Here is a 72089-nt window from a genome sequence, read left to right as displayed (position 1 = left end):
TTGGAAAAATTCCTCTCCTTAGTGCCTGTATAAGTATGTTGGAGAATTTTCTCCTTAGTACCCATGTGAGGTTTAGTGTTAGAGATTTATGCTCCTTAGCATCTATGCAATGCGATGTTAAAGTAGTGACATCTTGATCGTGTGTGATAAGGGGAAATCATAGTCCGTAAGTGGGATAGAACACCTTTAGGCAAGTGATTCTATCACTGAAGGTATGCTTGGGTTAATGAGGTATGTGATTGGCCCAGTGTAGCCTATGGTTTCAGTCTGGGTGATATATAGGATTGGATGGTAGTTGATCATTCTCATGAAAAATGGTTTGTGAAAAAGGGAACATCTGTATATATAGATATACTTATGTATATAAGCTTTACTTATTTACAATTATGCATGTTAATTAATAGTAGTGGATTATTTTGTTATTAAAATTATTATCTCATGTTGTGGTTATATTTTACAGGCCCTAATTTTGAGTTGGGAAAAGGAAAAGATGAAGGACTAGTGTAGTGTTGCTACTACTGTGTGACCAAAGAGTTTGTGTAATGAATTTGCTTTATTGTAAATTGTAAAGGAATTAAGTTTCCATAAGATGCATTAACATATTTTGATATGATGTGTGGTGATTTTGTGTATATTAGCCTACTATGTGTGATATGTGGTGAAATGTATGATAAAAGGCTAAGATAGGATTATGATTATAATATGAATATGTGAATATAAAAATATTGAATATGTGTAGAATTTGGCTAAGAATATTGTATAAATGAGAATTTGTGTTAATGGGCTGGTCCCTATTATGTGTGAAAGGACAATTTGATGGCCAAATGTGTATGTATGTGTGATTGTGATGGTATTATTGTTCAAATAGGTGCAATTAGTCCATTTGGACCTGGTTTAAGCCCAAGATGGTCTAATGACGCATGATGTGGAATTTCAACACATTAGGTGCTTAGATTTGAAAAAAGAAAGTGACTTTTTATACCTGAGTGTTCAAATTAATATTGAACCATTAGAACATGTCCAAACTTATCTCATAAGTGCTATATTATAAGCTTTGTATGGGTACTTGAATCACTCCAATCGAATATCATAGTGGAAATAGTGTGCTCTAAAAGTTCACTTTTGTGAACTGTCATGACAACAAAAACTGTCATGTGCATCGCAGCACATAACCCATAATGAGAATTTGAGGCTTTATACCACATGCTGTGGCGCAAAGTCACTTTCCACACATTATTTATTTTGGGTTTCCACATTGAGTGAAGCTTTTATAGCTTATAAGCTTCAATTGTGCAATACTTTCTAAAAGTTTTGAAAAATTTTAGGATCCCAAATATTGAAAAGCATTTATTTTGCTTATTTGAATATTTATCCTATGTAATTATAAGTGGGATTTGGATCACCAATTATATATGTAGAGATTAGTGTTACATCAATGGTGTCAGTATATCATATAGATTTTATACAAATATCCCTTGACAACTCTAGGGTGAATTCCTACCCTCTCATAATAATCATGCTCATAACATTTAAATAATATGCATATCTCATTAGGCATATTCACATATAACAAGTACTAATATTTTGTATTGTATCCAATTTTCACAATTTCACAATTTAACATAAAAATGGGTTTCTAAGCATAGGCAAATTCTTCTTTATTTAGTGTCATACCACATGAATTTCTAAAACACCAACCATTCAAAAATAATTCATGATTTTTGTAATAAAATATATTTATATAGATGTAAGTGCTTTAGCAAACCTCATAAACACTCAAATACACAAGTGAAAGGATTAGATTATTCAATTATCTCAACCCTTTTGTCATAAAAAAGTTTATCATGGCCAAATACTAACTCCATAAGCATCTACTCACGTAACAACACTTAATCAATATTTAATCTATAAGATTAAAAACTAGTCATCAATTACAATTCTAATCAAACCTCCTTTTCACCTAATTTTGTGTATCCACCATACTCAAACTCTCACTTAAACACCATAATACTTCCAACATATTCTATTAATTTTATTTAGCACTCAAAGACTTAGATAAGCACAAATTTTCACCCATATAGCTCCTAAATTTCACTTAAGATTCATTTAAACCCTAACAAAAAATTTCAAACCCCTACAAAACCCCTAAACTTAGGTTTTTAAAAGCTTGATTTAACTCCCCAAAACCTTAACCAAGCTAATAGGTTTGGTCAAAACCCAAGGAAAAATAAAATCAAGCCTTAACACTACCCAAATCTAATAAAAATTTGTATAGAGGTGAAGGGAGAGGTATAGGAAGCTTACCCAAGGATGATTCTTGCTCAAAATGCTCTTATAATGCTTAAAAGACAAGGCCCTAAAAGACCTCAAGCCCTTCTCCGTTGCCCCTTTGCATTTTCTTTCTTTTCTCTCTTCTATTTCAAATGTGTGTGTGATTTAATCTCTTCAGATTTTTGTGCATCCATCGTAGCACATGGTGCATCAGTTGCGTAGATGGTACAGGAGACTCAGCATGTGTTGGGTCTCTCTCTCTATATTCCTCAGTCCTTTTAGACTCTGATTTAGCCCTCTTCTAAGGCTTTCCAATGATCTAATAACCTCATTAGTATTCCTAAGACATCATTCCTCATTAATTACTCAATTTTACAATTTTATCCCTTTTAAACACTGAAAACTTCAAGGTTGAAATTTGAGGATGTTACAATTCTCTCTTCCTTTTAGGAATTTCCCCTCAAAATTTGAAATATCATACAATTACGTACCTATGAGACAAGTGCAAGTAGAGTTGTGTCATCTTATCCTCAGTCTCCCAAGTTGCACCACTAAGAGTCATACCCTTTCAGAAGACTTTAACTAAATAGATGGTTTTATTTCTAAGTTGTTAGTATTTCACATCCACAATTCGCACAACTCTATAAGTTAAATTCTCTTTAAGTTACACATAGTCCAACTCAATAATATGAGAATGTCTTTAGCTAACTTATGTGAAACACATCATAAACTCCAAACAAATGAGGCGACAAAGCAATTCGATAAGCCACAGGTCTCAATTTCTCTAAAATCTTAAAAGGAATAATAAACTTAGGAGTCAACTTCTTAGCTTTTATTGATCTCCCAATACTAGTCATTGGTGTGACTCTTAAGAATCATATAAGGAATTCCAATAGTCAAACGCTTATTGCATAGCTCTTTAATTTTAAGCTGTCAATAAACTTTGCTTGATCATTTTGAACTTCTAAGTGGTTTGGTCCACCAAATCTGGAGCTAACAAACTTCTCTCACTCAATTTTGTCTAGCATAGAAGCGATCAACATTTTGTCCCATACAAAACCTCATATAGAGCCATTCCAATGCAAGACTGATAGCTATTATTATAAGCAATCTCTGCTAATGGTAGATGAGTGTCCCAAGTACTCTTCAACTCTAGAACACAAGCTCACAACATATCCTCCAATGTCTAGATAGTCCTTTCAGTTTAGCCATCCGTTTGTGAATGATAAGCCATGCTAAATCTCAACCTAGTTCCCGTTACTCTCTGCAATGCTCTTCAGAAGTTCAATATGAACCTCAAGTCATGATAGAAGACAATTTCCATTGGCACTCTATGAAGTCTTTTAACCTCATTCACATAAACCTTAGCATATTTCTCAAGTGAAGCCGTCTTCATTGCCAAAAAATGTGTAAATTTGGTCAAACAATCCTAGGCAAACCAATGATGAAATCCATATATATGATGTGCCATTTCCATTCAAGAATCTTTAGTGGCTATAACACACTACCTGACTTCAAGTTCTCAATCCTGACATTCTGAAATGTTAGAAATCAAGCCACATACTTGATCACATCCTTCTTCATTCTAGGCTACCACCACATCTTCTTTATGTCCTAGTACATCTTAGTGGCACCAGGTGAATTGTGTATTAACTATGATGCGTTACCTCTTCTATATTCATTAGACAGGGAGAAGATTAACTAAAGTAGCACACTAATCACACCAATTAATAATCAAATATTTTGTTTGAAAAGTTTAGGCTTAAGACTCATTTTGCAAAATCACTAAAATCATAAGACATTCAAGCAATACACAGCAGAAATACATTATATCATTCATAACAAACATTGCATGCCTCAAAACCTATAAAATCAGGTTAGACTATTAGTAATGCGCAGCGGCATGCTATATATACACCACGGCATGTGGTACAAAGCCACATGCCTAGATTTCCTCTTGTCATGCACTGTGATGTGTTATACTATGCACTGTAGCACACAAGCCTGAATTTTTACTATCATTTAATAGCAGAAATGATAAACTTTCAGCATGTGCCAATTTCACATACGGAATCCGATTGAGTGATTCAAGTGTCCACATGAAGCTTATCTCTCACAAGCTAGCAAATGAGATAGGTTTAGACCTAATCTAAAGATTTGATCAAAATTTAGACACTCGAGTGCAAAAAGTAACTTTTTTTGAAAATTTCACACACTTAAGTGCTCAAATCACCCTATTGTATCATTAAACTATACAAGGCCTTAGATTAAGTTTGAAAGGACCTAACACACTTAATTAACCATAATATATCATACACATGCACATATATCATAAATTGGCCACTCAATGGCCTATTTTCACATTTCATAAATTTTCACAATTTGGCTCAAAACTTCCCTTTGCCTTTTTTCACTATAAATCTCCACTTTACACACTCACAACATATTAACAACTCAATCTTAGCCCCAATTACTCATTTCATCACATAATCACATCCATGGGCTAAGATTCATTAAAGATCACTATATTTTACACAAAACACAAGTCAAACATGCATGCAATCTCCTATGGCAACTCATATACACAAAATTCATATTAAATTAGTTTATTACACAAACTTAGAGCTTCTCAATGACCACATAACAACTATACCAATCTAGACTCTTTTTCTTTACCTTGATCACTACTGTGTCTTGTAAAAATGTAACCATGAGGGTGAGATAAAAATTTTAGTAATATAATAACTCACTTCTATTAACTACCTCATGCAACTATATAGAAGTATAACATAATAAACCATCGATCATAGCATATAACATATATTTCATTTCAAAGCACACAACATATGTCAATTCACTCTTTTTTTACTTATTTTTCACTTTCCACTACTTTTTCACATATACAGCATATAGCATGATCACTACTGACCGAACCTTTAAATCACCTCGACGCAAAACTATAGGCTTGCCTTAGACCAATATACAATCTTATTGGCCCTGAGCTCACTTTTAGCGGTAGAATTACTTGGCCAAAGTTGTTCTATTTTACTTTCAAACTATGGTTTCTCCCAATATACATAATGGAGTGTTGTTGACTCTAACACCATATTACATAGACATTAAAGAGTTCAAATCTCTAACACCACACCTCAATAGGCATTAAAGAGATAATCTCTAACATTACACCTTGAAAGGCACTAAGGAGATAAATTTTCCAACATCGCACCCTTAGAACACTAAAGAAAATATGCCATATGGTCTTATTACCATACTCTACATGGGTGAACTCCCACCCCTATGATCATGCTTTCCGAACCAATCATAGGTTCCACATTCATATATGCATCCATAACACATAGTGTATATATATGTAAAGTGTGAAATCACTTATTTTTAATCATCTATTCCATCAAAAGCTATTTTCATTCAACATTCACAAAATGTCATAAATCATGCTTAGTTTGAAACCATTTCATGCACTAAATAGCATACTCACACACAGTTACAATAAATAGTCAAATAAAGGAAGTTATTTGGTTACCCTAACCCTTCTATCACTAGAAAGGTTACCTTTAGATTTCAATTACTACTACAATGCATCACAAACTTTCTTTCTCAACTTACACGCGCAATTTGCCAATCTATACACAATTGGCACAATTAGTCATTAGGTTTAAACAAACCAAAACTGCTTATGGCTACATTTAGTTGCCTATTCTTTTCTATTTATCCTCTCTAGATCTAATACTGCTCGATTACCACTTTACATCACCTCAACTGGGCTCACTTCACTCAAACATGATTTCTACTCTAAATTTTCATTGAATTAAGGCTAAATTGAGCCTATAGGTTTAAAGCTCTATCATTAAGCTCTAAACAAGTTGTAAAGCTCTAATTTAACTCTCGAGAACCTTTTTATTACTATTAAATAAGAAATAAACCCCTTAAATTTCACCGATTCAATTTCTTTGTAACTCATATTTAGAGAAATGTGGCTAGAATGGAAGGTAAGGGTTATATGTAGCTTACTTGATAAGTTATTGATAAGAAGTACCTTTCAATGATCTGAAATGGCTTACCCTAGTAGACTCTTGCCTCTTCTCCTTCTTGTGTTTTTCCAATTTCTCTTTTTGAAATTCATCCCAATTTCACAACTTAAGGGGTCATTTTTTAGTCTATGCACCGTAACACATGGAGCACTAGCGTGGTATGTGGCATGGTAAGAAGAATTCTCACCACACTCACTTACTTTGACCCAAAATGTTATCCTTCCACTTGTATATGTCCATACAACATCCCAAAGACACAAATCATCAACTAACCATCCAAATCGCTAATCTCACACTAATTACCAATTTACCCCTTATTCAGAGCTAATCATAGGATTATGAACTTAGGATGTTACACGATGTGCCTTATCCAAAATCATTTTTCTCATCTCTTTATCACTTGGCACACAAATCCAGTCTCAATATGTCATATAATCATCATCATTGAACCCGAATTTAGTAGTTTTTCTCTCTTCAATATCTTCACAGATTCCATGGAGAAATTCATCCTTAAGTTAAGCAGCTAACAATTCTCTCCAAAACTCATTCGTTACCACTATAAAGTGTTTGTTGCATAATGTCTTCTATGATTCGTTACCACTTGTATATGGTTCAATATCCAAGAATGTCTTAAGCAAGTGGTGCTCTTAAATCATCATGTTGGCCACATGTATGGTGTTTCGACTTAGTGTATCAGCCACCACATTGGCTTTACCCAAATGATATTTCATCTTAAAGTCATGGTCCCTAAGAAATTCCATCCACCTATATTGCCTCATATTCAGCTCTTTTTGATCCACCAAATACTTCAAACTTGTGTGGTTGTTGAATATCTCAAATATTCAACCATACAGGTAGCGCTGCCAAATCTTCAAGGTAAATACTACCACCACCAACTCTAAATCATATGTCAAGTAATTCTCTCCATGCAATCTTAATTGTCTCGAGGCATAGGCTACCACCTGCTCGTCTTGCATTAACACACAACCAAGACTTTCCAGCAAGGCATTTGTATAGATTATATATAGTAAGCAAAGATTAGGCATAATAAGCACTAGCACTGAAATGATATTCTAACTCTTGGAATGCTACTTTGCATTTGTCAGCCCATATGTATGGCTAATGTTTTTCACTAGCACAAAATGATATTCCAACGACATCATTTTCACGACAGTTGCATAATTAACTATAGAGATAATACATTTAATGGCAAATATGTAAATAAGAGACAAATTATATTTACTTAGATGACAGGTATAACACTCAACTGTCGCCATAATGAATTAAACATCATAAGTATAAAAAAAATAAAATAAAATATTTTACTTAATCCAATAAATATATATTAAATTTTATATCATATAAATAAATAAATTATTTAAAATTTTATTATTAATTAAATTATAAATTAATGTTAATATTTTAAGTTTTCTTATTCCTTATATAATATTAATTAATAATTATTATATATTATAAATTAATTCATAATATTATCAATAAATCGATTAATTAATATTTCATTAAAGTAACTGGCTTTTATTTTAAAAAAATAGAGTTTATATTATAAAGATAGGTTCATAGAAAGCCTGTCGGCATAATTGATATTCATAGGAATAACGATAGGTCAATGATGACCTGTCGATATAATGCATCCCCATAATTTACTTACTAAAAATTTGAAATGTATCATTGTTACAACAAGGTATATAACACGCTTATCGTCATAATGAAGCTGCTAGTCGATTTCTAGAACATGCCCATTTCACTCCCAAGCCCTAACACCGCATTTCTCCCTCCTCCTCCCACTTCACGATGCCGCAACCGCCACCTCTCCTCCTTCCTTTCCATCCCCACGCGCCGAAACACCATTAGGCTCTGTATAAATGGCTGATGTTATTCGATTAAAGTATCAACCGCTTCAATTATCTTCTCTCCTTCCTTCCATACATTCCTCTTTCAGAAATTTACCACGTGCTCGATACGCAACTAAGAAGATTTGCCCTTCTTCATATTCTTCTATCGCTGTTGGTCTTTGCCTCGCTTTTACTGCCAGAAATTGTTTGCCTCCTTCAAGAAGACTTTTTTTACTTTACCTTTCTCTTTATCTTTTGTTTTTACTTTTGGGTTCTTAATTTATATTTTATAATTCATCTATCCCCAAAACAGATTCTTATATTCAAGCACTTTTGTGATTGCCTTTTGTATAAAAAATTGTATAAGTACGCATTTGCCTATCTCGTTTGACGCGTGGATGTGGGTTGTACGCTAAAATTCTTGGATTTGTTGAATGATTGCTGCATTTTTCATCTAGTCAGGCTAGCTAAGCTATAAAATTATATAAGACCTTACATAATATTATATAAATGTGACATCATGATGGGTTAATTCATTTTAAAAGGAGCGAATTTGACATTTAATTTAATCTCCGTGCTAGTTTAATTTTTTGCTGCTGTGAAGATTTCATCATCATTTACACTTTCAAATCTTCCTAAAATTGCATCTGCTGGTAAGATTATAAACCACCTCCAATTCAACTCTAGTAATTATTTCCTGTATTCTTGGTTCACTTTATTACATTACCATGTTAATGCATCAATTTGTTCAGGATTGGATATTTTATTTTAGATATGCCCACTAGCCATTAATTTATTAGTTAATGTTGATAATCTTATCTATATAAGTCTAATTATGACAGGACTATTTTTTCATTATCATTGTTGTTGCTGTAAAAAGACAAATTTCAATCATTGTGATGCAGGATCTTTATACTTCTTATTTTATAGATAACTAAAAGTTGTGGTTCTATGGAGGTAATCATGCTTCAGCTCTCTCTTGCAACGTGCATGTCCAAAATATGATTCCGTAAAATGCAAGGGATACACGCATTATTTGTTTTTTGTTTTTTGTTTTTTTGGTAAAGCTACGCACATTAGTTGTTGATTTTGGATCATACAAGCTGGAAGACAAACATTTTGGCATCACTACTGATCCCATACATCATTAGATGAAGAACTTCTAGATCCTTTATTATATCCATGTTACGATTTTTTTCCCTTGTGTCTTTCTCGCTGGGGATAGCAACTTGCAAATTAGGAGTATTCTCGTTTGACTCACTGGTAACTGCTAGCTTATTACCATTTATTGTGCTTACGACTGACCTTACTAAAGGAAATTGAGGCTATAGCATTCATTTTATTTCTTCTTGGTTATCCCCAATTTTTGCTATGGTACATACTCATATCTCTTTGTTAAACTTAAATAGTTTGGACTTGTTGTATTACCAGCACAAAAAATGCTAAAACTTTTGCTTCTTTCTTGTGTGTTCATATGTAATTTTTGGACCTGAAAGATATGCCGTGAGTAATTGGTTCATGGAAGGTTTTCATTTTCCAATTAATAATGTTCTCATTGATATTATTTTCAAACTATTTTGATTAACATGATTTTACAAGTCAAGTCAACCACACCCTTTCTTCTTTTTTCTGTTCCTCTTTTATGCTCTTGATATGGATATCCATGAATATATCTAATTGTGTTTGTCTTCATTAATTTGATTCTATTTATTGTCAAATTTTGCTTGAATTCTACTTTTATTTTATTATTCAACTAACTCGATATTCTTTCTCAGTGTATAGGGAATTGAATTGTCGATGAAACTTGGAAAGAAAAAGCTATTGAATTAGATGCAACAAGATACTTAAAGACCTTAAGAAAGAGGTAATTTTTTGCAACAGTAAAACGGGTGCACGGTGGGGGATTTATTAGCTTAAGTGGATTTTTTTTTTTTGGGCTCGGGGGATTTTGAATTTACAAAACAATCTTCTTTTGTATAGGAAGTGCTCAAGTGATTGATTTCTTTTAAATTTTGATGAAGATTCAGAGTTGGAAACAAAATATTTGCTCATTTCTTGCTTGAAATTCATGTGTTGGTGTTGCAGCCTATGACCTTCTTATATGTTGATGCTGATATTGATAAAATGAGCATTCAAGTCTTCATGATGAATTATTTGTTGACTTAGCTTTTTGTTTTTTCTTTTCCAAATTATGTAAAATTTTGGTTGAAATTGAAAGGTAATTTTGGTTTCCTCATTTATGTCTGTGTGTGCTTGAGGACTTCATGTAATTACACACTTTGCGTGTTTTTTAGGAGATTTGTGGTCTATTCTCAAACAAGTGACAATATTATATGTTTTTTAATTAAATTATTTATGCAATTCATTTTCAATTTTTAATGTATTGCTTAATATTTACATGCAAGTTATTTTAGATTAGAATTTCATTTAAATGAAAATTCTAATTTTAAATTAGGGGTTAAATATTGTGCAAAATTTTAAATTCAATTACAATGACAGTTCAATAAGTGAACTGTAATTACGGCAACAATTCTCTCTTGGAATTGTTATCGTACTTCATCAATTTTTGTTGCAAAATTTCTTTTATTATTATTATATTTGTTTTTGCTATATTCCATCTTATGTTATGAAAATAGCTTTTTAACTATGAAAAAAATTGTTTTTTGCACTAGTGTTACAATGACAGTTCATAGGAGAACTGTCATTGAAAGCTATAGCTTTTCACGACAGTCATTACGAGAACTGTCATTGTAAGTTATACCTTTCCGCAATTTTTCACTAATTAACTATTGTGAAAAGTCTCCTCTTTCTATTACACTTGTTTCTACTACACCACTTCTTGTCGTGAAAATAACTTTTAAACATTGTGAAAAATGGTTTTTACACTAGTTTTTAGGTTACTTTAGTCAATGGATATGTAATATGTGAGAACCCTTGAATGAATAGCTTGTAGTACCCAGCCAATCCCAAAAGACTTTTAATTTTTATAAATGAGATAGGCAATTCCCATTTTAAGACAACATTCACCTTGTGTGAATCCACAGCAATTCCATTGCCTGACGCTACATGCTTAAGAAACCTCACTTCTCTCAGCCAAACTCATACTTGATGAGCTTGGCGTACAACTTTTGTCATTTAAAAGCTATAAAACAGCATAAAGATGCTTCGTGTGCTCTTTCTCGTCTCTAGAGTAGATTAGAATGTCATCTATAAATAATACCACAAACTTGTTAAGGTAAGGGAGGAAAATCTAATTCATGTAATCTATAAACACTATTGGAGCATTTGTCAACCTAAATGGCATTACCACAAACTCATAGTGGCCATATCTAGTGCAAAAAGTAGTCTTTGGCACATCTTTAACTCTAACTCGCAACTACTGGTATCTTAATCATAGATCAATCTTAGGAAAGACTACAACCCCAGCCAACTAATCTAAAAGATCATCAATTCTGGGCAACAAATATTTATTCTTAACAGTTACTTTGTTCAACTGCTTGTAGTTGATACAAAGTCTCATACTTCTGTCCTTCTTGTTAACAAATAATACCGTTGATCTCTACAGAGACACACTTTATCTTATGAAACCCCTTTCTAACAGGTTGCTTAAGCTACTTTTTAAGCTCAGCCAGTTCAAATGGAGATATCAAATATAGAGCCTCTAAAATTGGTTTTGTTCCAAGATTAAAGGTCAATTGAAAAGTCCACCTCTCACTCATGTAGTAATCTATACACTTCTTCTAAGAAAACTTTAGAGAATTCATTCACTACCCTTATTATCTCAATTCCTCTATTATAAGCAGCATGAACGGAAAAGAATACCATATAAGCCTGACAACCTTAAAGGATACATTTTTATGCTTGCATCATAGACAAGAACCTGGATTGACTTGGTCTCACTGTAGGTACAGTATACACAGGCAAGGATATCATTTTTCTTACACTATCCAACGTTGCATTGTTTGCTGATATTTGATCCATATCTACCACTACATCCACCCCCACTATAGGCAAACAAATCAAATCAATTGTAGTTGACCTATTCTCAAACTTCAAATTAACACTCCAAACAAGTACAGTTGGTCTTAACAAAGACTCTCGCTTGTATAGATACTTCTATTACATAAGGTGAGGTATGAATAAATAATTTCAATCTCAAAACACATTCATTAGATATATAGGAATGGGCTACACTTGAGTCAAACAAGGCATCTATCATAAATGTATATTGAAATTTTACCTCCAATCAGATTTGGAGATGCATCAGACTCCTATTGGGATAACACAAACACTCTCTTAGGAATGTTAGATCTCTACTCTATGGTGCCTATTCTACCCTCTTCATAATGTCTGGCTATATGCCTTGTCTTGTCATACTTGAAGTTAGTCCAATACCTACCCATATAATATCTCCCACACTTGGTGCATTGTGGGGTCCTAGTGATACTAAGAGTTGGAAAAAGCACAACAAAAGTCTACTAAGATGGTTGTGAACCTCTAGCACTATTCTTAGGTCCATGACTCCTCTGAAAGGAATCATAGGATTGTGACCCTTTTTGAAAGGTCTTCTTCTTTCCAAAGTCCCAGAACTACTAGAGCTAAAATTAGGCCTCTTGTTAACTCCACCAGTAAGGCTAACTGATTGAGAGAATCTATCTTGACTATCTCTTCTCTTCTCTATCTCTGCCTCTTGATAAGTCACATTTATTACACACATGTCCTTGTCATTATTGACTAAAAATCATGTTATATTTACTCAAATTGCGCACTTATTGTATTGATTGTGAGAAATCACCTAAGTGTATGATTCTATGCATTATGGGCATTTTAGTCATAGAATTGAACTTTTAAGAAAATGTTTGACAAAATTTCTCAAGATTCATTTTGAGTCTAAAAGAAAAATGAACTAATTATATTTCTCAAAATCATTTTAGATTGAGAGTAATTAATTTCATAAATTGATTGTTTTGGAAAGTTAAAGTTTTGAGTTGACTTATTTTCTTGTACTTGGATTAGGTCATTTTTCTGCATGTGTGGGATTATGATTTATAGGCTATTTGGCATCCCAAAATCTTCTTTTATGATGTCATAATTAGGTTTTATTATTTAATTTCATTTTTTCACATATTTGAAAATTAATTTTAATTGAAAAATGTAATTATTATTCATATGCTTTGAACTTTGATTTTGTGTCACATTTATTTGTGTAGGGATGTATCTTTGGATTTGGCACATGAGGACCATTAGATTGAAATACCATGAGTTATGGAGGAAACAAGGTGATATGGAGATGAAGAACATGAAGAACAATAGAGAAAGAATGGAAAAGGGTGGCTGCCAAAATGAGGGTGAATGAAAGAATGAATGCTATCAATGAAATTTGGGTAGTTTGATTCAAGTTTAGGGTAAATGGACCTTACTCTAATGTTTAGTAAATGGGTGAAAAATGACCTAGGGTAATTTTATTCTTTACCATAATAAAATGGACAAAAATTTAGATAAAAAAGGTGTGAAAATTAAATTAAATAAAGCTAAAGGTAATAGAAAATTAAAAAAGAGAGAGTGAGTGGAATTAAAATGTGGTATAGTGTGTGCAAGACCGTGCAAGCCTTGTACTTTCACCTTAAAACTCAAATGTTTTGCCTCTTGACTCATCTAATATTTCAATCCAATAGTCCTCATGTGCCAAATCCAAGGATAGATCCCTACACAAATGAATGTGACACACAAGATCAAAGTTCAAAGCATATGGATAATAATTACATTTTTCAATTAAAATTAATTCCTAAATATGTGACAAAATTCAATTAAATAATAAAAATCAATTATGACATCATAAAAGAGGCTTTAGGATGTTTCAAATAGCCTAAAAATTGTAAGCCCACACATGCACAAAAATGACCTAGCCTAAGTGCAAGAAAATAAGTCAACCTTAAACTTTGACTTTCCAAAACAGTCAACTTTGACTTCACCATTCTCTTCCATTCACTTAGCCGAGCATATCCCTGCCATTTGCATAGAGATTGAAGCTTGGATTCATCACCTTCAATGGAGCTGTACTCAGCTATGTCACATTCTTGGGAGAGCAAGATGATGATAATGTTTTCTAGTTAAATTCTCAATCGAATCCTAGGAAGGAGTTGATAGAAGAGGAGCATTGAATATTATCTTTGGCTAAGCTCATCTTAATCCTCCTCTTGTTTAATTTTAATTTGTAGACTATAACTATGGTTAATTTGTAGTTCATTTTGACTTTAGTATCATATTTGGTTATGAATATTTATAGTTGAACAAGATGATTGACTTAAATTCTCTCTCTTTTTGTCATTGGACTTTTGGCTGTCATGCTTAATTCTATATGTAAATGTGATTAAAAATTGGTGTTGACATTAACTTTGCATGTTTATGTTTGGTAGATGTTTGATCAAATGCTGGAGTTATATAGTCTTATGCTGTAGCTATCCTTAGTCATAAAAATTAGAGGATTGAGTTTGACTAAACAATTGTTTAATTTCTAAGCTAAGCTAATAAGACAACCTAAGGGCTTGTAATTAGGTCTTAAGGAATTGAGTCAGTGAAGCTAGGTTGTTTAAAATAATTATTTTGAGTAATCATCATTTTCAGCCAAGGGGGAAGTTTGAGTGAGCCACCACATTCATTTGCAATCTATGATTCTTTCATTAACAATGTCCCAGGGTTCCTACTTGATTTGGAAAGTTCACTACACACACTTTAGGCTAGGTTGCAATTTTAATTCATTAGATAATTAGGTAACAACTTCAATCATTTGATTAATCTATTAACCTAGCTTACTTGCCTAGGAAGTTTAAATCAGCTCCTTATGAGAAGACATAAGGTGGTCTAAATACTACATTTAGGTTAATTCTAGTTTAACTTTGAGAGATAAGCGACTAAGTCCCATCACAATTTAGTGCCGTTGCCAAGCAGGTTAGGTTTAACTCTTTGGTGATTTTTCTTGGCGTTTTAGTTTTTCTACTTTTACATTTTTAGTTTAGTTTATAGTTCTATGACTTTTGTTTCATGTCAAAAAGTTTCAAAAAAGAAAAAAAAATTGTGCACAATTTCATTTTTCTAGAGTAGAGATTGACAATAATCTATTTTTAGTGTTTCTGCCTTGACTTCAAAAATTGATTGGGAACGAGTTTGAGATATTTAGACCTAAAATTTTTTTAATTTGAAAGCTATTCCTCTTAGCTTCATTTTAAAACTAGTCTTGCCAATTTTGGACGTGGGAATTGCTCTGTGCACTTTTTGAAAGCCAACAAGGTCTAGGGAGCCTTTACAAAGGATTCTAAAACCCTAAGGCAACTTTAAGTGAGCATATGTATCATACTGTGTGTCCAAATTGCTCAGCTCTAGTCTCAAATTATTTCTTGTTGTCTTAGCTCTATTTCTTGTGTTTATCATTTTCTTTAATTTTTCCTTTAGCCTACTTGGAAGTTTGTTAGAAATTGACAAGTTCATTTGGACAAAATGTTTTTTCTCTAGAACTATTGACCTTCTTGTGTAAAATTATGGGAATGATTGAGAAAGAATTTTGAGCTGAAATTTTTATATCCTTATCCTCTATATCTTTTCTGCATTTCATAAAATTTTTAGGGGATTTAGATGTGCGGATTGTTTGCCACAACATCCACAAACTCATTGCCTCCAGGAAGCAAACAGTAGAATTTTCAAAACATGCATAGTACCTTTGATTGAGAATTTCTAACTCACTTCTTTTAATTTCTATGATTTTTATTTTGTGTGTTTTTTTTGGCTTGTTGAGTTTAAAGAAAAAATAAAAATAAATTTTCCTTTGCTTTTGTTATTTGGTTGGTTTTATTTGTTTTTCTTTTGTCTAGAGCCATTTTTAGGTGCTACATTCTTTTATTTAAGTCTTGTGTTGTTTGTTTGTCTTACTCTTGGTTGAATTCATTTGTTTATGACCTGTGCCAATCCTAAAACATTTGTTGAAGTAGACCTCCAGAATGAAAGAACTCTTTGAAAACTCAAGAGGTAACAACCTCAAGTTGATAATCATTTGGTGGTCAGTTCATCAATGGATACAGTAGATCCACTTCCAAGTCAAGGTAATGGCCATGGGTTAGGAAACAACAATGCAACAATGGTAACAATAATAATTTTCATGATGATGCATACATTGATAGGGAGTTTTTAGGAATGGATCATCCTCAAGATGAGAGATCCATTAGGCAATTGACTTTTCCTAATTGGAATGATAATCTTTATGGCTTGTACATGGCTCCTAATGTGAACATATTTGAAGTTAAACCTTTATTGATCAATGCTTTGCTAAAGTTCCATGGATTACGTGATGAGGATTCTCATATATTCTTGCATACTCTATTTTTTTATTTAATAGTATGAAACCCATTAATGTAAATGCCAATGATGTGCAAGCCAAAGCTTTTGTCTTCTCCCTTGAAGGCCTAGACAAATAGTGATATTTCAATTATCCCTTCCACATTAGAGTTTTTACTTGGGTTAAATTTAGAAAATTTTTTTTAGAAGAGATCTTTCCCTATTCTAAAGTTATAAATTTAAGGAAACAAAATTATGAGATTAAACCAGGTTTTGACGAGTCTCTATAAATATTAGACAAGGTTCCTAGGGTTACTTGCTCAGTATCCTCATCATTAAATTTTAGTAAGAACCTTATGCAATATTTCTATGAAACCCATTAATGTAAATGTTGATGATGTGCAAGCCAAAGCTTTTGTCTTCTCCCTTAAAGACCTAGCCAAAGAGTGGTATTTCAATTATCCCTCCTAGATTAGAGTTTTTACTTGGGTTGAACTTAGAAGATTATTTTTAGAAGAGATCTTTCCCTATTCTAAAGTCACAAATTTGAGGAAACAAATTTAAAAGATTGAATAAGGTTTTGATGAGTCTCTCTATGAATATTGGATAAGGTTCCAATGGTTACTTGCTAAGCGCCCTCATCGTTAAATTTAAGTGAGAACCTTGTGCAATATTTCTATGAAACCTATTAATGTAAATGTTAATACTAGGAAACCCATTAATGTAAATGTTGATGATGTGCAAGCCAAAGCTTTTGTCTTCTCCCTTAAAGGCCTTGGTTATAGCATCCTGAATTCCTAATTCTAGCATTACTGCTAATTAAGGGGTAAATTAGTAATTTCATGTGATTATAGTTTTGGTTGACGTACGGAATGTTATTTTAACTCTTTGGGATATTGTATGGGTAGATTAGAGTGGAAGAGTGACATTACGAAGTAGAACGTGTAAGCATGGTGAGGAGTTTCCTTACTGTGCTACTCACTATAGCTAGTGCTAGATGTGCCACGGTGCATGATGCATAAATATGGTAGATAAGGACATGGCTAACTCATGGAGAAAAGAAAGAAATAAAGGAAAAGAGCACGTAAGAGGAGGAGAAGAAGGAGGCTTTGCTAGGGCATAAGATTTTGGGAGTAAGAACAATGTTTTTGACCTGTTACTTATAAGGTAAGTCTCATAGCTAACTCATGATTTAAAAATAAATAAAGGGCTATTACTCTAATATTGATGTATAATTATATTATTGGTTGTGATTGGGAATGGTAAAGTCTGGATTGAGTTGGGACTTTACACTATAGTTCCTTACTCTTGCACTTTTTGTGATTCTCCCCTACATATTGAGTCTAATTTCACTATTAAGTTTTCGTATATTCAAGCTAATGCTATGTTCAATGGGAGAGGGAACTAAGGAAACTTTGGAAATGCTTATAACTTTTCTTGGAAGAATCATCCTAATTTTTCAATGCTAACTCAAGTAAAGCTTTACAAGAAAGTCAATAAAGGGGACCATTCCCTAATGCTTTAGGCTATGACCCTACATCTCACTTTCAAGGTAGTAATTCTGATTCTTATCAACAAAGAGGTAATGTCTTCAACTCAAACTCCAATTGGCAAATTGTTCCCATTGAATCTGCTTCTTCTAGTACTTCCAATGAGGTACAATTCCTAGCTAAGCAAGTGATAGAAATGAATAACATGTCTAAGGGAGTTTATGAGAATTTGACTAACAAAGTTGATGCTTTATCTTCTCAAATGAGCATGCTTGTTAAACATGTTAGTTCATCTACTGCACAAGCACCTACACTTCTGAGTAATATGGTTGCTAATAAAAAAGCACATCTCAATACTATAACTCTAAGAAGTAATAAGGAAGTGGGTGAAAATATTGGGAGGGAAAGAAAAGAGGGGGAGGTTGTGGGTTTACATGATGATTCCTTGCATAATGACTTGTCTTTACAAGTTTCTTATAGTTCTACTAATGTTCCTTTATGTAGGGATGATGATAAGGAAAATATTGAGGAGATTGAGATTGAAAAACCACCACAAAAATGCAAAGGAGATGGAAAAATGGAAATTCTAGAATTGGTACAAGAGGTGAAAAAGGAAGATGAGGCCAAGAAAGATCGATAAATAAATTATGAGGAAACTTCCATTCCCTTAAGCCCAAGTGTTCAAGCATAAAGCAAAAGGGGTTCATGACAAAGAGGTAATAGATTTCTTCAATAAAATCCAAGTAAATATTCCTCCTCTTGATTTTGTGAAAAATTTTCTAAAATATGCAAGAAATTTCAAAGTTTATTGCACTAACAAGAGAAAATTTACACCTAATGCTAGGATTCAATTACCGTCTTCTATTAGTACAATAATGAAACCACAATTTCCAATTAAATGTGAAGATCTGGATTCTTTTAACATACTATGCAAAATAGGAAATACCATATTTTATAGTGCTTTGATTGATCTTGGGGTGACTATTAATGTCATGCCTTTGTCCATTTACACTTATTTGAAGTTTGATTGTATGCATAAGACCCTAATGATATGCCAACTTGTGGATAGGACTTTGAAAAAACCATATGATATTGTTGAGAATTTGATTGTTTGTGTAAAAGATGTGTTATTCCCGATTGACTTGTTAAGGGGCGAAAAAGGGGATGACGTGTTGATTCTTGGTAGATGAGGACCGCATGTATTATGATTGATATGGATAAAGGTATCTAGATTCTAAAATGTGGGCATGATCAAATTAATTTCAATATCTATGAGGCAATGAAAAGGCATTTTGAGAATTATTCCTACTTGATATTAATGCCATTGACATTTCATTTGAAAAGTTTTATTGAGCACTATGCATTTCCCTCACTTCCTTATAAGTTTACACTTGTTACCACTTATATCTCTTCTTTATGCATTGATGGATGTGATTGCTCTATTTGATTGGAAATTTATGCATGCTTGAATGATACTTCTTCTCATGATTTAGTTGATGATGATATAATGTCTACTATACTTGAACTTGGTAATATTGGCTAAGGTTGGCACCTAAGAGGGGGGTGAATTGGGTAACACTTAATTTTTTTGAAATGTATAAAGAGTACAAGAGAGATGCAAGAAGAGATTTGACACTAAAGATTTATCCTGATTCAACCTAATTCCAATCTTCAAGATCATCCTTGAGATTTTTAATTATAATCATAATCTTAAGTGGTTGCTTGTAACCTCAGTACAACTTATAAGACTTGACTAGTCTTATTTCAATTAAACCAACAACAACTAGCAAGTTGTTATAATTCATTTGAAAAATCTCTTTTCAAGATTTTAGCTCTGATTCATAGAAAAATTCTCTCAATGATAAACTCTCTATAAAGAGTAGATTAAGTACAATGAAACCTTAAGAACTAATGAGAGTTTTTTTCCACAAAATTTATTAAGAATGATAAATGAATGAATGCAAGATCTTTAATGCACAAATTCAAAGTTTTTAAGAATATTCAAATAAGGAATAGTTCATTCAATTGATTAGCATACTTGTTCTAGATTTGAATTGTATCATATATATATTTTTACATTCTATAGATTGTTAGAATAGTGAATGTAGCTATTGGTGACATTTCTTGCATGCAATCAAAAGATTTGTGCATGAAATTGAGCTAAGCAAGTTCCAGTCAGGACGATAGTTCAAGTGCGAACACTAGGGTAACTCACACATGATTTGTAAGGTGAAATAATACAAATCATTCTGTGTGACAAATCAGGCGTGGCTCTCTCAAGCTCTCATGCATGAAATAGCTAGTTACAAAACCCAAGCCATTCTAGATGGCAAATCATTTGTGGAATATTCTACCTCTCACGCGTGAAACAGCTTAGTCAAAACATAACCTAATCTGTGAAACATATCATGCGTGGAACTAATATGCATTCAAGTATGGATTATGTGACAAAAAGACTTAGTTCTTGTAGGTGACAAATCATGCAAGTGCACAAAATGAATCAGGCTTGAATTGGCTTTAAGGCTTACTTAGGCTAAATGAGTTCAAAAGACCAAGTGACAAGATAGGCATGAAAGTTTTCTCTTTCAAGCATGAAATGTCACTATTCAAATTACAATGTAGCACAATGTGACAATTCAAGCATGTGAACAAAGATGTTTTAAGCATGAATTGGAATATAGAAGCTTCATCAAGGCATCACACAAACAAAGGTGACAAATCACACATAGCCTACTTCTGATTTGGGCATGAAACATGTTGGACATAATGGCTTGTGATATTATGTTTAGCTTAAGTTTTGATGACGTTATATACAGACAAGTTAACTATACTTATGCTTAATTATTTTTATATATAAAGTTGTTAATTATGACTATGGAACAAGTGCTTTAAAGTGTTCTTATTTATGTTGTTCAATATTACATTAAATTTGGAAAAATAATTTGTATGCATTAAAGCTATCATATTTTTCCTTATGTAAAATTGATTCTATATCCAAGATTATTCATAATATTATCGTTCATAATTTGGATATATGCATATTGACACTTGGACTAACCATTTTATTTATGATATATCATTTAAGATTGTCCAAAGTAAAGATGAGAGTAAGGATGAATAGGAACAAATTTGAAGTCTTCATTTGCATGCTACACTCATGAGTGAAGAACATAAAGATAAAAAGAAGGATAATCTAAGAAGATATTAAGAAGAATGAAGACATTCATACAAGCTTAGATGCACCTTAGAAGTCTTGGACTTGATAGGTATAGTATCATTAGGCTAAGAGTCTTTATGTTAAACTCATTGATTTAGATATAAAGTATTGGCTCAAGATTTCTTAAATCAAAACATGCATTTTAACTATTAAGAGAAAGTGTGAGATATAATCCTTTATAATCATGGTTTTCATCTTTCATCACATATATCTCACAAAGGTTGAAATTCTTTTATTACTAACTTCATAAAATTTTTAAAGTTGTTCTATTTACAAAAAATGAAGTTAAGTTGAAAAAGTCATGAAGACTTAAAGTTTAAGCTTTGAAATGTGAATTGTGCAAAAAATAGTTTTGACCTTTGGTCATGTTTCTAATCATATTTCTCACTATAAATATTATTTTAATGTGAAACATATCTCAATTGAAAATAGACTCTAACAGCTTCTCAATGATAGTTTATTTATTTAAAATAGAGTTCTATTGAGAAAGTTATGAACTTTAAAATTTGAGTGTAGAGAATTTGATATTACACAGCATTTAATCTTGACCTTTGTCCACTCTTTTGATAATATCTAAAAATATTTATTGAACATGAGTATAAAAATTTTTTCATTGAAAACTAGACTTCAAGATCTTTCTAAAAATATATAATTTATCAAATTTGGAGTTGTATGGAGTGATTTAAGACATTATAAAATCATGTGTTATGAACCCTCCAAACCACATGTGAGAGCATCTGGTACACATGCGTGATTTAGCATAAGTGTCCAAATCTCTCACATAAGCACCTTGCACACATGCATGAAATTACACGCAAAAGCCTATTTTCATACTGAATAGCCTCTGTGTGCTAAATCACACATGAAACACCTTGTACCCACGCGTAAAATGACCTCTAAAAGCCTTATCTTCATATAATAAGTTCTATAAGTCAAATCACGCGTGAAGTAGTTCCAAAACACACGTGATATATCACCTTTACTTGAAAAACCTCCAAAACATGTGTGAATTAGCACTAGATGCCCACAAGATTTTGCACCAATAGCTATAATCACTTACAACGTCTCTAAACGGTCATATAATGTCTCTAACACTTATTTCACTCAATCAGCTATAAATTTAACATTCCAAACTTATCATAAAAAAGTGATTAACCTCAGAAATTATCAAACTATGAAATTCATGATCATATTACACTTGTTATATGAAAATCATTGTTCTTTAGCCAATATCATCTATATCTTTATTATTTGAGTATTAAAACTTTATTGTACTCATCATTCCTCTTAGAGAGGCTTTCAATTAAGTAATTCACATACTCAAAACCTTTGTAAAAGTGAGGGAGATATTTTTCTTGAAATCAAGAGAGGTTGTTCTCTTGGGAAAAATAGCTCGCTAATAAAGCGAGTTGTTGTAAAGGCTCACAAGTGCCTAACACTAGTGCAAAATAGAATTTTAATGACACATTTTTCGCCACAGTTTCTCAAAAACCTGTGGCAATATATGTGCAAGTGGTTTTTTCATAATTAAATGCTTATGTATTCCATTTATAGCCACAGTCCTAAGATTAACTATCACCATAAATAAAATTAGTTAAAGTAAATTAATTTAATTAATTTTAAAAAATTAAATCATTTAATCTAATTAATTAGTTAAAGTAAATTATTACTCAATTGTTTATTACCTAAATATAATTAATTTTAAAAATAACTATAATAAATTAAATTAATTAAGACATAAATACATAAATTATTTATTTAAAAATTTAATTTTAATAAATTAAAATAAAATTTAGTAATTAATAATATAATTGTAATAAATTATGTTCATTAAGTATTTCTTATTTTAGGTAAATTAATTTTTCTTAAATAAATTAAATTAATTAATTATTTTTGAAATTAATTTATCTTATTTTAGGTTAATATATCTGAATTTCAGACATATTTAATGTCTGAAATTCAGACATCTTTGGCGACAGGCGCCCTTATGACTGTCGCCGAAGATGAGGGTGCCTGTCGCTGAAGATGTTTGAATTCAGACATTAATATGTCTAAATTCAGACATCTTCATCAGAGACAGCCACAGTGCCGCACGTTTTGTCCAGATCTCCCTTTCCCTCAGCTCGTTTCCCTCAGCTGCTGTCGCTACCGTCATCCTTAGCTCTTTCCCCTCAGCTCATTTCCCCTTAGCTCATCTTCTTCTCTGGCTTCGTAGCTTCGCTGTCCAGTTGCTTTTCCCACAGCTCACCTCCAGCTGCATTTCCCACAGCTCGTCTCTCTGCCTCTCCAGCCGCCGCCGTCGCCAGCTGCTATCTCTTTCAGATTTCGTCTATAAGGTTTTTTTTTAGGCAATTTTTTAGCTACTTTTTTGTACTTAATTATTTTTAGCTTCTAATTTTTTTACAATTTTTTTATTTTCTTTTCCTACTATTTTTTTCTTTTAAAGTTTATTTGTTGGGTTAAATTTTGATTGTTATCAATTATTATTTATTACTTAATTAGTTTATTTTTTTTATTACAGCTTGCCTCTTGTTATTTTTTAAGTTTTTTTAAAATTTTTTTCTTCAAAGAATTATACTATTGATTGTTGATTAGAGTTGATAGTTATTAAAATTTTAATTAAAATTTACTCAAATTGATCAAATTGAGAGTTTGGTATTTGAAAAATCTCAATTTATAAGTTGTTATGCTGTTGATGTTTTTTTTTTAAATTTTTATTATATTAATTTCTTTATGTTTAGTATAATTAATTTCTTTTAAGTTTTTTTATTGGGATGAATTCTGAACCCCATATCAGAAATTATACTATTGATTATTGATTAGAGTTGATAATTATCAAAATATCAATCGTGGTTTACTTAAATTGATCAAATTGAGGGTTTAGTGCTCGGGAAAATCTCAATTTACAAGTTGTTATGCTGCTAATTTTTTTTTAAATTTTCATGATATTAATTTCTTTATGTTTAGCATAATTAGTTTGTAGTTGAATAATTGATATTTTTAAAATTTCTTGAAATTGGCATTTTAGTAACATTAAATTGATAGAATTGAAGGATTTAGTATCTCAAAGATCTCGCTTTATAAATTGTTATGATGCTGTAGTTGGATAAGATCTTGCTTTTTTGGAATAGGTAATGATGAACTGTAGTTGGATAAATGCTTTGCAAACAAGTGATGAATATGAGAAGGGGGTAGATCAATTTTTTAAATTTGCAAAGAACAATGTTCCTAATAACAAAGGATTGTTCTATTGTCCTTGTGTTAAGTGCTTGAATGGGTTGCGATGAAGTTCTATGGAGATTAAGGATCACCTAATTTGTTTTGGGTTTTACAAAGCATATAGACAGTGGGTATTGCATGGTGAATCTAGAAAACGTAGTACACCACAAGTTGAGAATGATGATATGGATTTTGGTGATCAAATAGAGGATATGTTATGTGACATTGGCATTGAAGCTGTTAAAAAGGTGCACAAATATGATAGCTTGTGCACTGATTCAGAAACTATCTAGGGTGTATAAAATATACATGACTGACAGCGATGCTAAAGTTGTTCAACTTGAAAGCCAGATATGGGTGGAGCAATAAGAGTTTTAGAGTTGCTTAAATTATTGAAAGAGATGCTTCCCGAGGGTAACACACTTCCGAGTGGTTATTATAAAGCCAAAAAAATATTATGTCCAATAGGTTTGGGATACCAAAAGATACATGCTTGCCCTAATGACTGTATATTGTACAAAAATAATTTTGAAGTGTTGGATGTGTGCCCAGTTTGTAGGGCATCACGTTATAAAGTAAAAGAAATAGACGGTAGTGATGATTCCATTACTAAGAGGCCTCCAGCGAAGGTATTGTGGTATCTTCCTATAATACCGAGGTTTAAGTGCTTATTCACTAATCCAAATGAGGCTAAGAACTTGCGATGGCATATTGATGAGAGAAAAATTGATGGCATGCTCTGGCATCTAGCCGATTCTCCACAATGGAAAGGAATTGATCAAACATTTCCTAAATTTGGCAATAAGCCTAGAAATCTCAGGCTTGGACTATGTACAAATGGCATGAATCCTTATGGAAATCATAGCAGTCAACATAGCTCGTGGCCTGTTCTATTAGTGATTTATAATCTTCCCCTATGGTTGTGCATGAAATGTAAATATATCATGCTATCTTTGATGATTTCAGGCCCTAAACAATCAGGAAATGATATAGATGTTTACTTAGCACCATTGATTGAAGATTTGAAGATGATGTAGGAGGTAGGTATGGATGTGTTTGATTCATATCGAAATGAGTCTTTCAAGTTACAAGCCATGATTTTTTACACAATAAATGATTTTCCTGCATATGGAAATCTGTCTGGATACAGTGTGAAGGGGCATAAAGCATGCCCTATTTGTGAAGAAAATACATCCCATCAACAACTAAAACATGGGAAGAAGACAGTCTATCTTGGTCATCGAAGATTCCTGAGACGAGACCATCCTTATCGTAGGCAGAAGAAATCATTCAATGGTTATCAAGAGTATGATGAAGCTCTAAAGCCATTAACTACAAGCTTGGTTTATGAATGGGTCAAAGACATTAATGTGGTATTAGGTACGAGCCAGAAAAAGGAAGCTCAAAAGAATCCATGGAAGAAGAGGTCAATTTTTTTTTCTCCCTTATTAGAGCACCCTTGAGGTGAGACATAATATTAATGTGATGCATGTAGAAAAAACTATATGTGACAGTCTCATTGGAATACTGTTAGATACAAAGGGGAAGACCAAGGATGGAGTCAAAGCAAGACTAAACTTACTTGACATAGGAATACGAACAAACTTGGGTTCAAGAGCAGAAGAAAAGAAGACTTACATGAGCCTAGCTCCTCATACTTTGTCTAAAAGAGAGAAAAAAAATTTTGCGAGTGTCTACATGGTGTTAAAGTGCCACAAGGATATTCTTCAAATGTCAAGAACCTTGTATCAATGAAAGATTTAAAATTGGTTGGTTTGAAGTCTCACGATTGCCATGTACTAATGCAACAATTTTTACCAATAGCCATTCGACATATTTTAGAGGAAAAGGTGAGAAAATCAATCATTAGACTATGTGTCTTTTTCAACACAATTTGCAATAAAGTAATTGATCCTGAGAAATTAGATGAGTTGCAAAATGATATTGTCATTACCTTGTGTTAGTTAGAAATGTATTTTGTTCCCTCCTTTTTTGACATCATGGTACATTTAATTGTACATTTAGTGAGGGAGGTAAAGTTTTGTGGTTCTGTCTATCTACGTTGGATGTATCCATTTGAGCGATACATGAAAATTCTTAAAGGCTATGTAAAGAATCCCCATCGTCCAAAAGCCTCTATTGTTGAAAGATATGTTGCTGAGGAGGTTATCGAGTTTTGCACTGAATACTTATCTGAAGTCAAATCTATTGGTGTTCCCGAATCTCGCCATAAAGGAGTGAGAGTTGAAGGGTAAGGGACACGAGGCATGAAAGTAAAGCGCATGACTCATGAAGAAATGCAACAAGCACACTTGTATATCTTGAATAACACCAATGATGTGCAAGATTATTTGGATGCACACAAAAAGGAATTACGAGATTAGTATCCTAAAAAGGCTAATAAATGGTTGCTAAGTGAGCACAATAGACATTTTTTACTCTGGTTTAAGGCGAAGGTAAAGGAGGATCATAAGAAGTCTAATGTTTCAAAAGCAATAAGATGGTTAGCTAGTGGGCCTAGCTTTAATGTTACTACTTGGAGTGTATATGACATTAATGGATATTCATTTTACACAAAAATACAGGATGACAATAGCACCATGCAAAATAGTAGGGTAATGGTAGTAGTTGAAGCAACTCATTTTTTTAGTGCAAAAGATAAAAATCCAACATTGGCATCCTCATCATATTTTGGGGTCATTGAAGAGATATGGAAAGTTGACTACTTCAAATTTAAGGTGCCTATTTTCAAATGTAGATGGGTTGATATTAAGAATGGCATTCAAGAAGACAAGTTGGGTTTTACTTTAGTGGATCTTAATAAAGAAAAACATAAGGATGAGCCTTTTATAATGGCAACTCATGCAAAATAAGTTTTTTATGTCACTGATCTAGCTGATAAGAGGTTATCTGTGGTTCTATTAGGAAAAAGTCTCCTTAATCATGGTGAGAATGATGAAATGAGTTTTGATATTGAAGAGATTCCTCCTTTTATGCCAACCCCACCCCTATTAGATGTGGAAGATGAAGATGACATATATGATGTTAGAACTGATCATGACGAAGGTTTATGGGAGAACTAAAATATGTTTATAATGGTAATAGAATATAATAGGACTTTTTGATTTATTTGATTTGATTTTATTTTTTATACTTTCATTTTTACATTAATTTAAATTTATTATATTTCTTGCCACTAACTTTATTTATCTTATTTGTTTTAGGAAAATTATGGAGAATCCAGTAACTGACAAAAAAATTCTAAAAGAGGTAAAAGAGGGGCCACACGACTTACTAAGTTAGCTCAAATTCATGGAAAAATTCATCTTGATTTTAATGATAATAGCCAACCAATTGATAAGAAACAAGGAAACATATTTAAAAGTTTTGTGGGTTTGGTGGCACATCAAAAAATCAGCATCTTGGAGGAAGAGTGGGATGATGTCAATGAAAGTGACAGAAACGATGTTTTGGAATCTATATTGGTATTTCCTATTGCTATACGTTATATCTATTTTTTTAAATATATGTTGTTATTAAATTCATTATTGATATGTTTATTTTGTAGATTACTTATGACATCAAGGAAACTCCATTTTAAAAAGACAAGTGGTTAAAGTATGCTGGGGACCGATGGAGGGACTTTAAATCCAAGCTTACTAGAAAATATGTCTTTCTTAAGAATGGTAATGAAAATGATGATAGTGACAATGATGCCAACATAGAAAAACCTTGGGAGAAATATCCATTTATTAATTATGACACGTGGATAAAATTTGTTCACAGTAGACATGATCCCAAGTTTTTGGTAAGTAAAGGAAGAATATGACAATTTATTTAATGTTAGTAAAAATTTATTTTTACAAATTCTTTTCATTATTTGTTAATAGGAAAAAAGTCAAAAAGGTTAAGAGTGTCAAAAGAAAAGTCTATACAACCATACTATGTCTCGAGGAGGGTACGCATATATTTATGATATAATGAATCAAGAGAAGTGGGAAGCTAAAAGACAAGCGGCGAGAGTTGATAATATTGAAAAAGTTTCTTCTCCATCTCCTGTTAATCGTGCTCAAGCATGGAAGAGAGGACGGATGAATAAAAAGGGAGAGTTTATTTCCTCGGAGGCTAGAGAAGTAGCTGAGAAAATTGTAAGTATTTTTACAGTTAATATCTTAATCATATAATTGAAATTTATTATTTACACTAATTTCTACTTGCTTGCATGTTCCAGGATGCTCTTATAGAAGTATCATCCGAGGGGACCTTTGTGTCTACTGGTAGAAAGGACATATTGACCACGGCCTTAGGGAGTGAAGAGCACTCCAACCGTGTTAGGGGGTTCCTAAAGGTATGGGTATAAGATAATATTTTAGACCTCTACCTTCTAATCTTGTACCAATCCAGCAAGTGCAAATGATGATAGCAGAATGCAAGTCAAGCATGATGATGGAAATGCAATCAATGATTAGTAATTTGCAAATGCAACCACAACAAACATCAAATTATGGTGGTGCTACAGAGGCAGTATGTGATCTTAGTTTATCAGATCAAGGAATGCCATGCATACTTTATGTGAAGGATCATGGCAAACGAGTAGTTGCATATGGAAAGGTGTATAACCATGTAACTACAGTCCACCATCAACAGATACAACATAACCAAGTAAAGGTGATGGTTGAAGAGGTTGTGGATGCTAATACTCTTATACTATTTCCTACTGAGGAGGTGGAAACAATAGGACAAGCTCAACATAATTTCATTATTTGGTTGAAAAAGCTAGTTCGACAAGTTACTGAAGAGGTATGAAAATGTTATAATTTTTTAATTAATAACATAGGTATTTCTAATTTTTATTATATGTTAATTATAGGAACTCTTACAATCAAAAGAATCTTTGGGTTTCAATCCCCAACCGATGCAAGATGATTTGAAACGATTGGCTTCAGTGGTGATTGACATGAATGAATTTTCTGATAAAATTAACGTGATCGAAAAGATTATTGGGAAGCCTATTACTTTTAGAGTTTCCAGAAAAGATATTAGTGACCTCATTATTTTTAAGTGGTTGGACTTGTCAATAACTCAAGTTTTTTATCATGTAAGTATTCTTTTTTATTTCTAAATTAATATTTGATATTTTTATTTTATTACTAACATATGTCTAATTATCAAAGGTACCTTCACAAGATATGCACTAAACTCGATGTCGATGAGAATTATGGGTTCTTATCTCCACTTTTAACCTCCATTGGCAAAGTGAATCAAAGAGCTTCTTATATTGAAAAGATGATGTGCAAGCAAAAGAAGACATACTGGTTTTTACCAATTATTGAGAGGTATCAAATTTTAAATTCGACGTTCAATCTATAAAAATATTTGCTTAATAATGTGATATTAATATAAATTAATATATTGTAGTCATCATTGGATGCTTCTTGTCATTTGCCCGTATGAAAATACTATATACTGGTTTTGTTCACTGAAAAGGAAAGTAAGCGAAGACATGAAGTCTTTGATTGAATTGTAAGTTTTTAAATAATTCCATTGTGTTATTTATAATATATATTTAATATTTTATAAGTGTGTATATTTGATAAATAGATCTTTAGTGACATATTGGAAATTAGCGGGAATGGTTGAGAAGAAAAAAATGAAATCAAGTTTGTACCAATGCAAGTAAGTATTTCAAATTTATTCCTTAATTAGAATGAAGATTATAATATTGGTTTAATGAATTTAATTATTTCTATTTTCTTTATAGTGTCCTCAATAACCAGGAAGTATAGAATACGGTTATTATGTAATGATTTTTATGTATGAAATCATCACTCAAGGTATTGTTCACTCATTTGATTAGGTAATAATTTATAAATAATTATTTATAATTATGAAGTTTTCTATATACTTGAGTTATTATTCATATATATATTGTTATTGAATTTGTAGCAATTCCAAAGTTTAAAGCCATATTCTAAGCAAGAGTTGAGACATATACGCAATTTGTGGTCTAGTTTTTTCTTAGAATTAACAGGATTAGAGTAGAAACTTTCTAGATATTTTGTATTGGAAATGTAAGTTTAGTTCATGTACCAGACATATTTGTATTGGTCTTTGGAGCTGCTGTTTCTTAATTAATGCAGGTTTTGTAAGTAAGGGAATGTATATAGATATAAGTGTACGAGTAAAAAAAATATTATATTTACGGCCACAATTGTTACACTAACTGTGGTAAAAAGCCATTTATGGCGACAGTTGTTGATAGAACTGTGGCCATAAATGAGCTCTAAAATAATTTTTTTGCCACAGGTGGTCTCAGACCTGTGGCTCTCATCTTTCGCCACAGGTCCGAGACCACCTGTAGCGAATTATATTTTTTATCACTATATTTTTCGCCACAGGTCAGATGGCACCTGTGGCGAAAAATATTATATTTTGCCACAATTTTTTTTGACTTGTGGTAAAAAATATCTATTTACTACCACATAATTTTCTACTACACAGCATCTTCCGTCGCTAAAAATGCATTTTAATTGTGGCAAAAAATGATTTTTGCACTAGTGTAAACTGAACTTATGGATGTACTAAGATGACAAGCACCCACTCAAGCTTGTGTTGTTGCGACAAAATATCAAGTAGTTGTGACAAAATATCAAGTAGTTGCTTGGAAACTAGATGAAGGCTCAAGAGGAGGAGCTAAACTAAAATAAATCATTGTTTGCAATCTCTCTTCCCTTAACTCTTTATATTTCTAGCAACTTTAGTTAATGCTATATTTTTATTTATGAAATTGAGTTTAATATATCTACTTGCTCCACTCAAACTTTCACTTAGAAATTATTTTTTACACATATTGAACTTGTGAAAATTAATATTAGCTTTCTTGCACACAAAATTTAAAACTCAATTTTGTTTAAACCTTCCTTTGAACACATTTTTGCTAAAAAGATTTAAAAGAATCAAAATTTTCTCAAACACTCAATTCAGCCCCCTCTTGAGTGTTTTGCCATATCTAACATTTGGTATTAAAGCTAGGCTCTTAGATAAAGGACTTAACAATCTCAAGAGTTCAAAATGGCAAGTTTTCAAAGTTTTGTAATTTCTGATGGAATTGACATTGAAAACCTTTCAGCTCTTGAAAGTACCAATTTTGGTTTTGGAAAGTGAAAATGCAACTTTATATTTAGTCCATTGATTTAGATATGTGAAAAGTTTTCATAAATGACTTTGATTGCAAACCTACAAGAGATTAGATTGAGAAAGAAAAGAAATTATTTTTTTAACGTTAGAGCTATGAAGATTTTATATAGTGCTTTAACTGAAACTAATTTTTCAAAATTAATTATTGCTTTAATGCTAAAATTATTTGGGATACTCTTGAATCCATCCATGCTACTAATGATCTTATTGAAAATGAAAGTATTGGCAATTCTCCAGAGCTTGAACAATAAAAGGACCAATGTCTACTAAATTTTGGAGAATGCATGAAAGATGATATTAAAGAAAGAGAAATCATTGAACACTTACATGGTTCAGTCAATAGACAGATTGGTGTAAGATAGGAGGAAGCCACCATGAGAGCTTCTTATGAGCACAAACCAAGACTTTTGAAGTCAACCAAAGCCAAGAAAACTCTTAGATCGTCCATTGCTAGAATTACAAAGTTTTGTTGCAAAAAGAAGCAATAGACATAAGAGAAGAGCACCTCACATCTCAAGGATGGACTACCATAAAATGCCATTCAATTACCTTGAGGAAAACAAAAGAAGAAGGACTTTTAAAGTGCCAAGAAGATGACTTGTGAAGTCTACAACTTATGAGAGAGGATAACATGCACCCAAGAAAACTTACGCAAAGCGTAACAATTCTATACATTTGGTGAACAAATGCAAACCTTCAAGCACAAAAGTTAAGGTATAACATTGGTAAAACCTCCAAAACTATCACTTATGATAATTATTAAGGTTTATATATTGTAAGCTTGGGAATGAACATTGCACACTATTTTGAAATGAATTTTTCATAACATATCTTTTGAAAATCATTATTGATAAATCTCTCACAAAGAATTTGCAATGGAATCTACATCAACTTGCCAAGCCTTCAAATGAGCATTTCTAAACCCTTACCTTTTAAAATTTGAATTATATGCATTTATTAAGGAGGAGTGTTGCATGATTGACAAGTTCTGATGATGAAAACTATCTTTAACATATTCATGCATTGTTATGAGCTCTATTTACTTTTGAAAAACATCTTTTGAGCACCATATTTCATTAAGCATAACATTTGGTTTTCCACTCATTGTCTTATATTTTAAGCAAAATGAAAATTTTGATAAAGTCAAATTATTCTCACATTTAATGCTATTTTAACTTTAGATTTCAATATTTTGGTAATATGCATCAAGATGTTTTTACTCATAACCATCTTGTGTCATTAACATTTGGTGTGTTTTGACACTTCATATATTGATCATGTGTTTCTTGCTTGAATATATTTCGATTCCACGTGTTATATGACTTAAAAAAAGGCTTAAGTTTTGCAACTTGCCATTTCACACATGAGTAATGCAGTGTTCCACGCATGATTTGTCTTCCCAAATGGTTTGGGTTTAAAGCAAATCATTCAATGCATGATAGTTTGTTTCTTCCATGTGATATTTGTTACATAATATTGGCTTTGGCATTCTGCTAGCCAAACCATGTATGAGAGCATGTTGGTTCTATGCATGATCTATCACATTGAATTATTCTTGGCTTTTAGCCATCCAAGTCATGTATGATAATGTATAACATGCAAGATATGTCATACAAATTTGGCTTTAGCATTCTATTAGCTAAATCATGCATGAGGACAAGAGGTCACATGCGAGTTTTGACACACTGAATGGTTTGCACATTCATATTTGATATCTATGTGTCATAAGCATATCAAGATATATTTCTATCATGATACTATATTTGCTAATTGAATTCTTCTTGTAATCTATTAGTATTCAATTCATTCATAGAGAATAACTAAGCTAGTGCACCAAGTACTTTATTAGCATATCACAAAATGGTGTTATTAAAAGGGAGGAATCATCTTTGAGAAGGACTTCTCAAATCAAGAACATCAAGAAGCCTCATGATCATATATCTCTAATGAAGGGAGAAAATTCTGAAACAAGGTGAACTTGATGTAATCAAATAAGGGAGAAGTCAAATTCAGATTTGAAATTTCTCTACATGACAAATAGGAGAAGAAGTTATATTCAAGGGAGAACTCTAAACCTTATCTTTTTCTTGTATTCCTTTGCATTTACTTCAAAGCCTTTTTGTTAATGACAAATAAGGGGAGAAGTAATCATGAAAAATATGATTTGCTAAATATTTATTTTCTATCACATAAGCATGTTTTTTCATAGGTGATTTGTCATCATAAAAAAGGGGGAGATTGTTGGACATAACGGCTTGTGACATTATGCTTAGCTTAGGTTTGATGATGACAAATATAGATGAGTTAACTATACTTATGCCTAATTGTTTTTATATATAGAGTAGTTAATTATGATTATGGAACAAATGCTTTAAAGTGTTTGCTTTTTATGTTGTTTCTTATTAAATTAGATTTGAAAAAATGATTTGAATGCATCAAAGCTATCATATTTTTTATCTTAAATTGATTCTATATCCAAAAATGTTCATAGTATTACCCTTCACAACTTGGATATATGCATATTGATACTTGGACTAACCATTTTATTCATAATATATCATTTAAGATTGTCTAAAATGAAGATGAGAGTAAGTACGAAGAGGAACAAATTTGAAGTCTTCATTTGCATGCTACACTCATGATTGAAGAACATAAAGATAAAATGAAGGATGATTCAAGAAGAGCTTAAGAAGAATGAAGACATTCATACAAGCTTGGACACACCTTAGAAGCTGTGGACTTGATATGTATTATATCATTAGGCTAGGAGTCTTTATGTTAAACTCATTGATTTAGATATGACGTATTGGCTCAAGATATCTTAAATTAAAATATGCATTATAGCTATTAAGAGAAAGTATGAGATATAATTTTCTATAATCATAGTTTTTACCTTTCATCATATATGTCTCATAAAGGTTGAAATGTTTTGATTACTAACTCGATAAAGTTTTCAGAGTTCTTATATTTACACAAAATAGATTTAAGTTGAAAAAGTCATGAACACTTGAAGTCTAAGCTTTGAAATGTGAATTGTTCAAAAAATAATTTTGATCTTTGGTCATGTTTCTTGTCATATCTCTCACTACAATGATCATTTTAATGTGAAAAATATCTCATTTGAAAATATACTCCAACATCATTTCAGTGATAGTTTATTTATTCAAAATGGAGTTCTATTGAGATAGATATGAACTTTAGAAGTTAATTGTTGAGATATTGATTTTACATAACATTCAGTCTTGACCTTTGTTCACTCTTTTGATAATATCTCAAAATATACATTTAATTTGAGTGTGAAAATTATTTCATTGAAAACTAGACTTCAAAATTTTTCCAAAATATATAATTTGTTAAATTTGGAGTTGTACTGTGTTAGTTAAGACATCATGAATCATGTGCTGGGAACCGTCCAAATCACGCATAAGAGGATTTGGTACCCATGCATGCTTTAGCATCAGTATCCAAATCTTGCGTGAGAGCACCTTGCATACAAGGATGAAATTACACCCAGAAGCCTATTTTCATACTAAATAGCCTTTATGTGTAAAATAACATATGAAAAACCTTGTATCCATGTGTGAAATGACCTCTAGAGGCCTTATTCTCACTGAATAAGTTTTGTAAGCCAAATCACACGTGAATCACTTCCAAAACAAGCGTGATATGTCACCTTTGCTTGAGAAACCTCTAAAACATACATGAATTAGCATTGGTTGCTCACAAGATTTTGCACCAACAACTATAATCACTGTGCAACATCTTTAAATAGTCATATGAAGTCTCTAACACTTATTTCACTTTTTAAGCTATAAATGTAATATTCCAAACTTATCTTAAAAAGTGATTAACCTCAAAAATTATCAAGCTATGAAATCATAATTATATTACTCTTGTTATATGAAAATTATTATTCTTTAGCTAATATCATCTATATCTTCATTATTTGAGTATTAGAACTTCATTGTACTCATCATTACTCTTAGAGAGAGTTTCAATTGAGTGATTCACATACTCAAAACCTTTGTAAAGGTGAGGGAGAAATTTTTCTTGAAATCAAGAGAAGTTGTTCTCTTAGGAAAAGAAGTTCACTAGTAAAGTGAGTTGTTGTAAAGGCTCACAAGTGCCTAAACTGAACTTGTGGATGTACAAAGGTGACAAGCACCTACTCAAGCTTGTGTTATAGTGATAAAATCTCAAGTAGTTTCTTGAAGACTGGACGTAGGCTCAAGAGGATGGGCTAAACAAGGATAAATCATTATTTTTTATCTCTCTTCCCTTAATTATTTATATTTCTAGCAACCTTAGTTAATGCTATCACTAGTACAAAATATGAAATTTAAGTAGTACTTTCTACATCAATTAGAAGGAAAACTATATAAAATATTAAGGTAGCGGCATTGTCATAATTATGGTGAAGTGTGCTATGCTATAGTTTTTATAGTGGGTGAACTATTACCTGATGTAGAAAAGTGATTTTTTATGTCGGGTGATGTCACCCATTATAGAAAAGCACTATAGTAAGGTCACTCGTTGTAGAAAATTAATTTTCTACAGTAGGCAAAACCTCACCTGATGTAGAAAATATATTTTCTACATTAGGTAAAGTTATCACCCGATGTAAAAAAATTTTTAAATAAAAATTGCTCCCCCTCATTTTGCTCCCACACACACTTGTCTCCTCCCCTTTCATTTTCCGCTTGCATGATCCCCTTCCCTTGCTTACTTCCTCCTACTGTGTGCCACATCATCCACCTTCCCCTCCCTTAGTTAGATATTCCTCTGCCTCCCTCAGCCCAGTACCCCTTCCCCTTCCCCCTTCTCGTGCCCCCTCCCTCGGCTTAATGCCCCCTCCCCCTCCCTTTTCTTGTAACCCCCTCCTCTTCCCTCTCCCTCTACCAACACCCCCTTCCTATTCCCCTTCCTTTCCCGCAACCCCCTTTTTTTGCCACCCCCTGCCTCTGTTGCCACCCCTTCTCCCCTCCTCACGTAGCGCCTCTCCTCCTCTACTACTGCCACTGCTACCTAGGTATTTCTCTTAATTTTTTTAAATATGAATTTTTATTTCACTATATTTTTTTGTTAATTCTTCTAATTTGTTAGGCTGATGTGTGTGTGTATATATATATGATGATATATAATTATTGTTTGGGAGTGTTAGCGACTACCTATAGGTTGATGCATGTGTTTAAGTTATTGTTAAGATAGTTGTAAGATTTTTTAAGTCTTGGGAGATCTAATTTTTGGAGGAGATTATGCCAAATTTTTTTCAATTCATTCTTTCCCTTAAACTACTTAAATTTAGTTGTTATTAATATTGATTATTGTTGGGAGTGCTGTTAGTGGCTTCATAAGGCTTTAAGTTATTGCATGTGATCATTTACTTGGTTTAAAATTATCAATATTCTCGTAAAATTTTCTAAAAGTTTTAGGAGGTCCAATTTTTAGGGGAGATTCTGTCAAAAATTTTTTAAATTCATTCTTTCCTCTAAATTGCTTTAATTTAGTTTTAAATGATATTGATTGTTGTTGGGAGTATTGTTCGTAACTTCATAAGGCCTCAAGTTGTTGCATGTGATTATTTATTTGGTTTAAAATTGTCAATTTTTTCTTGTGAAATTTTCTAAAAGTCTTAGGAGGTTTTTAAGGAAGACTCTGCCAAAATGTTTTAAAATTCATTCTTTCCTTTAAATTGTTTAAATTTAGTTTTTAATGATATTGATTGTTATTGAGAGTATTGTTAGTATCTTTATAAGGCCTCAGGTTGTTGCATGTTATGATTTATTTTGTTTAAAATTGTTAATTTTCTCTTATAAATTTTTTTAAAAGTTTTGGGAGGTCCAATTTTCAGGGAAAATTCTGTCAAATTTTTTTAAAATTTTAAGTTCATTAGGAATTTAGATTTTGGAAATAGTTTGAATGTAATAACATTTGTTATATTCTTTAGGAGGTGACACATAGATCGTAGTAGGATGAATGCTAGACGAACGAGTGATGAGTATGATAATGGGGTGAAGGAATTTTTGAAATTTTCTAAGAAAAATGCTATTGACAATAGTGTAAGGTTCTATTATCTTTGTGTTAATTGCTTGACTGAGAGGAGACTATATGCTATCGAAATAAGAGAGCAATTAATTTGTGATGGGATTTGGAAGAATTATCTGGTATGGATTTGGCATAGTGAACAATTAGAAAATTATAGTAACATATCTCAATATGTGAAAGTTGAAAATCTTGATGATTAAATAGATATAAATGAAGATTAGTTAGAGGACATGATCCGTACTGTTGGGGAAGAGGCTTTTGAATGAGCACATGTGTATGATAACGTTTGCACTGACATAGAGAAGCCTCTATACCCAGGGTGCACTGATTTTAGTTTGTTATTTGGGGTGTTAAAACTAATTACCTTAAAAGCAATAGCTAAGTAGAGTGACCAAAGTTTCACATGGTTGCTAGAGTTACTTTAAATAATGTTTCTAAAAGGCAATGCACTACTAAATTGTTATTATGATGCCTCCAATAAGTATGAAGTATAAAAAAAATACACACATGCCCTAACGATTATGTGTTGTATAAAAAAGACCTTAAAGGGGAGGAGAAGTGTCCGAAATGTAAGGCACTATGGTACAAAGAGAAGGGGGCTCCTACAAAAGTCTTATTACATCTTCCAATTATATCCAAGTTCAAGTGCTTGTTTGAAAATACTAATTATGCGAAGAACTTAATATGGCATGCAAATGAGAGGATATTTAATGGAAAACTTTGACATCCATCCGATTCTCCTCAGTAGAAGAAAACTGATCAACTATTTCCTAAATTTAGCAATGAGCCAAGGAACTTGAGGCTCAAACTTTCTATTAATGGAATGAATCCTTATGGTAGTCTTAGTAGTATACATAGTTCATGGCTTATTCTTTTGGTAATTTACAACCTATCACCTTAGCAATGCATGATGCTATCCATATTGATTTCAGGATGAAAACAACCTTGGAATGATATTAATATTTACCTAAGACCTCTAATTGAAGATTTGAAAGTATTGTGGGAGGTGGATGTGGAAGTGTTTGATGAAAATTGAAAGGAGAATTTTAAGTTACGTGCTATGATCTTTTGTACTATAAATGATTTTCCTGCATATGAGAATTTTTCTGGTTATAGTGTGAAAGGTCATAAAGCTTGTCCAATTTGTGAAAAAGGCACAAACTATCATCAACTTCAACATGGAAGGAAGATAATCTACCTTGCCCATCAAAGGTTTCTTATATGAGATCACTCGTATCATAAATTGAAGAAAGCTTTTCATGGTCACTAAGAGCACATTAATGGTCCAAATGCTTTAATTGGGGATCAAGTGTATGAACGGATGAAAGACATCAATATTGTCTTTGATAAGACTAAAAACAATACTGGTGTAAAAAATATATCAAAAAAAGGTCTATCTTTTTTTATCTCCCATATTGACACAATCTTGAAGTGAGGCATTATATTGATGTTATGCACATAGAGAAAAACGTGTGTGATAGTATTATTGGAATACTTCTAAACATACTAGGTAAGACTAATGATGGTGTGCATGCAAGATTGGATTTGAAAGAAATAGGAATATGGGAGGACTTACAATTGAGACCAAAATGTAAGTGAACTTATTATCCCCCAGCCTCTCATATATTGTGCAAGTCTAAGAAAATAAGTTTTTCTAAGTATTTACATGAAATCAAAGTTCCTTCAGGATATTCTTCAAATATTATGAAGCTTCTATCTGTAAAAGAGTTGAAATTGGTAAAGCTTAAAATCTCATAATTGCTATGTCTTGATGCAATAGCTATTACCTTTAGCTATTTGAAGCATATTGAAAGAACATTTAAGACTTACAATAACTAGACTTTATTTCTTTTTCAATACTATATGTAGTAAAGTTATTGATCCTCGTAAATTGGAAGAGTTAGAACAAGAAGTTTGTACCATCTTGTGCCAACTTGAGATGCACTTTCTTCCTACATTTTTTGACATTATGGTTCACTTAACAGTGCATCTAGTAAGGGATGTAAAATTGTGTGGCCTTGTTTATTTACAATGTATGTACCCAGTTGATAGATACATGCAAATGCTAAAAGGGTATATCAAGAATCCATATCGACCCGAAGCATTGATAGTTGAAAAATATGTTACTGAGAAGCTATGGGGTTTTGTTTAAATTACTTGTCAAGTACAAAATCAATTGGACTTCCTAAATCTTGTCATGAGAAAAGGCAATCAGGTCGAGGCATATGTGGAATATCAGTGAAGAGCATGAGTCATGATGAATTACAAGAAGTACATTTATATATCTTGAATAATATTGATGAAGTTCAAGATTACATATTTTCTTATAACGTACTTCTAAAGGCAAAAAGTTATTGAATGAGAATGGCTAAACAAAAGTTGTTGAAAGAGCATAATAAGACTTTTATAGAGTGGTTCAAGCAAAAATTTTTGAATGAAAGTAGCATTTTTAATATAGTTAAATGGTTGGTAGGAGGTCTTAACTTTGATGTTATATGTTGGAGTGCCTATGATATTAATGGGTATTCCTTCTATATAAAGTCCTTGGATGAGAAGAGTATGGTGAAAAATAATAGGGCTATGATAGTGGCTGAAGCTATTCACTTCTCTAGCTCAAAAGGTAAGGAACCTAAACTAGCATCCAAGATTTATTTTGGGGTTATTGAAGAGATTTGGGAGGTTGATTATACAAAATTTAGAGTTCCTATTTTCAAATGCAAGTAGGTTAACATCAACAGTTTTTATGATGATAAGTTAGGATTTACAATGATTGATTGTAAAAAAAATAACTTATGGGGATGAGCCATTTATTATGGCAGATCAAGCTAAATAAGTTTTCTATGTCATAAATCTAGCAAATAAAAATTGTTCAATAGTACTTAAAGGAAAAAGGGTGATTGATAGTGATGACAATCTTGAATTAAATTTTGATATTTCTAACACCCCTACCTTCTCATCAGGGCTACCAATTTTAGATGTGGTAGATGAAGTAAATGACGAATATGCTACAAGAAGTGATCACCATGAAGGGACATGGAAGAATATCCTTATATGAATTCAGTTTTGTAATTAAAGTATGTTTTATAAATTCAATAAAATTTATATTGTAAGATTGTTTTTCTTAATTATCTTATTTTTGATTTTTTAATTAATTTCATTTATTTGAATTAACAAGAACATGGAGAATCAAGGTGGACATGGTGATGACACTCAAAGCTAGCCCACTACAAGCTAGCTAATTGGTGATGTTGCTCCTAGTGAGGAGCTAAGTTAGGGCACCCTTAGTGAGGAGCCAAGTCAGAGCCAGTATGTGAGGAGGGGTAGACGTGGCACTTAATTGAGAGATCTAACATTGAGTAAGAGTACTGGGCATAAGTTACCAATCCAATTTGATTAGAGATGGAATCTGATATGGCCACATAAAGCCAAGTTTGTTAGTTTTCTTAGCCTCCTATCACATATCAAGCCTCTTATTGTGTTTAAAGACTAACCTGATGTGCCAAAACATATGAAGGAACAAATTTGAGAAAGTATTAAGGTAAATCATTAAAAATTAAATAATTTATATGGTTATATATTATTAGGCAATTATTAATTATTATCTTATGTCTTAATTGTAGCTCACATACAATGTTCCATCTAATCAAGATTATTGACACAAGTTGATTTCATACTATGGAACACGTTGGAGAAATTTTAAAATTAATCTTGCTAGGAGATATATCTATGTCGAGGTGGCATAGGGTTTGGCTCGTCCCAATCCTCTCAATACATACTAGTCCCTTGATGAAGATACTTGGGAAGAATTTATCAGGATTCAAACTTTTGAAAAAGCTTTGGTCTATTGATTTCTAATTGATTTGAGTTTTATTTAGATTTACTTAAATGATAAAATCTAAAATTTAATTCATTAATAGGAAAAATGAGCTAAAAGGCAAGAAATTGCTCAGCAGAATCAATGCCCTATACCCTATCTCGTGAAGGTTATACTAAAATTGATGATATGTTAATGGTAGAGAAACAAAAGAAGAGAGAAGAATAAGCTAAGTCTAGTCCTTCTATACTCCTTTCTCCACCAACCCTTGTCTCCCGAGAGGAGAAATGAAGATATAAACATCAATACAAGAAAGGAGGCTATACAAGTGAGATAGCACATGACATTGCTGAGAGGATTGTAAGTAAAATTATTATTTCTTATCCCTTTAAATTTACATACAATTGTATACATTATTAATTATGATTGTTATTTTTAGGTTATAGGATGCTCTTAGGGAGCAACAAGCCTAAGGAAGCTTTATTCCAAAGGGCAGTAATGATATCTTGGTAGTTGTTGCAAGCAAACCAGAGCATTTAGGTTTATGAGGAGCATTGGACATAGTGTGGGCATAAAAGACTATTTTGGAGCACCTATATGTCCCAATTTAGGAGGTGTAGTGACTAGAGAAGAGTTTGATGCAATAATATCCACTGTGAGGTAGTAGACTGATGATGAGTTTGAAGTTTCATTTGTAGCCCGACTTCTATAAATGAAAGAGAAAATAAATGAGGAGATGATAAGCATGATGAGCTCATGATAGGAGACAACTGTTAAACTAGTTCATATGTTTCCTAGATTTCATAATACAAAAGGGAGTAATATTCTTAAGTGTATGTCAGAGGATCCTTTTGGTGATAACATTGGTGAATTATGTGAGATATTTCTGGAAGATCTTGATATATGCTTGGTTGCTCTTGGCAACGTCTATAACTTGGGGTAAACTATCCACCACAAGCAAATTCAAGATGATTAAGTGAGAGTGGTAGTTGAAGATCTAAAATTTCTAGACGCATTAGTTCTATTCCCTACTAATAAGGTGAAGACTATGGTTGAAGCTATTGGAAATGTTATCCTATGGCCCAAGAGACTTGTTTTAATATCTCAAATGTCTAATCCTATATTAATTATTGATTACAAAATAGATTAGTGATTTAATGTGAGATTAGGGTTATGGATAGTGAAGTATTATATTGACTCTTTAGGGTGTTATATGAATAGATGGGAGAAGAAGAATGAGGTCTCAAAGCAGAGCGTGTGAGCATAGTAAGGATTTTTCTCACTGTGCCATGCGTCACCATGGAGAGTGGATGCGTCACGACGCATGGTATAAAACTTTGATAAGTAGCTTCATGGAATAGTTTGTGAAATAGAAGGAGAAATAGAGTTAGAGGGGTCAGATGTGGAAAGGTGCCAACATCTGCTAGGGCATGTGAAATTAGGAGCAAGAGCGACGTTTTCAACTTGTTACTTATTGGGTAAGTCTCATATTGCCTTAACATCCAATTCTACCCTATTTTCTCTTAATTTTAACTAGTGAGTAATTGAATTTGGAAGTTTTAAGGAGTTGATTTCTTACCTTATAGTAATAGAAAGGTTCTCCAGAACTAAACTAGTACTTTACTTCTGGTTTAAGTTGAAACAATAAAGCTTTAAAGTTATAGGCACAATTTGTCCTAATCTAGAGAGAGAGTAGTGAGAAAGAATGTGTTTGTGAGGAAGATAATGGTTGTGGTGAGTGAAAATTAAGCATGATATGTATGAGCGAATGTGAATTGTGGAAATGATAGCAATTAGGAGCAAGATTACTTTAAAGATTCATATCTAGATTATAGGGAGCATTATAAAAAGCTATGGGTACTACTTTAAAGTTTAGTATTACTTATCATCCTTAGATTGATGGACAGACTAAGCAAACTATTCAAACCTTAGAAGATATGCTTTGATCTTATGTACTAGAGTCATGTGGTAGCTAGGATAATTACTTGCCATTGGCCGAGTTTACATATAACAACAGTTACTATTCTAGCATTTAAATGGCACCATACGAAGCTCTATATGGAAGGAAGTGTAGATTGCCATTATACTAGACAAAGTTGAGTGAAAGAAGTATTGTAGGACCTGATATTGTAGATCAAACTACTCAAAAGATTGAGTTGATAAGGCAAAATCTATTGACAACTCAAAGCAGGCAAAAGAGTCATGTCAATTGATGAAGGAGACTGCTAATGATTCTAGTAAGAGACTATATGTTTTTGAAAGTTACACCAGTAATAGGAATCAGGAGATCAATTAAAGCCAAGAAATTGACTCCTAGATTCATGAGTCCATTTAAAGTCTTGAAGAGAATCAGGCCGGTCACCTATTGGATTGCCTTACCTCTACAGTTATATGGAATTCAGACATATTCTATGTGTCTCAACATAAAAAGTACCAACTGGATCCTTCTCATGTGATTGAGCCTAAAAAAGTAGAGTTTCAAGAGAATATGACCTATCGAGAAAAACCAAAATGAATAGTAGATGTGAATGATAAGCAATTAAGAAACAAGACTATTCAACTAGTAAAGGTATTCCAGAAGGGTATGACTCCTTGTAATGCAACCTAGGAGACAGAAGCTAAAATAAGGCAGCAGTACCCTCAATTTTCCCCTAAGGTATGTGTGTATTAATAGTTGTTTCAATTTTAAGGACAAAATTCTTAAAAGGATGGGAGAACTGTAACACCTTAAATTTCTAATCTTGTATTAATTACTGATTATAGAATGGATTAGTAATTTAATATGGGATTAGGGTTTTGGATAGTGAAGTGTTGTATTAACTCTTTGGGATGTTGTATGAATAGACGTGAGAAGAAGAATGAGGTCCCGGAGCAGAGCGTGTGAGCATAGTGAGGATTTCCCTCACTTACCACATGCCATGGAAGTGAGTGGATGCACTGCGACGCATGGTGCAGAACTTTGATAAGTGGCTTCACAGAATAGCTTGTGAAATAGAAGGAGAAATAGTATTAGAGGGGTCAGACGTGGAGAAGGTGCCAACATCTGTTAGGGCATACAAAATCAAAAGCAAGAGTGATATTTTTGATCTATTACTTATCAAGTAAGTCTCGTACTTTCTTAACCTCTTATTCTATCCTATTTTCTCTTAGTTTTAACTAGTGAGAAATTGAATTCACAAGTTTTAAGGGGTTGATTTCTTACCCTATAGTAATAGAAAGGTTCTTTAGAACTAAGCTAATACTTTGTGACTAGTTTGAGCCGGAATGATAAATCTTTAAAGCTATAGGCACGAATTGCCCTAATCCAGAAAGAGAGTAGTGAGAGAGAATGTGTTTGTGAGGAAGATAATGGTTGTAGTGAGTAATAATTAAGCATGATACACGTGATCGAATGTGAATTATGGAAATGATAGCAATTAAGGGCTAGATTACGCGTGAGTGATTGATCCAGTAAAGCTGATGGTTTCATATTGGGGAGCATTGGAGGTTCGATGGCTAAAAGATTATGTTAGTATGTATTTATGTGAAAATGCTTTGAAAAGATGAAATTTCTTCATACTTTGATATATATCATATATTACCCTAGTTTTGTTACTTTGACATGGTTATTTATGATAATAAATATTTAACAAACTATATTGGTTACTAAAATTTTTATCTTACCTATGGTTGTTTATATTTGTTAGGGTTTAGCACTACTAGTTCAAAGGGGAAAGACATAGGTTGAGTTCATGCCTTTCAATAAAGCCTTTGTAAGAGTTTGGTGTAATGAATTTACAGGTTATTAGTTATGAACTTGTGTATAAGTTGCCATAGGATTCAGTGTATATGCATAAAGTTGTGATTATGGCATGTTTTGTTGGTTGTAGGTCCCTAGCCTTGCGTATATGTGTGAATGTGATGAAATGATAATAGGGCTAGTGGATGGAGCGTTTTGGGTGAAGATATGATAAATATGTGAATTTGGCCTTGTATGAGATTGGGAAGAAGAAATAAAATTTCACCTAAATGTATGGATATGGGTAGTTTATAGGCCAAATGTGTGTATATGTGGTCAATTAGGTGTGTATTGTCTAATTAGACATGGTCAGGCCCTAGTAGCGGCTAATGACATACAGTTTCAATTCGTGATGTGTAAGTGTTGAATTTTAACTTAAAACAGTCAAAATGCATTTGGGTATCCAACTTTTGAAAGAGATATTGGATTGAAAGGAAATTAGTGTCATTAGTTAGAATATAAGACAAGTTTCGTGTGGGCATTTGAACCACGTTAGCATCAGAATATGCAAAATGACATCAAATTCAAGTGTGTACGTGGCAGCACATGTATCTACATGCTACAGTACACAGCATAAAAGGTCACGATGGTGGTCTCTATGCCACACGCCACGGCGCATGTGGCACGAGCACCGACACACGTCCCCTATTTTGACCTAATTTTATTGAAATGCACATGTTCTCTTAGTCTTGAATGCACCCTTGAATATTGGTTTTGCTGTGTAATGTTTTAAAATTTAAGTAATTTATGAAATGAGTTTGATAATATTTTGTTTAGGGATCCTAAAGTTTTCAAAATAAATGATTTTAGATTGATTAGTAAGATGAGCAGAGGGTTGTACAGTAAGTCAATAAGGTCACTTCACTTATGAATATGGTTCCAGCTGTGGTATGAAATTTCATGAATTTTTATTATGTAGCAGCTTTCTTAATTTATGTTTTTTATTAGCTATTTCTTGCCTTTTTATTATGTAGAAACTTTCCTCACCAAATCTCTCGAAACTTCCAAAACCCTTATTGACTCCACACTAACGAATGATCTTATCGACATATGATTCATCATTCAAATTCAAAAATTTAGAAATGGATCCGAAGATTGTGGGTAAGAAAGACATGATAGTAACAATTGAACGGGAAAATTTAGTTTAACTTTTGTCAAATAGTCAGCTTACCACACCACACATTGAACTATTTATGATGTAAGTATACTTTTCTTTTATATAATTAACTTAATCATCAAGTTTAGTAAACTAATATAATTGCATTATTGTAGATACCTCTATCGTTTGTGCATTACATCAAGCAAAGGTGATAAGTTTAGATTCCTTTGCCTGTATCACATGACAAAGAAAGGTAATACTCCAGAGTTGAGGACCGAGTACCTCTAACAGAGAATATGTGAAGTTAAGAAGGATATTTTTATGGCTTCATACGTGCACTCATAAGGATCAATTTATAATTAATAGTTATTTTAATATTGATTTACTTTAACTTATATCATATTTTGTAAGGAACATTGATAGTTGTTTGTTCTTTTAATGAAGAGTAACACTATCATCTTTTTATGTTCCCATCATTATGAACTTGGGAAGGAAATGAAGTAGATAATAGACTCGTAAGTATACTTATGCAAAACTATTCAATTTAATTTTTTTTAATATATTATTTACTAACCTAGTGATCTTGATCATATGGCAATGAAAACATATCAAAATGTGGTCTTGCAAAAGCATGGGCATGAGCTCAAGGATCCCATATAGATCGAACCAAAGGTGATGTTATACTTTATTAATATGTCCTATTATTAGGATTTCTCACTAATTTCTTATGATTTGTTCTTATATAGAGTCGTAGACAATCAGTAAAGATGAACTTGTGTGATCTATATGTAATGATCAGTGATATAAAATCTAGATTGAATCGAACTATCAAACCAATCAAATCAATGACCAATTAAGCTAACGATTCGGTCAAGCCAAAAAAAACCATTTAGGGAGTTAGGCTGGATTACGCCGCTTTGAACTGGCGATTGAATTGGGAATCGGAATCATGCCAGGGGTCAATTTTGGTTTTCAAAAATCAAACTGTTTAAAAAATATCTCTTTTTTTATCAATTTTTGTTAGAAAATGACCAATTTTTTTAATCATTTGATGTTATATTATATTATGTGATTTATTAGGTCATGATAAACTTAAAATATTTAATTTATTTTTAAATTAAGTAGCAATTTTATATTTATTTCTTATATTTAAATTATTATATACATATATAATTTTTAAATTTAATTATTACGTCACTAGTTCGACCATTGGTCCCATCCAGTTGGACCATGCGAACCATAAATCATTAACCTTTTTTGTTCAATATCCAGTCCGATTCTGAAACCATTAGTAATGAGACACATGCTCAACATCATCACATTAGGCATGACTGAATTTACAAACGAGGTAAATATATTTTTAAAAGTTTTATTTTATTATATTATTTGAGATTGATTAATAAGCCTCTTTTGTGAATCTTATTTTAGATATTAACAATTCAAATGCATTTCCTAAAGCTAAAATTGAAGACATTTGCATATGTTAAGCAATCTATTTTTGGGACAATTTGTGAGGTTTATAAAATGTTTCATACAATTTAGTAAGTTTGTTAGTATTAAACAAGTTTTTGGAAACTTTTGTTAAGAATTTTGATAGCTTTTTACAATTTAGACAATTATTAGTTTTTAATAGTTAAATAGTTTTGGATAGTTGATAAACACTTGATAAGTAATTGTTAGTATTGTAAATTATAAATGAATTGTGTTATCTGATTAGGCTTTGGCAATTTTTATGTACAGGAATGAAAAATCAAAAAAAAATAAATAAGGTATTAAAAAAATCAAATATTTTTTACATTAGTTATTACCGTAACCGCTATAGAATTTCATAGTTTCTATATCAATTATAGTAATAATTGATATAGACTTTTTACATTGGTTGGGCTCCCAATTGATGTAGACCAATGTAGAAAGTTGAGTTTTTACCCAATAAATGTAAAAAATCAACTTTCTACATCGGTTGGCAGCCTAATCGATATAAAAACTCATCTTTCTACATCAGTTAGGAGCCCAACCGACATAAAAAGTTTCTAGTAATTTTTTTTATCTTTGGATATAGTTTCAACATTAGCTTTATAATTGATGTTGAAAATTTAGTTTTTACATCAGTTGGATATGCAATGTAAAAAGATGGGGACATTCTACATCCCCTAGAATAACATCACCTCTTTAACTGCTGTAAAAGGTCTTTTTTAATAGCTGTAAATAGCGTTTTTTGTACTAGTGTATGTTTTTGTGTATGAAATTGAATTTGATATATCTACTTGTACATTCTACTCAAACTTCTACTTAAAAATTGTTTTTACACATATTGAGCTTATGAAAAATAACTTTAGCTTTCTTACAAACAAAGTTTAGAACTTAATTTTTTTTCTAAACCTTCTTTTGAACACAGTTTTCCTAAAAAGTTTTAAAAGAACCAAAATTTTCTCAAACACCCAATTCAACCTCCCTGTTGGGTGTTTTGCCATATCTAACAAAATATTAGCCAACGTGCCTATAATGAAAAATCACGGGTCAAACCATTTTGATTTAGGCATGAAATGTCATGTAGTGAAAAAATCAACTTCTATTATCCAATTCAAGCATAAATGACATAACTATCAAGCTTGAATTGACTTAAGATAAGTTCTATAATGCACAAATAAAGATTTATGAGTCTAAGATGATGCATTCACTTAAAAGTAGATAAAATGTAATCAAGCTCTCATGGTTTTCACATTGAATCTAAGGAAATAACTAACTTAAACCTATATAACTTCTTCTCTTAATTCTCCAAGTTCTTAAAGGTTTTGTCTTATCCATGGATCTTTTATATCTGCACAAATAACACACACCTCTTCTCTTAGTTTTGTAATCATCAAAACATATGATTCAACATTCTCCCTTTTTTGATCATGACAAAAACCTAAGATCAAAGTTCTTACTGTTTAATAAAATAAGCCCTTTGAATTAGGCATGGGAATTTAAAAAATGTAAGAGCAGAATTCTGAACTATATAAATATCATTAATGTGAGCTGAAAAAAGTATTTCGTTGATAAATAATAGGATACAATTAGTGTCAATACAATTCATCAATGATTGAGATTCAAAACCTTACCACATTCTTCTTAAAACTAATATATTCTTCCTATGGTCTATAATATCCCATTCTAACTCCCGCTTAAAACTACTATCTCTCCCCCTTTAGCATTATCAAAAAGATGCAGGTCTACCTAAGAAAGCGAACTCTTGAACGAATATGGGCTTCTAGAACTTCTATATTAGACAGAGAGTTTAGGTTAAAAGGTTGAGTAGAAGGAATCATAGCCTAAGTAGGGGAATCGTTGGGGTCCACAAGAGGAATAAGATCCAATGAAACTTTTAAGCCATTAGTAGCTCTATTGAATTTAGGTTAAACCATTGAATGCTCTCTAAGTTAACCTTTAGTCGTCAGATTTTCTTGCTCTTGTTGAGGCTGATCTTTAATGTCTAGTAGATTTCCTTGTTCATCAGGATCCTCAACAATGGTCTCCTTAATCAAAAGGTGTTCTTAGCGAAAGGAAGGGTTGGTATGCTTACGTTTGGGAATGGCTTTCTTTCTTTGAAAGGTTATGGTCACTGATTGAGCAAAGGAGAGGGCTGGAGAAGGCATAGGCATGGGGATAAAAGAGGGAGTGGCTGGCTCTCTAACATTTTTAGTGACTTTACCAATAAGTTTGGTAACACTTATATTACCTATATCTTCATATAGTTCCTTAAATGTTAGAGTATTAGTGCATTTTAGTGGTGATGGAAGGTTAGGTTTAGGTAAGCCATCAAAAAGATGAAGTTTATATATGCCTTGATGACTCTAAGATTCTGTTTAAGACTCAGGTTGATGAGGTATTTCTTGTGGTTGTGTTTCAGTTTAATGGTAGATGGAGAATTCTTGGTCTCGATGAAAGAGAAGGTTTTCTTGGTTAATGAAAGGATTATAGGGTGAAGGTATTTCAAATGGTGAGGGAGGTGTTACTGATTTGGTTCTAGAAGTTGAAGAGGACGAGACTTCATAAATGAAGCCTTCTCTGAATCTTGAAGGACCGTCTTAATCTTCTCTCCTTATCTTTCCTTCTTGGGTAGTAGAGATGTCAAGTTGATCTATGATTCTATCTTACTATTGAGATAAAGCATCATGTCACAAAGTCCTTTAATATCATTCTTCAAGTGCACTACTTCTTGATCCAATTTTCCTTTAATTCCATTTAGAATTTCATAAACAAAGGCATTAGACATATCTCCTTGAGGTACATCTATTTATGGAAAAGGCTAAGATACAAAAGCTCAGCAGCTTTAATCTTCTTCTTCATCTTTCTTCTTTTCTTTGCATCTACCACATTAATAGGCTCATCCTCTTCTCTTGGGACAAAACCCTTCCCAACTAACTTGAATTTCATTTTGAAGAGACTAGTATCCTTAAACTCTTTAGGTTTCATAGCAATTCCTTCAACAAGATTAACTCTGAATCTTATTAAAATTACTAAAATGATAGTTGGAAAATAGAGATTTATACCCCTCTTCTCCTTCTTCTTCTTAGTATCCACCTTAGACACATACAAAATTTTAGTCAATATGTAATGATACATATTTATCTTCTACTTCTTGATCAACCTTGTCAACATCTTAGCTTCAAACTCACTGTAAATGTTGAATGTTGTTCTCTTGTTGACAAAGAACTTTTCCACCACATATACTAACATTCGATGCTTGAAGGGAAAGTTGGTAGGTCTGGAAGATAATCCAAGCTTCAAAACCTCCTCAACAACATCCTCTATCATCATGATAGTCTTATACTTTTCTTTCATAGTGAAATCTTAAAGCATTTTTTTGAGTGGCTCGATTAAATTCTTATAGTTCTATTCCTTTTGCTTCAATTCCTAGAATGTGTCTTAATCTTTTGGTAGTGAAAGACATGGGACATCCCTCACTTGAGCCTTTTAGGTCTTCTTTGATCTGTCCCAGCCAAAGATTGCATAAAAGGCTTTGATCACTTCTGGGGAGTAATTGATGTTCAGCTCTAATAATCCCTTATAGTCACTTAAGTATTCGTTAATATCAAAGTTATGAGCTTTGATAAATGAGTCACACTTAGCAAAATGCCTAGCTACTACAACTTTTGAAGAGTAATACTAGCTAAACTGTGACATGTGTTTTGAGCTCAGCAATTTTCCTTCTCTCAAGCTTGCTTTAGCTAAGTCACTAGGAGACACATTGTTGCCATCCTTGGACAATTCCCTTTCTGGTCTTGTCAGATCATCTTCAGGTTGGCTTGATTATGCAGTTTCTATCGTAAGCTCCTTTTCAACTCTTGGAGTTACACTCTTCTTTGTTGGTTGAGCTGGTGATTTTCTAGCTTCTTGAATCAAGGCTTTTAGAAATTTCCTCTTCTTGGTCACTTCTGTGCTTTGCTTCTTTCCAATTTCGTTAGTGCATGACATTTTTAAGAGATATAAAGATATTGGGAATGAGAAGATAGGTTAGATTAAGAAGAGTTTGGAAGGAATTCAGATGTAAAATTGTGTTTAAGAATGATGGGTAGATGAATTCAAACACTATAACAATGAGAGAAAGTTCAGAGTGGAAGTTAAGAATGATATAGCTGTAATAGTTAGATATATGAACATTAGAGTGCATATGGAATGAAGAATCTAACACGGGGTATATATATATAGCAATGAGCTATTCATGCATGATAAAGAACGATTCATGCGTGATTCATCATTTCTTAGGTTTATATGGACATTTCACGTTTAAGACTAAAAAGTTTCACGGTTGATTTGTCTATATAGTGAAGTTTCAGAAATTTGACATTTTAGTTCATGCTAATTCATGTGTGATCACAAATCTATTTCACACGTGAAATGACCAAGACAAAAGAGAAAGGCCTTCAAAAGTGCATTTCATGCAAGGAAAGCTTCAACCTTCATGCTTGATTTGTCATGACTCAAAGAGATACCCTTCAATAAGATGATTCACGCTTGAAGCCTAAGTGCTTTCACATGTGATTTGTCATGACTTCAAGGAAGGTGGCTTTCTTTGTGACATTTCATGTTTGAAAGTTGTTTGCTCTCACATGTGATTTGTCATGCCTTATGAAAGCCATACTTTTGTTAAGAGTTTCAAGCATAATTTATCATACAATCATGTAACATCCTCATTTTCTAATCCTGTAATTAGCTATTAATTAGGGGTAGATTAGTAATTAGTGAATAGTTAGAAGTTTGGATGGTTATTTGATAATTAGACTCCTTGGGATTTTGAATGAGCAAATATGAGTAAAAGATTCATGTTTTAGAACAAAGCATGTTTTTCTTGCTGCGCCACACATTGTGGCACCTGGCACAAAAATTAACTAATTAAGTCATGATTTGGCTTGGATTTCAGAAGGGAGAATAAAGCATGAGAGGGAGAGAAGAAGAGGTTTTTGGCTACTAGGGCATGTTGGAAGGCATCTCCAATCAGTAACTTATTGGGTAAGCTTTGTATAGCCTTTACCTCTAATTCTACTATAATTTCTCTTGGTATGAGCTATAGCAAAATTGAATCGAAAAGATTTAAGGGGCTCGTTTCTTACCTTAAAGTAATAAAAAGGTTCTCGAGAGTTAAATTAGAGCTTTGTGACTGGGTTGGAGTTGAATGATAAAGATTTAAACATGTAAGCTCAAATTGACCCTAAATAAGTTAAGTTTAAGGCTGGAAATCATGAAAGGAGTGAATTGGAAGTTAGAAAAGTAAGCGGAAATTGAGTGGTAATAGGCCTAAAGTAGCTAAGTATAAGTGAATAAATGGCTACAAATGGCTTTAATTGACAATTAAGTATTTTTGGTCAATTGAATCAATTGACTAATTAAGCCAATTGTGTCTAAATTGGCATATTTCAAGTGTAGAGTGAGAAGAGAACTTAATAGCGATGAGTTAGCAATTGAAAAAGTACCATGGTTAACCTTTCTTGTGATAGACGTGTTAAAATAACCAAATAACTTTTTCTGTTTGACTACTGTTTTAAACTGGATATGTTTTGTGTTATTGTATGGTTATTGTGTAAAAATGAACTTTGACCCAAACAAACAAGTGAAATCATGTGATAGTATTATATATATATATATATATATCTGTGTATGGTAATGATTGGGAACTTATAATTGGTTCAGAAAGCATGATCATAGGGGTGGGAGTTCACCCATGTGGAGATGTAGTGAAAGACCATATGTTTCATTCTCCTTAGTGCTTGACGGGGTGCGGTATTTGAGAATTCTATCTCATTAGTACCTTTCAAGGTGCGATGTTAGAGAATTCAGACTCCTTAGTATTGAAGTAATGTGGTGATGGAGTTAATGACACACCATTATGTGTATTAGCTCCATCTACAAACACTTTCAAAATCTCAGAACTATTCTAACACACCTTTTGAGATGTATTCTGCTCATGAGACAATTCTATTGAATTCTTGATCCTGTTTTTCGCATGCACTTAAGAATAGAACACCTTTAGCTTGGTAATTCTATCACGAAAGGTGAGCTCAGGACTAATGAAAATGTGTATTAGTATAAAGCAAGCCTATGGTTTCAAGTTAGGGTAATTTGAAGGTTTGATTAGTAGTGATCATACTATATGCTAGAAAAGTGGTGAATTGTGGTGAATAAAATTGTAAAAGAGACAAAATGACATGTTAATGTGATTTAAAGTAAAATATATATTATATGATATGTTTACCTGTATATTATGTTGTACTTGCTTGTGGTTATAAGTGATAGTCAATAATAGAGAGTTATTCTGTTACTGAGATTATTATCTCACCATATGGTTACATTTTTACAAGGCAAAATAGTGATCAAGGTAAAAGGAAAGAGTCTGGACTAGCATAGTGCTGCCATCATCGTGTAAATTCTTGATTTTGTGTAATGAACTAATTTAATGAGAATATTGTGTATATGAGTTGCCATAAGGATTGTATGCATGTTTAATTTGTGAAATGTGGAAAATTGTAGTGATTTTGTGAATCTTAGCCTATATGTGAAAATGTGTGGTGAAATGATTAACTGGGGCTAAGATTTAGTTGTGAATAACGAGGTAATGGTGAATATGAAGCAAATTTATGGTAATGTTGTAAAAATGGTTAAAGAAATGTTTTTGTGCAATATTGTGAATTGTGGAAATCAACTGTTAAACGGCTAAAATTTGATATATGTGTGTATATGATATAAAATGTGGTCAATAAGGTGTATTAGGTCCTTTTAGAGTTGGTTTAAGGCCTAGAACACTTTAATGAGATAATGTGAGCAATTTATATGCTTGGGTGCATTAGATTTTTATAAAGTGACTTTTTGCATCCGAGTATTCAAATTTTGATTAGACCATTAGATCATGTTCAAACCTATCTCATTAGTTAGCTTATGACTTAAGCTTTATGTAGGCTCTTAAATCACTTCGATCGAACATCATATGTGTAAACGACGCACATCAGAGTTCATCTTGTGTGCTGTCAAATGACAGCTCAGAAACTAGTATGTGTGCCGTGGCACATGGCACGAAGAAGGTTAAAGCTCGTGGCTCTATACCACACACCACGGCATGTAAACCATAATCTAACCTTGTTTCCTTATTTTAAAGGCATGCACATGATTTGTTTCTACTGTGCATGGCTTTGATATATTAAGGTTTTGATGATTTTGCAAAATAAGTCTTAGGCCTAAGCTTTTTAAACTAAATATTTGATTACAATTTGTAAATTGTGTAGTGATTATGTTAATCCTCTCCTTATATCATGATGGTGTAAGGGAAGGGTTACAAATCATACATGAAATATCCTAAAATAATAAAAATTAGCTTCCTTAACTAAATATCATCTAATTTGTTGACTTCCTTCTTGAGAAACATCTCAAAATGATCAAGAAAGCTAAGATTTATGAGAAGAAACTTGCAAAATAGATTATAACCTCTCTGAAGATTAAGTTAGTAAAGATCAAATTATAATAACAAGTAAACTTAAACTTTTAAAATACATCATAACTCATTGAGATTTAGCATTCCTCATTCCCTTCTTATAAATGTAAATTGTTCTTCAGCTAAAGGTTTGGTGAAGATATATACTAATTGCTTAGTTGTTGGGACAAACTCGAGTACAATGTCCTTTTGCACATGATCTCTTAAGAAATGATGCCTTACGTTAATGTGCTTAGTTCTTGAATGTTGAACAAGATTATTTGCAAGATTAATAGTACTTATGTTGTCACCTCTGAATTGAATTTCCTTAAGATAAATTCCTAAATCTTCTAATTGTTGCTTCGACCACAAGATCTATGTACAACAACTTCCAGCGGCCAAATACTAAACTTCACATGAAGAGAGTGACATACCATTCTACTTTTTGCTTAACCATAAAATGAGTGAGCCTCCAAATAATTGACATATTCTACTTGTGCTCTTTCTATCAATCTTATATCTAATATGATTAGCATCTAAGTAGGTGATTAGATTAGGCTCCCCTCCTTTAAGAGACCATAGTCCTATCTGTGTTGTGCCATTTAGGTACTTGAAATTCCTTTTCACAACTTTTAGATGAGACTCTCTATGATCTAATTGAAATCTTGCACACACAAAAACACTAAACATGATGTCAGGTCTACTGGCAGTGAGATATAGCAAATATTCAATCATTTTCCTAAATCTAACTTGATCCACCTTCTTTCTTTTTTCATCTTTATCCATTTTGATTAAGGTACTCATAGGGATATTACTTGGATTAGAATTCTCAAATCCAAATTTATTTAGCAACCCATGTGTATATTTGGTTTGACTTATGAAGATTCCATCTCTCATTTGCTTGATTTTTAACCCATAGAAGAAGTTCAGCTTCACCATCATGGATATCTTGAATTCACCTTGCATAATTTCAGCAAATTTCTTACAAAGAACTTCATTAGTAGCTATAAAAATAATATCATCAACATATATTTGAACTACTAAAATATGAATTCCTTTAACTTAGAAGAATAAGGTTTTATCCACCAAACCTCTCTTCAACTTTTTACTGAGTAAGAAAGTTCTTTACATGTCATACCAAACTCTAGGGGCTTCTTTGAGCCCATACAAGGCCTTCTTTAGTTTGTAGACATGATTTGGCAATGATAGATCTTCAAATCTTAGAGGTTTCTCTACATAAACTTCTTTATTAATTAGTCCATTTAAGAATGCACTCTTAACATCTATTTGAAAAAGCTTAAAATCCCTTATATAAATAAAAGCAAGTAAAAGTCTAATAGCCCCAAGTCTAGCAATAGGAGAAATGGTTTCATCATAATTAATACCTTCTTGATTATAACCTTTAACTATTAGCCTGGCTTTATTTCTTACCACAATCCCAGTTTCATCAAGTTTATTTTTGAAGATCCATTTTGTTCCAATTACTGGATAATCAATAGGTCTAGGTACTAAGTCCTAAACTTGACTTCTCTCAACTAGTTTAAGTCTTCTTACATTACTATAAGCCAATATTCATTAGATGAGGCTTCTTTAATGTTAGAGGATTTAATGTTAGAAAAAAAAATGCACTAAAATGGCATACTTGTCTAAGTAAACCTCTAGTTTTAACTTTGTCACCAACTTCTCCAATAACTTGATCAATAGGATGGGACTTATTATATTTTCAACTCTTAGGAAGATCATTTGTCTGCCCATTTTGATCACCAATCATAGAATCATTATTGGTTTGATTTTCCTCCTTATTATTCAGTGAGAGATTATAAAGAGGAAGATTTATAGTCTTTTCTTCTTTATTCTCATCTGATAAGAATTCATCAAATCTAACATGTATTGATTTCTCAACAGCTATGGTTCTTTTATTAAAGATTCTAAAAGCTTTACTTCTATTTGAATATTCTAAAAAAACAACTTTGTCACTTTTAAAGTCAAATTTATCTAGTTATCCTTACCATTGTTGAGTACAAAATACTTACAACTAAATACATGTAAACGTGAGATGTTGGGCTTCCTTCCTTTATATAGCTCATAGGGTGTCTTGTCCAAAATTGGTCTCACATAAGCTCTGTTAGTGATATAGCAAGCTATACTCATTGAATCAGCCTAGAAGTATTTTGACAACCTCTTTTCATTCAACATAGCTCTTGCCAATTCCTCTAAGGTTCTATTCTTTCTCTCTACAACTCCATTTTGCTAAGGAGTTTTTGGTGCTGAGAATTCATGACTTATTCCTTATTCTTCACAAAAATAAATAAAGTTGAAATTTTCAAATTCTCCACCATGGTCACTTCTAATCTTCATAATTTTCAAACTCTTAACTTTGGCTATAAATGCCACCAAATAATCAAAATTTTTATCTTTGTGAGACATGAAGATAGTCCATATGAACCTAGAATAATCATCAATAATAACAAAAGTATAGAGATTACCCTCTAGGCTTTTTACCCTTACAGGACCAATTAAGTCCATATGAAGCAATTCGAGAGGTCTTGAGGTGGACACCATATTCTTGCTATCAAATGTAGTCTTAAATTGCTTTCCCTCTATAAAAGAATCAAATAACTTGTTAGATTCAAACTTGATCTTTAATAGTTTGATGACAAGATCCTTTTTAACAAGCTTGTCTAGTTACTCCATATTCACATGAGCTAGCCTTTTGTGCCACAGCCAGCTTTCATCATTTATAGATATTAGACACTTTGTATTTAAGGAATAATCTATTAGATAGGGAGGATAGGGAGATGTAGTGGAAGAATAAAATTTTAAAGTCCCTATCCTACTATGGATCAAACGAACTTGTTTAAGTTAAGGTGGATAGAAGAGTTATCTTTTAATTCTTTGAAGGTGGTGCATGTTTGGATCTCAGGAGCTGACAACATAGATCTACTCCCTCTACTGGTATCCACATGAACAGCTCTCTAACTCAAACAGCGTGCTAGCGCTCTTAACGTCCGTTCTTCTTTGAACGTTAATTTTTCTCTTTATAGGGTGTTTCATGGCTCTCAGAGTATTTTTGCCGTCAGAACTTTTCTAACTAGCACATCCTTCATAAAGGACATCCCTATCTATATATAGTATATAGATAAGGGTTTTCGTCTTCCACTTAAAAGCCCACAAAAATTTAATTAAATTTATCTTATAAATTTAATCCATAATATCATATCTAATTTGAATTTATCCTATAAATTCAACTTATAAAACTGATATGATATTTTCTTATATCATGTGAATTATTAAATTTAATCTATCATATAAAATTAAATTGAAAACTAACATAACATAATATAATATATAATATAAGATAATATAATATATATATCACATATACATATTATATTATATATATACACGAATATATATATATACATATATATTTTGAAAATATATATATATATATATATTATCTACATTTAATTTTATATATCATATATATATATATATATCTGATATATATATACACATATATGAATATATATATATATATATATTTTTCAAAATATATATACATATTTTGAATTTTATATTTCATATAAATATGTGTGTGTGTGTGTGTAAATATTTATCAAATAAATATTCAAATATATATATATATATATATGTATATAAAATTTATTCACCCTATATTACATTCATTGAATCTAGACATATTCTAGATTCAACAAACTTGGATATTTTAGCTCGAGTTGGGCTGTTCTTGTGTGCGACCCTGTAAGCCCATATGAAATTGGCCGCGGGCTAGTTACGCTATTAGCGCACAAGTTACAACTGGCCTCTAGCAAGACATTGCAACTACCTAATTCACATAGGGATCGATGATCCAATGTAACCTATCATATAATCATATCACATCCCTTTTGTCACGCGATATTTCTGTCAAGAATGAGACATGGAATTGTCATTCTCCTTTACCTGACCGTTACTTTCTCAATCTCTGAGTAGACTGACAGTAGCAATGGAAAAATCCTATAACATAAATACTTGAAGGAATAGCCTCCCTACCCTTCTTCTTTTTCAGATCTTCTAGGTAAAGCTTGCAGTTCCTCTTGCAATAACCCGGTTCATTGCAAAAAAAGCAAACTCCTTCCTTTAGTGGCTTTGCCTTCTTAGCTAGAGACTTAGTTTTGAGCTTGTTCAACTCTTTAGTCTTACCATTTGAACCTTTACCCTTTCATTTACCCTTGCCTTTGCCTTTCTTTTTCATACCCTTTCCTTTCTGAACCATCAAAACAGTGCTAGGCTTTTTCTTAATGTTTTGCTTAGCAATTTTAAGTATCCCATATAATTCAGAAATGGATTTCTCCATGTCCTTCATGTTATAGTTCATAACAAACTAGTCATAACTTTCTGGGAGCGAGTTCAAGATCAAATTTGTAACCAACTCCTGGCTTAAGGGAAATCCAAGCCTCTCAAGGTGATCAATATAGCTTTTCATCTTTAAAACATGAGTGCTAACTGATACACCCTCAGCCATCTTACAGGAGTATAAGGCTTTTATGGTCTCATACCTCTCTTGCCTTACTTGTTGCTGGAACATTTTCTTAAGATGTACAATCATCTCATAAGCCTTCATATGTTCCAAATTTCTTTGAAGTTCTGGAACCATGGTAGCTAGCATTAGGTATTCTATATCCACCGAGTCATTAGTATGCTTTGTGTAAGCATCCCTTTGAGCTCTTAGAGCGTTGGCAGCAGGCTCCTCAGGAATGGGTTCATCTAGGACATAAGCCTTTTTTTCCTACTTGAGAACAATTCTCAAGTTCCTGACCAGTCAAAGAAAGTTTGTCCCATTGAGTTTGTCCTTCTCAAGGACTGATCGCAATAATAGTGTAGCAGTGTTACTGGTCGACATGATTCTACAATAAAATACACAAAGTTAATTTTATATCTCCCACTAAAACTAACAACCCTCAAACTTGATTAGTAGGCTAAGACCCATATTTTACTTAAACTTAAGTTTGCTTTGGCAGGACGCTTAAAATTAAGTTATTTAGGTAGGTAACTCATTTACCAATTACATCACATGTAACTCTTAGATCTTTATGGGATTCAATCATCATATGATCTGGCATGTTCAATCCTATCTAATGCATTGAGATCTAAAACCATTTTGATAATCTCAATTAAGTCAAACAATAATGAATCTTTATGGATAGCACCATTACTCATGCTTGTCTCACCAAGATAACCTAAATGTATTCACTTTGGTGGATCCTATATTTAAGTGATCTAGATTTTGACAAGTATTCATTCATTGATGGCATTATGACTTAAGATTTTGATTAGAGGGTTTGATTTACTAATTTAATAAATGTGTAAAGTGAATGTGGTTGTATCTCATACAAAATCATGCATATTATGATATAATCAAAAGCATAATTAAACGCGAGACAATATGGCTCACCTAACCTATGTCCATCCCAAGCCAATGAAAGGCTTCTCTAAGAAGATGAATTACATCAAAAAACCTCATTTATTCATATGAGTGGATTGAGATGAGAAGAGAATGTACATTAAGAGTTTATAGAGAGAGGCACGACATGCAGGCTGTATTTAAAAAATTACAACCCTTGTAAAACTAGAGCCATATGTGTCATCATACCCAAACAACTTTAAGGCAAAGAAAACACAACAAATAAACAATTCATATATAATGGAAGGCTATAAACTGTGAATTAGGTTGCACTGCACAGAGTTAGCCACCGTGGCAATCATATTGACAATCCAGCCTAAACCATACAAGAATGCGAACGAACAAGAATGACATTAAGAATGTACATCATATGGACGAACATTAGTCATATTGAGAACGCACATCATATAGCTAAATATTAATCATATTAATTTATTTAAATTCATATAAATTTGAATATATATAAAAAAAGTTTATAGATATATATGTCTCGAAAATATCACATGAAAAATATAAATATAGATTTTAAAAATATCACATATAAATTTTGAAAATCTTAAAGCAACATTTATCCAAAGAAGTTCATCACATGAAAATTTAAGAATGTAATCAACCAAAACCCAACTTAAATGAAAATTTAACCTGGCTTTGGTACCAGTGTTTGATAGGGAGGCGCAGCAGAAGATTAAAATTTTAAAGCCCCTATCCTGCTATAGACCGAACGAACTCGTTTAAGTCAAAGTAGATGGAAGAGTTATCTTTTAATTCTTTGAAGTTGGCGCATGTTTGGATCTTAGGAGCTAAAAATGTAAATCTACTCCCTCTATTGGTATCTACATGAACAGCTCTCTAACTCGAACAGCGTGCTAGTGCTCTCAGTGTCTTTCTTCTTTGAATGTTAATTTTTCTTTCTATAAGGTGTTTCGTGGCTCTCAAAGTGTTTTTGCTGTCAGAACTTTTCTAACTCTCACATCCTTTATAAAAGACATCCTTATCTATATATAGTATATAGATAAGGGTTTTCATCTTCTATTTAAAAGCCTACGAAAATTTAATTAAATTTATCTCATAAATTTAATCCATAATATCATATCTAATTCGAATTTATCTTATAAATTCAAATTATAAAGCTGACATGATATTCTCTTATATCATGTTAGTTATTAAATTTAATCTGTCATATAAAATTAAATTTAAAACTAACATAATATAATATAATATATACATCACATATACATATTATATTATATATATACACGAATATATATATATATATATACATATATATTTCAAAAAAATATATATATATATATATATATTTTATATTTCATATTTCATATAAATATAAATATATATATATAAATATTTATCAAATAAATATTCAATTATATATATAATTCATTCACCCTATATTACATTCATTGAATCTAGACATATTCTAGATTCAATGAATTTGGACATTATAGCTTGAGTTAGGCTGTTCTTGTGTGCGACCCTGTAAGCCTATATGAAATTGGCAGTGGGCTAATTATGCTATTAACGCACAAGTTATAAGTGGCTTCTAGCAAGACATTGCAACTATCCAATTCACATAGGGATCGATGATCCAATGTAACATATCATGCAACCATATCACATCCCTTTTGTCACTCAATATTTCAGTCAAATATGAGACATAGAATTGTCATTCTCTTTTACCTGACCATTACTTTCTCGATCTCTGAGTAGACTGACAGTAGCAATGGAAAAACCCTTTCCATTATAGTATGGCCATACATTTTCTCAATCTTACTCATCAAGGGGCCTAGTAATATCTCTCACTTAATGTGAGGGACAAATTCCATCTTGACCACTCATTCCTCTGCATGAATATCACTAAACTCAATCATAGCCTTTGTCATCACCCGGTCAAAGGTGACTTTTGACTAGGTCAAAGTTCAGTAGTCATCATATAGGAATCTATGATGATCTCAGGTCAAAGGGCTTAGTGATATAGTTACATATGAGATAAGCTTATGACTTGTACTATACAGCTTTCTCGTAGCAGGTTGGTCCAACACCTTGTACTCTTTCAAGTGCCTTTGACTTTAATTTGTATCTCTATAATTAATCAAAGTCATACTAGTCTTGTTTCATCTATGATCTCTGAAAGATGACCGATTACGGACATTTAGGACAATCACTGTAATTTGTCTAGGGATACAGTTATCATATTGAACATGTAATTGTTATGATAAAAAAGGAGAAATTCATTAAATAATAATGTGCATAGTACAATGCTTGGCTCTAAGGAAAAATTTCCAAAATTGGTAGAATACATATTTTGAACTTTTTTTCCTTCTAGAATAATTTTTTCTATTTCCTCATCTCTCATAATGCATCACATAACATTAAATATTACCTCGTAAAATTTGTCACATAATTGACTTATACTTAAAAGGTTATGTCCCAAACCATTAACCAGATAAACATTATCTATGCATGGTACATTAGAGGAATTCTTACCAACCTTACCAATAGCCAAAATTCTACCTTTTTCATTATTCCTAAAGGTGACAATCCTACTATCTTTAATTTCTACCATGTAAAGGAACATGGTGTTGGATCATGTGTTTTGATGATTACAAAACCAATAAAAGAAGTATTTTTTATGTGTGCAAATGTAAAGAATCATAGATGAAGATAAAACTTCAAGGGCATAAAGAATCAAGAGAAGATGAAAAAGTTTTGGATAAGTTATTTAAATTCTCTTATATTCAATGTGAAAACTTAGAGAGCTTAATCGCTTTTCATAATCATTAAATGAATGTATCATGTGTCTCATTTATATACATTAAGACTCATCTACATATGTTAAAGCTTACAAATAATGTCTTTCTTGCATGTTGAATTCCATAGAAGCTGTTTGCATTGTGAGAGGCAAAATCACGAGTGATTCTGCATATTACTCAACCAGTTTTTGCATGTTAGGCACACTGACTACTAAATCACATGAGTGTGAAGAAGTGCTTCACACATGATTGAGCACTTGTGCTATGTGATGCCTTAAGCTTTGGTTTTAAATGCAAAACCATGCATGAAAGCCTTTGTTGTCCATGAAAGTTTTAGCATCTATGCTTTATTGCATTGTGTCAAAGTGTAAAACCACACATAAGACTGATGGTAGCCATGCGTGATTTGTCACTTATTGCACAATCACATTTTGCTTTATTAAGTCTTAAGTCTTCTCAAGTTAAGTTAAAATTGTTCATATGTATGATCATTAATTCACAAATCTATATCTCTTGATTATGCAAAATCTTACTTGAGATATGTGTAGTTTCATGCATGAAAATGCACCAGATGAGTTTGTGCATTAATACTTGTAATTTCAAGCTTGATAACATTCTAGTTCCATGTGATTTTTGATCACATAAAATGACTTTGGCATTCTGCCAGCCATTTCATGGGTGAGAAAGAAGAGTTTCCATGAGTGATTTGTCACACAAAACTAATGTTAGTTTCTTATGTGTAAAATCACGTGTGAGAGCTAATGGTGCGCTCATAAGTTTTAGCACATTGATATGTATGTATATTCATAAGTGCAAAACTATGCAGGAGAGCAACATGCTACCACACTAGTTTTAACACACAAAACTGAATGTATATTCATTAGTGTAAAACCATGAGAGAGAGAGCAATATGGTACCACACAAGTTTTAGCACACAGAACTGGATGCTTATTCAGACATGCAAAATCACACATAAGAGGTCAAGATGTTCACATGTGATTTATCACATACAGTTTCTTAGAAAAATTCTAGTGCAAATTCACACGTGATTATACCAGTCACTCATAAGAAAATGCACCAACTAATAGAATCACTATTCTAATGGTTTGTCAACTTTCAAAACTATATAAGTAATTCATTTTGAACTAGAATAAGAAATAATGATCCTTGAGCAAACAAATTATCATTTATGCATCTAAAGATCTTTTAAATTGTGCTTTTACATCTTACATTCATTCATTATTCTTGAAAAGAATCGTGAAAAGCTCTCATAAGTTTATAAGCTTTCAATTATATTCTCATCTACTCTTTAAGATAGTTTTCTGCAAAATCTTATATTATTTTCTCAGAAATCCTGAAAAGGAATTTTTTAAGTGTTTATAACAACCTGCTAGATTATAGCAAGGTTTGTTAAGTGAATCAAGATAAATTTAGCCTTCAGAGTTTTACTGTGGTGGCGAGCACCCATTGAAACTTGTGATCTTAGTTAAAAATCTCAAGTGTGATCTTAAGGACTGGACGTAGGCCAAGTTTGTGGCTAAACTAGTATAAATCTTGTGTGTCTTATCTTCTTCCTTTACTCTTTAGTTCTTCACTCTTTCCAAGTTTTAAAGTTTTTAAGTATTACTCAATTCACCCCCTTCTTGGGTGCCAGCTTATCCTAACATATGGAGATATCACTAGTTATGTGCTTGGAGCAACTGCTATCTAGATACAAATTTTTATGGGTGACTCTCCTTGATAGCTACACAAATATCAAGTTTTGTTATGTATCCAAATTTATTTGGGTCTTGATAGGTTAGTAGACCTCTTTGGAACCCACTTCATATTCTTACTCAATCCTTGCTTCCTATGAATATATGACTTAGTTGTAATGTCCACCTTGACATTACCAAAATTCACCACACAATCACAATAAACAATCATAATTAGGAGCAAATATTGCTCCTAAGCTCACATTATCTATATAAAGGTTAAAACTAATAATCTTTTAAAAATAATTGTGGAATAATTGAGATCCCATAAAAACCCTTTAAATTAATAGTTTGAGCTCAAACTTAATGAGTTATAAAGGTATTGGAAGCATGGAAAAGTTTTGGGAAGCAAACCACTTAAAAATAGGGCCAAAAGTGTCATTTTTGAGTGTTTTAGTCCATGCGCCATGGCTTGTAGTCCATGCACTGCGGCATATGGCATAGAAAGCCAAGTTCGCTCACTGTATTGTGCACCGCGGCTTGCACGAAATACACCATGGCGCACATGTCCATGATAGCAATGCTGTCATGACAGCTTTTCTGGACGAACTTCAAACGCACGCCATTATTCGATGTTCGATTGGAGTGATTCAAGCGCCCACACGAAGTTTATTCAATAAGCTAACTAATGATTATAATCCAACACCTTATGAGAATTTTAGACACTCAGATGCAAAAGTCAGTTTTTAAAGAGATTTTCAAGTATCCAAGTACCCAAAACTCATAACTTATATTATTAACCCATTGTAAGGCTTGAACCAAGTCCAATAGACCAAAATACACTTGAGTGACCAATCAAACACACAAAAACATACCAAACACAAAATTTGGCCACTCAATGGCCATTTTGCCTAATATGGCCAAAATACACAATTAACACTACAAGCACTATTTGGCCTCTATTGCCACATAATACCCTACAAATACATTATCACCACATAGATAAAACATTCCTTGCACTTGTATTAGTATTTTAGCCCATCACCACAAAAATTCCCACATATTCATATTATATACAATATTAGGCTAAAATACACAACAACATAGTATGAAACAAGTGTAACCAATCAAATAATATATATTCCTAGTTGACAACATATAATATCATTCATATAAGTTTATGTACATGACTCAAAATGAAATCGAGCTTTACAACGAGAATGTAGTAGATATGCTAGCCCCTACCCGATTCCCTCCCTGGCTCAGTCTTACTGGTAGCACCTGTAAAATGATAACCACAGGGTGATATAAAAATCTCAGTAACTAAGATAATCTATATTATTGATTAACAAGCTAAGTTATAAACAAGCATTAAAATAAGTAATATAATCACATCATATAAGATCACCACAAATTTGCATGCATTTCTCTAGCCATCCAGTCCTTCAATACTCCTGACCGAACCAATAGGCTATTTCACAAAACCAAACTACATGTATGGCTCGCAAGCTCACCATATATGGTAGGACTACGTGGCCAAGGTGTCCTAAACTACTTCTGGACTACTGGTTCCCCCTATTACAAGTAATTGGGGTGTCGTTACTCCAACACCGCATGCTATGAATGCTAAGGAGCATAGTCTCCAACTTCACACCCTTTTGGATACTAAGCAAAGTAAGTCTCTAACACCGCAGCCATTTTCGAGCACTAAGGAGAGTAAATGCTGCACCTGGCGTCTTGAGGTTATGAACTTAATCTTCACTATCTCCACTAGGGTGACCTCCCACCCTCTAGTATGCCACATTTCACTACATATCGCCACTTGACCATGCATAAACAACTTTCCAAACAAATATAACAAAATCTTATCATTTGTATCAAAAATATAGAATTTCACAAAGCAATACTCCACTCATTTTCTAAAATAGTTAACCTTTAAAGAATTTATACATATATACTCAACAATTCATAGAAAAGCAATTTGAGAATAACTTATACAAGGTAATGAATAATACAAATTTTCTAGTTACCTCAACCCTTTTGTTACTAAAAGGGTTACCTGTGGTACTAATTCTCTTCTTATGTCAAGGTAAGTCTTCCCACTCCATAATCTACATCAATAAGTACTATATGTTAATTTTCAATTAGCACAAGCACTATTAGCTAATAATAACCTCCCAATTCTCCCACCTCTCACTCATATTCTCAACAAAGAGGCTTATTAAGATTAGAATTTGTTCATACAATCTCTTTAAGCCTTCTTCTACTCTATTATAACATAAAACTTAATATCTCAACTTATCACACTTCAACACCCTATGATCAAGTTAGGCCTTGATCTAAAATTCACCAAACAAGAAGGTAACTTCCTATTACTACATATCCAAGATCAATAAACCTAAATTAAACCTTTAGAGTCAATAAAAACCTTCAAAACATTGACTCATGGCTTAATTCAATCAGACCAAATTCTCACTCTTCCAAATCCCATGGAAAATGAGATGAAAAGGTAGAGGAGATGGGTAGGAAACTTACTTAAGAGTTTGAAGGCTCAATTTATCTTTAAAATCCTCCCAAAATGATGCCCTAGCAGTGCCCAAAGTTGCTCCCTTCATGCTCTAGGTTTTTTACCCCAAAATCTGTCAATTTCTGATGATTTGCGAAATTTTAAGTTACCTACTATGCTGTGCACCGCAGCACACGCCATGCAAGCCGTGACTCATGACGCAGTGAGAAAATGTTGATTTTGCTACCCCCAATGCCACCCAACTTGATCCGACTTTCATCCTATCTCAATTTAGAGCCAAAATGACCCAAAAATCCAATTAGCAACCTAAAATCATAATTAAATAAATTAATCATATTTTTAACTAATTTATCCCTTAATTAATCAAATTTTCTAGATTTGAAGTTTTAGGATGTTACAACTTAGTCATGTATCCTTTTTTGTTACAATAAGAACAAGTAGACTTGGGTGAGTTAGTTATAGTTACAGGAACAAAGAAGTTCTCATAATATTTTTTATTTTTTCTTAGATTTGTAGCCCAAACCAGCTTTATCAAAAACACTTCTCTATTAACTTAAAGTCTTATTCAAATTTTCTCTTCCTTTAATAAACTTATCAATAGTATCTTTCAAGTCTTCCTTTTCAAATATATGAAGTAAATAATCAACACATTGAGTTTCATTTTCTAAAATGTTTATTTTCTTTTTCAAAGCTTCATTTTTAGTTTTTAGAGACATATTTCCTTTTTTTGAAGTTGCAAGCCTCTTGGTTTGAAAAACATTTTTCATAAGAAGAAATGACTCATTATGTAATTCTTTAAAAGAATTTTTTAATTCTTCAAAATTGAAATCAAATTCAAAGTTTAAGCCAGTATCATAAACCTTATCAGTGTCACTTTTTGCCATTACATAGAGATTTGCTTTTTCTTCGGTCAATTTATCATGACTGTTACCCCATATCGAAGAGAGGTAAACCTTAGATTTCTTTTTATCATACTTGTACCTCTTACTCTCTTACTTTAAGAGACAATCAGCTTTGATGTGGCCTACTTTTTTTGCACTTGAAGTATGTAATCTCCTTGTCTTTCTTCTTTGAGAATTTATTATTAAATTTCTTCTTCCTAAAGAATTTACTAAACTTTTTGACAAACATAGCCATCTATTCATCAAAGTCTTCATTGTCACTAGTTTCAAAATCAGAACTTTCTTTTGAAACATTTAGTGTTAATGATTTCTTTTTCTTTTCTGTATCTTCCTTTAGTATGAATAGTCTCCCTTCATGTTTAGTAAAGCTATCAAATAATGTAAGAACTAATCTCATTGATTCACTCTTTGCTTCCTCAATGGCAATTATTTTTAATTGCCATTCAGTAGGGAGTCCTCTCATGATTTTTCTGACTTGCTCCTTTTGTGTGTATGTTTTCCCAATTACTACAAGCTCATTCATCATGTGAGTATATCTAACTTATATTTTTCCCAACTTTATTTTGAATAGCTCATACTCTTAAGTCAGCATACTCATTTTATTTTCTTTAAGTCCCTCCATGCCTTCATGATCTATCTCAAGAGCATTCCACATTTTCTTTATAGTTTCAAGATTGCTAACACAGAAGCACTCTTGTTGACTCAAAGCACTTGTAATGAGTAGTTTAGCTTTAGAATTTAGTAGCATGAGCTTCTTTTCTTTTTCAGTGAATTCACTCCTACTTTTCTTACTTGCTGTCCTTCCATGATTTTAATAGGAATATAGGGACCATTCTCAACAATTTTCCATAAATTTAGATTTATGCCTCAAAGAACAATCTCATTATTCTCCTTTAAAAGGTATAGTTTTCATCATTGAATCCTGAAGGCCTATTGATCTTGGAACCCTTAGGAAGAATACTATTACCAAAACCAACCATAGGATCTTTTTAGACTGTTAAGTCTTAAATCAAGAGTCCAAGCTCTGATACCAATATTGAATAAGGCTGGCACCCAAGGGGGTGAATTGGGTGACACTTAATTTTTTTGGAAAAGTATGAAGAGTAAAAGAGAGATGCAAGAAGTAAGAGATTTGATGTAACATTCTAAATTCAATCCAGGAAAACTAGTTGCTAATCAGGGGTAAAATAGTAATTAGTGGATAGATCATGATTAGGATGTTGAGTTAATATTTTATGTCAATTGGTTATTGAGGATTGATTGGTAAAATGGCAATTTAGGATAAAACACGCGAGCACAAGTGAGATTGAACTCACTATGCCACGTGCTACGGCAGAAGCTAAATGTGTCGTGACGTGTTGCACAGAAATGGCTTAAAGATGACATGATCAGCTCATGAAAATAGAAGGAAAGAGTTAGGAAAACATATCTGAAAAGGAGAGAAGACTTGGCTCGGTTAGGGCATTGATTTGCAAGAGCTCAAGAGTCTAGTTTAGTTAGTGACTTTTTAAATAAGCATCATGTAGCCCTAAGCTTTATTTCTAGACCATTTCCATTAAATTTGATTGGTTGAGAAATCATATCAAAAAGTTTTAAGGTGTTGGAATCGAAAAGAAAGGTTTGAAAAGGGCTTTCAAATATGAAATAAGGTTTTATGACTAGTTTAGAGTTAAATAGTTGGACCTTGAGGATTTAGGCTCAATTAGCCTAAAGAGTTTATGTTAAAAATGGTGAAATTGGGTGAATAAATAAGTCAAGAGGTTATTATAGTTATTTGAATAGCCTATAGGGCTAATCACTATAGATAGTAAACTTATGAATTCGAAAGGTGTTAATTGAACTGTTTTATGTATTAAGAAATTCGGTTAAGCTGAATCAATATCTATGTTGAGTATTAAGAATTGACTAAGGGATACTACATTGTGTAAATTGAGCACCTATGATGTTGCTCGTGGGAATCTACACTCTTAAGAATTCAATACGATTAGTAACCCTTAGTAATAAGGGTAAAAAGTAACTGGAGTAACCCTTTTAGTTATTTGTTTATAAAATTATTTACAAGTATTTTGTATAACTATATGCATTGTGTTATGAATTGATAGAGTCACAATATTATGAAAGAAATATGTATGCAGGTGTTTGAGTAATGTATGAGACAAATGTGAAGAGATAAATGCATAGACATGTGCATTGCATCCACAAGTATATCTTAGACTAGGGTAAGGTGTCGCAACCCTACTCTGGGTAAGTCTAGGAAGTCTTAAAGGTTTTTGAATGTAGAGCTTGACTCTTCCAAGAAGAACTTAGGAGATCCTGAATGTCTCGAGCGTAGAGTTTGACTCCGCCATGACAGATCTAGGATAATGATCTATGAGTGTACCCTAGACTAGTATATTTATGACTTTTGACTGTATGGCAAGGCGGAGCCCTATATGTGAGAGTCGGATGACTAAATGTCGAACAAGCCTATGTATATATATCATTGCATGTTTATGCCTCATATAAGTCCACAATTGTGTAATGTAGCATTGAGAAGTCAAATTGAGTATTTGATGTGATATTTGTATTTTAAAAAGCCAATAAGGTATATGTAGTCCTTTTAGACTTGGTTCAAAGCTCGAAGTGGTCTAATGGGATAAAAAATGAGAATTGAGCACTTAGGGTGTAAGCTTTGAAAAAAAAAAATAGCTTTTTACACCTAAGTATCCAATTTTAGATCGAACTGTTGGATTGAATCCAAACTTTTCTCATTAGATAGAATGTATTGTAAGCTTTGTGTAGGTGCTTGAATTACTCCAATCAGACGTTAGATGTAGAAATGACGACTGTGGAAGTTTATCTTTTGAGCTATCATATAATAGCAGATTTTGCTATCATATGCATCGCGGCGCATGGCACAAAGAAGAACAAAGGTCGTGGCTTTGTACTACGTGCCGCGACATATGACACTTTTCAAGGGGAATAATGTTGTGTTTTATTGAGTCATATAATTGTATTTGTGTTTCTGTTAGCCCTCTTATTTGAATATGTAACATCCTGAAAATTTTAACACTCAAATTTATTTTAAAAATATTTATAATTAAATTAAAATTAAGAATAGTATGATAGAGGTCCCAAGTTCAAATTTTTCTAAGCAAAAGTTTGGTTTTATTTTATTTTTAACTATGGAAAAATTACTAAAGTTGACCCAGGCTTTTGTGTTATAATTAAAAAATGTTAGGCCCTTACTTGTAATTTGCCCCAAACTTTTTAATTCAGTTTTTTTATAATAGCATGCAGAAAAGAAACAAATGAAATAAGAAAAAAAAAGGAAAAGAAATGTACGGACGAGAGAGTGAGAGGAAGAACAGAGGAGGAAGAGAGGGACTTGGGCTCGGATTTAGAAGGTTTTACGGCTATTATGAGCTCGGCTACATGGTAAGTAAACTCC

The sequence above is a fragment of the Prosopis cineraria genome, unplaced genomic scaffold (genome assembly GCF_029017545.1).
Source record: "Prosopis cineraria cultivar Desert tree isolate PC_DT_omini unplaced genomic scaffold, ASM2901754v1 PC5, whole genome shotgun sequence".
NCBI classification, from domain to species: Eukaryota; Viridiplantae; Streptophyta; class Magnoliopsida; order Fabales; family Fabaceae; genus Prosopis; species Prosopis cineraria.
Note: the sequence above shows the minus strand (reverse complement) of the source record.